The sequence below is a fragment of the Netta rufina genome (genome assembly GCF_964035555.1).
Source record: "Netta rufina genome assembly, chromosome: 23".
NCBI lineage: Eukaryota > Metazoa > Chordata > Aves > Anseriformes > Anatidae > Netta > Netta rufina.
This window is the reverse complement of record NC_140147.1, coordinates 2,082,593-2,151,881: the sequence shown is the minus strand read 5'-3', so window position 1 is coordinate 2,151,881 and position 69,289 is coordinate 2,082,593. Positions and strand designations below refer to the sequence as shown.

General features: G+C 50.3%; 3 protein-coding genes across 3 annotated transcripts; 1 reads left to right on the top strand and 2 right to left on the bottom strand.

The window, feature by feature from the left end:
• Positions 1-4,382: 4,382 nt before the first annotated feature.
• On the bottom strand, positions 4,383-25,590 carry TFAP2E (transcription factor AP-2 epsilon; the record flags this gene model as incomplete). Its single annotated transcript, XM_084300503.1, has 8 exons — positions 4,383-4,671; positions 5,036-5,177; positions 8,015-8,133; positions 8,373-8,601; positions 11,125-11,340; positions 24,616-24,667; positions 24,987-25,433; positions 25,564-25,590. The coding sequence occupies 8 exons, from the start codon at positions 25,588-25,590 to the stop codon at positions 4,383-4,385; spliced, it is 1,521 nt and encodes a 506-aa protein (XP_084156629.1).
• Positions 25,591-31,131: 5,541 nt separating this feature from the next.
• NCDN (neurochondrin) lies at positions 31,132-35,749 on the bottom strand. Its single transcript, XM_084300741.1, has 7 exons — positions 35,659-35,749; positions 35,196-35,367; positions 33,913-34,899; positions 33,168-33,406; positions 32,419-32,643; positions 32,062-32,204; positions 31,132-31,736 (listed from the first exon to the last, which is right to left on the bottom strand). Exons 2-7 carry the CDS (start codon positions 35,319-35,321, stop codon positions 31,300-31,302), a joined length of 2,157 nt encoding a protein of 718 aa, XP_084156867.1. The 5' UTR covers positions 35,322-35,367; positions 35,659-35,749; the 3' UTR covers positions 31,132-31,299.
• On the top strand, positions 35,744-68,406 carry KIAA0319L (KIAA0319 like). Its single transcript, XM_084300740.1, has 21 exons — positions 35,744-36,054; positions 37,160-37,326; positions 42,162-42,856; positions 47,757-48,048; positions 50,143-50,244; positions 51,106-51,203; positions 52,375-52,462; positions 53,710-53,802; positions 54,398-54,530; positions 54,766-54,994; positions 55,790-55,913; positions 56,209-56,341; positions 57,203-57,351; positions 57,646-57,797; positions 57,982-58,120; positions 58,518-58,677; positions 60,835-60,977; positions 61,680-61,802; positions 62,377-62,467; positions 62,832-62,923; positions 64,984-68,406. Exons 2-21 carry the CDS (start codon positions 37,185-37,187, stop codon positions 65,169-65,171), a joined length of 3,366 nt encoding a protein of 1,121 aa, XP_084156866.1. The 5' UTR covers positions 35,744-36,054; positions 37,160-37,184; the 3' UTR covers positions 65,172-68,406.
• Positions 68,407-69,289: the final 883 nt, after the last annotated feature.

The following is a 69,289-nucleotide window of genomic DNA, read 5'->3' as shown; positions in this document are numbered from 1 at the left end:
AGCCATCCACAATAACACTCTCACCATTTTTCCCTGCCTGCTTCTGAGAGAGGTTACTGGGACACTTCAGCACTGCGATTATGGGGTCAAAGCTTGGGTGTGCATTCAACGTCAGGAATTATTATTGCTATTTATGATATCCTACTGAAAATGCAGTGATGCTCAGGTGGCCACAGTGGGAATTCTTTGCACTACGAAGGAGGTCAGGCAGGAAGACCAAAATGATACCTTCTGGCTCAGCGTGTTTGGATTCTGTGTAATCACTGGGCTTAGACTGTTTCTCCTAAAATCTGTTAGGATAATTAAAGCAATAGTGGTATGCTGCACACAACATTGTCTAGGCTGCTAAATCAATAATCTCTAAAGCGAGCACTTTGTCTCCCTTGCAGATAACATTAGTTTTACTGCCTGATTTGAAAACATTCTCATTTTGGATGTCTCGATTCAATTGCATTCATAGGAAAAACTTCCCTTGCTCACCGTGTGGATCCTCGGACTCTGTAAGTAAAGCTCAGAATCTAATGGACTCTCTCATATATGAAAGAATGCATTAACTACAGGTCAGCAAAATCTGTTTATTGTGTTGTTTTAGTATGGAGAGCTATTATTATTCTGTTGCTTTTAAGGTAGCCTGCTTAAAGGTAATTTAGCCTGTCCAAAGCCATGCAGAATGCCAACACATAACTTCTGCTTGTTTACGTTAATGATACAGTACAGAGTCACAGTTCAGTGTTAACCTCAGTTTACCCTTGGGATAGCTGACTAGTAGGGAATGAAGAGTTTTTGTAAATGTTCTTTCTCTTTTTCACTTGTCAAGGATTGTCATGTGGTTTTCCTGGACTTGTCATCCATTCAAAATTAATTCAAAATAATCTTTTTTCTCAATTCCCCTTTAGGATTGAAATTCCACAGTGTTCTATAACGAGGGTAGAAACCATGAGCCCGAATCTATTTTTACTCCTTGACATAATCCTACGTCTTTTCCCACGATGATATTTGTAATCAGTGTGGGAATTTATACCAGGGTGGAGCCCTGAATTGTGTAAAAAGCCTTTCTCTCTTTTAGGATGGAAAGGCAAAGAACGCACCAGGGGATGGCTTTGTTTGACAGTGTCCCCAGGAGGGGAACTCCAGCACTAACATTTTACAAACAGGAATTGGACTGGCACAACCTCTGAATGTTATGCTCTTCTCAGGTGTCTCTGTGGGCATAAAAAGTCCAAGATTTCTAGTCCTTTGGGGAAGTGGAAGCCTCAGTGCCTTCAGAAAGGTGACCTCACATGGCATTTCTCCACTGTCAGTCTTGAGCATCTGTGGCAGAATCACCAAGTGAATCCAAATCATCAAACTTCCTCACAATTAAAAGGTAATTGGTGGCATCCCGGCCTTTCAGGCACCAGACTGTTAAACACCTCATAAAACATTCAGAAGACTTGCAGAACCCAAAGAGGAAAATGAGGAGGGAGGTATTTTTTCCACCTGATGGACATGGTATGTAATTACCTTAGGCATATCCTGATTCTCTCTCTCTATTGCTCATCGCTGCTATGTCTAAGAATTACTTGATATTCAAAGAGTGCCCTAACCAAGTCAGGTTTTCATAACATGATTACATTATGAAACATTTTGCTCCTGTATATTACAGTGTGCACACATACACTTTCATCATGTATTGGACTGCAGTTTGTTCTCTGATACCATGCACCACAGGATGTCTACAAATTGAATTATTTCAGGATAGTTATGCTAAGTAGCTCCATGCAGGGAAACCTGTATTCTAGCACAAAAGCACCTTGTTCTCCTTTATCGTAATCCACCTTTAAAATGGGTTATGATGCAGAACAGGCCACTCCTATTTTGGAATAATTTTATATAGGAAGAGCTTTTGTGCTTTTGGCTCACACCCTGCATTAGCCAACAGAGCTTTGAAGTGTAGACAAGCCTCTAATGTGTCTCTAGTATTTCCATCCTGCTCCCTGGCTCCTGCCTGTTCTTTGGCTCTTCCTTTGGGAAGGTCCAGAGCAAAACCAAACCTGCAGAGCCCGTCATTTAAGTCTTTGTTTTTATAAGCTTCATACCAAGGGACGTTTCCAATCTGATTCCCAATTTACGTGCATCCTTAAGTATTTGAAAGGAGTATTTAGACGCAAGCTTCTGACTCTGAGCCATCCCCACAAATTATATTAGTACATAAAATGTTTCCTTTCACACTTTGCTGAAAGAGAGGTCCCTCTGGAAGCCTGCAGTTCCTTTTGGGACCATTTGGTTATTTCTCTATTACGATTTCTTCTAAAACCACCCATCTTCCATTTTGTCAAATGCCATTTACATGTTTGCTTCCATGGATTGCCATGGCTGCTTGCTTGTCCTCTCTTCATTTATTTGAGCCAGCTGCCTGTTTCATTGGGTGTCCTGTCTCTAGTTTTATGTGGCTATTCCCTGTTTGTATTCTTCCAATCGTTTTCCATGCCTGTCCCTTACTGCTCTTGTCCTCTATAAGCAGCACAGCTCTGACCCATTTGATTTGTTCTTTCCCCCTGCAGGAGTCTGCTCCCATCTGCGATCACCCTGGCTGCTTTTCTCCATGGCTGGCCAGATGTGCAAATGGCATTCGAGACAGAGGACTACCGTGCAAGCACAGGTATGTGATGCAGTATCCATTTCCTGGCTTAGTAAACCTTCTCTAACAGTTCCCCTCATTTTATTTGTATTTCTGACCTCCTGTGAGTACATGACGTGGCTGCTTTTGGAGTCCTACCCATCATAACACAACAAACATAGAAGCTAATTTAGAGAGCTTGATCACATATAGATTAGGAGAGTTAGTTTATCTTCTAATTTATCACTCACTTTCTTGATACTATGAGGTCCTTCTATAGACAGGTTTAGATTTGACTATCCTGAGTAGTTCTGAAGTATCTGTAAACTCATCATTTCACTGCTCATCTCCAGCCCTACAGAGGCGCCGGCCTGCTCAGCTGCCGTGACTTGTGAGGTCAGGGCATGAACGCCAGCTCCTGTCATTCCCTGAACTTTCTATTTGTTGACTGCACAGCTCAGTCAAACATCAGCCATGGAACTGAAGGAATAGTTAGATAGATTTAAGAAACAGTGTCAAGTACAACTGCAGAGGCAGAAGGATCCTTGTTCACAAAAACGATGGAGGTGTTTTCTTCAAATAAAAAGAGGTTTATTAAGATAATGAGAATGACATTGTGGTGTGGGTGTTGTACATCTATTGCAGCATTAAGAGAAACAACAGCAAGTACAAAATCCTGCGGAACTTCTATAGTCATTATTATCACAGCCTATCTTGTCCATGCTACAGTTTTGTGTATCCAAAACTTCATTCCCATTTCTAATGGCAGAAAAACCAGAGACTTTCATCTTTCAAAAACAAAACAAAAATGAAACAAAATAAAACAACAAAAAAAAAAGATTCAATTCGATATAAATAACTCGCACTGGACATCTTAAAACTTTCAGATTTAATTACACATAAATAAATATATACAGATTTAGAACAGTTCAGTTTGGCCTGGTTCAAGTTCTGCTCCTTGTGCTTTATTAATTATAATTATAATTATTATTAATTTTAGAAACTTCTGTGCTGTTATCTGTAGGTTGTGGTGTTGTGATAAGTCCCGGGTATGACTTAACCTGCTTTATCCCCTGCTGTAGCAGTCGGAAGCTCTCCGCGGTCGGTTCCTGCCCTGGGAAGGACCAGGGTGAGGTTTGTTCCTCCCCTCGTGGCACAGCCCTGGGAAACCCACGTGGAGTCTGTCTGAAAACTGTAAACGAAGTCTGAAACTGCTTCAAATCCAAAGCAGTTCTGCTGGCAATTTTCTCCTGGCCTGGCTTTAGGGCTGGTGGGGAAATAGGAAGTTTTCCTCCGTGTCTGCCTGTTGAAACCAGCTGATAAATCCAGGTACAGCCAGCGACCCAACTCCCTGCCCTCTTCTGCTCGTTCCTCTGCTTCTTGCACTGAGGAGGCCTCTTCTCGCTCTTCTCAGAACAAATTCCTGGAGCATGTCAGGATTTCGTTATGGGCTTTCAAAAAAATAAAATAAAAAATGAAAAATTGCACATGACTTGGCTTCCTGCATCCACGATTTAAAAGAAAAAAAAAAAGGCAAAACCCAAAAGCCATAAAGCTGGCTTATTTTCTCATTCTCACTACGTCCATTAGAGTTGGTTTCTTCGTCTTAAATTCTTTAAATCTTTTCTCTCTTCTCTTTGTTCGCTTTACGAGTTTCATCCCGAGTTCAAATGTAGCAGTTCAGAAAAACGCTGCCCTGGGTCTTCGTCCCCCCGAGCAGCGTTTAACCTTCCTTTTGCTCCCGGGGAACGCTCCCGCCGGGCAGAGGGAGGGAGTCAGCGCGTTATTTCCGATGCTTCACTTCCTTTTCTGACGCTTTGGAGTCTCCAGCCGTGTGCCCGTTCCCCGTGCTGTTCATGAACATTTTATCCAGCCCCTTGAGGGACTCCACCAGGTAGTTCTGGAAGGCTGTGAGCGCCGCACAGATGGCCGGACCCCCAAAGCCGTGGGTTATCAAGCTGAAATGAGTCAAACAGCTCTGGACACCCGGCTCTAGGATGAGGGAGGGGCGGCTGTTCCCCAGCGGTGAGCGGTCCTGGGCTATCAAGTCTGCAAACTCTTTACAAATTTGCCTGCAAGAGAAAGGTTTGCGTTACTATAAATGCTGCTGGAAAGCTGCGGGGGTGTTTGGGGCTTCTTTTCCTGCTCCTTGCACAAGCTCCAGCCTGCAGAAAGCCCCTGCATGCAGCCCAAAGGGCACGTCCAGCAGTGCCACGAGGTTCCCTGGGGTTAGGTTAACCTCTCCCGTGTAGGAACAAGCCCTTCAATCCATGCTAATTATTCATCTTTCTGCACGTTCTCCAGGTGTGGCTGTGCGCAGTTTATGAGGCCAGAAAAGGAAGCTTTCAGGGCAGAAGAGGAAGTTTTTGGGGCTAACGCCACCCTTCCCTTGCAGGCTGTGTGTACCTGCCGTGCTGTGGCCGGGTAAGTACTCACTTGGTAGCCAGCAGCATGTTTTTCCTGGTGTGGAGCTCGGTGGGGTCGGAGTGCTGTCGGCACAGGTACTCTGCTGCTGCTTTGGCTGGGAACTCCGTTTCGCACACGTAGCCGAAATCCCGGGCCAGGTGGACGGCTTCACCTACAAGCAGGAGAGATTGACAAGCTGCATCAACACCTGTGTGAAAGGGAACATTTTTTATAGCAGCCTCAGACATCTCACTGACATGGCTCACGGGACTGCAGTGCTCTCCTTTCTCAATCACCACCCAAGAGCCCTCTCCACCTTTGGCTCTCAAGCTGGTGCAGAGACACCACTAAGAGTTTTTTGCACCCATCCGTAAAACAGGGAGTCCACACGGGTCCAACTGAACTATCACCACCTCTAAACAGAAGCTGGTCCCTTCTTTTGATAACTTAAAAGGCATCAAGCAGGTGGTGGCTGGCGTTGGGTCAGGATGTGTGGCTCGCTAAGCTGCTCTCCTCCAAAAGAAAGAACAGCAGAGGTGGTTCTGACTTGGCCCCTTCCCTTGCTGTATCTGTCTCTCCCCACTTCTTCCAAAATTTCCTGCTGCCCTCTCCAAACTGAGCAAATCATAGACTAGTCCTAGAATTTTAAACAGGCTGGAGGGTGCAAAGCAACCTCAGCCCTGTTACTGCCAGAAAAAAAAACAAGGGTGTGAGGATGGAAGGAGCTGAAGGAAGGTGTTTACGTCCTCCCACAGTGAGCAGGGCCCTCGGGCTGGGTGCGCAGGCAGCATATCCATCACCCCCTGGAAATGCCCACCCATTGATGAAATTGATCCATCTCCAGGCGTCCCCCTGGAAGTAATCAGAGCTGATGGCAATTGATCATGCCCAGCACCCGAAATCCTGGTCGGGCAGGCAGAGCTAATTTGACTTGCCCCCTGCTGCTCGCATGTATTAGGCCATCCATCCTGATAGCATTAACCTAGATCCCACCACAGCTTTCCCAGCTCCCAGAGCTGGCTCTGTGAAGCCGTGTCACGGGGAAAGTGTCTGTGCTTTCTACATACAGCTGATGCTTTCCACTTCCTCTCTTCTTCCAAAGAAGCGACGGATAAGGTAAACCTAGAGAATTGGAGCTGCAGTTGTTTGTATGTTAGGAAACAATCAAAACACACTGGCTGCTGAAAAACAACTACTGTGGCAATAAAAAAGGGCTGTATGTCCTCGTGGTGAGAGCCAAGGCTGGAGCCTGGATTTATTTCCTCCTATGAGTGTGTGGGAATGGCTCAATGTTTTAAAGGCAATTTGGATGCTGGCTTAGAGAGGCTTCAGCAGAGGGGACAAGTGGGCTTGGAGACAGGAGCCTGCAGCCTGCCTGAACACGTGCCTCTTCCTGAGAACTTGGGCATGCTTCTGAAGTTGAGATACAGCCTTACTGCCTGTCCAGACCCATGCTGGAGCTACCTGATGAGGCAGAGGCTCAAGAGAAGGCAAGAGTTCTCTAAGGAAGCTGTGCTACCTGCATGCTGCCCTTGTATTGCTCCCTGGAATCACAAGCCCCCACCCTCCCCCATCTATACAAACAGTTTTGGGTCTTCTGTGTAACAAAAAGTATATTATTAGCACTCAAAAAAAAAAAAAAAAAAAAAAAAACACCTAGTATTTTTTAAAAATGAACAGACATTTGGGAAAACAGAGGGGAGAAAATATTAAAGCAAGGCAGCAAACATCCAAGAAAATAAGTGCCTGGTGCATGGAGGGACAAGCCAGTTTCTGTGTGCTGGGTAATGACAAAGCACTGACACCTTCCTCTGCATGAAACATCTCCCAGTACCATAACACTTACGTGCAGGAGGAAATTATATCCATCAAGCACACATGGCGCCACTCTTTTATTTACTATGAGCTGGTAAGCAGCAACCAAAACATCGGCAGCCACCTGAAATCAAAATGTACATTTCTTCCTTCCTTTCTTTCTTTCACTCTTTTCTTTCTCCTCTTTTAATGGAAATCAGCCTTTCATTCAGCACAAACCAACTGCCCCCAGTAACAACCTCCGCCTAATGAAGCGGGTCATTTAATTTGCTGCCAACAATGGAAATGATTTTCTATTCAGAAACTGCAGGCAGCTGCCTCCAACACGCTGGGCTCGAGCACAATGGATTCCGGAGCTGGAAGGGAGTCGTAGCTGTCACTGCATTTGTTTGTGTCCCGTGCCCTTTTCTCCAAAGACCGCATCGTCATTTCCATAGTGCGAAAAGTAGGAGGGGAGCAAACGACCAGGCGGCTCCGAGCACCTCAAGCTGCACAGCACCTTTGCTATAGCTGCACCCAGCCCTTAGCACCATGGGCTGAGCCACCGCAAACTTTATCTCCACCTGCAAGCCCTCAGAGCCGCGTGGCATCTCCTCCGTGTCTCGTTTGTCCCCTGCTGTGCCAGCAGAGGAGAACCTGGCTCCCATATGGGGCATCTTTTAGGGGACACAAGGCATCAACCTGTGCTGTGCAGCCCTAACAGAACAGGTCGGTGCTGCCCAGGGACAGCCCAGCCCTTGGGCACAATCACAGCAGGCGATTTAGTGGCCTGAGAGGGCACGTGGTGCTACAGGACGACTGCCAGGCTGAAACCCCAGCAGCTTTGTTCAGGCCTCTTTGTGTTTGGTTGCTGTGATCTTGATTAAGTTTTACCAAAACTAGTTCCCAGAAGTGGCTGGGAAATTTAGGCAGGGCCAAAAGGGAGCTTGCAGCTCTGATGTTCCAGCCAGTTCAGGTCCCGAACGCCTTTTCCAGCATGAGCTATGACTGGTCCGACAGAAATGTCTCAGTTTCAGAGGACAGACGTGTTTGAATCAGCAGAGAGACTTCCACGGGGATATTTCCAGTCTCGGTCGCAGTTAGTGGTGACCACTGCATACTTTGTTTTAAGTGTTCTCGGTTGTGGAAAGCTGCAAATGAAGGGTGTTGAAGTTTCGGCACTCCCGTCTCACGAGGGAGCGAAGAGGCTCTTACCTTCCACCAGCGAGGTCAGCAGGGTGACGTTTGCAGCTTTGCGCCTTCCCGCGGGTAGGTTTAGTCCGATTTTCTCTAGCCTTTCCCTTAAACACCGACCCCCGTTTTTTGATTTTGCCCTGAAGAGAAAGGAGGAAAAACAACTGTGATGTAATTAAGGTTTAAAATGACCATTATTCCAGTTTAAGCTTGTAGGTTGGAAGGGAAAGCAACAAAATGCTGCTCTCATTAAGCCATACACCCCCAATTTCTCTTCTCCACTAACATGGGATGTAAACCCCAGTGCAGGACACCCAGCTGGCTTCGGAGGCATCCCCTGCACACAGCAGGGAGCTCCCGGGAGCGCCGTGCCCCTTACCTGCGCAGGACCCCGCCGAGGAGGGAGGCGTTGAGACACTCGGGGGGCGAGAGCCGTCTCTGCACCTCCCCGACCGTCACCTTGTACTTGGAGGTGGAGCTGAGCAGGGAGAGGCGGCCAGGCACCGAGCAGAAGACCTCGTTGGGATTCGTCACCCCTCCGATCAGGCCGTCTTTGTTCATGGACAGGGTGGGGATGGTGGTGCCGTTCGCCTTCGAGGGGATGGGCACTGGGAGACAAGGAGGGGAGAAAAGGGGAGACGGGGGCTGAGATGCCGGAGCTCGGGAAGCAGCTCGGTGGCTGCCAGCAGCTTTCTAGCAGCCAGCACAAGCGCTGCTAGCCGGAGGTGTAAGCGTGGCTGCCGGCGATAGCTCGGGTTCGTGTTCTCTTCAATGAAGGAAAAGAGAGAGGTGGGGTTGATGAAACCGAACTAAAAAAAAAAGAAAAAGAATGGAAGGAGCCCAGGCTCTGCTCTCGCCTGCTTTCCCACACCTCCCAGCTCTAGTGGAATTAATCCCGGGGTTTCGGGTTGGTTTCCTGGAAGGCTGAGGTCTGCCCACAGCATCGGGCTGCGCCTGCTGCCCTGTGTCCCCTGGTGTGGGTGGCAGCGAAGCGCTGGCCCTTCGCAGGGGTGCACGTTCCTCTCTCCTGGCCTGGGAAGCTGCTGCATCCCTCCAGCCTCCATCCCCAGGGCTCAGCTCCCACCTTCCTGCCCTGCAGAAAGCCAGGGAGGTGCCGGGAGGGCTGAGCACCGTGCCCGTAGGACCAGGGGAAAGGCTGCAGCTTTGGGATTAGCCCCACAACAAGCCGCAGCCCTAAAATCACATCAGGCCGGGCTGAAAGGAAGCTTGGGCCGATCGAACGCGATTAATCCAGCACAAACTTCCTTCTGCTCAATGGACAGGAGTCGGTTAGCAAAGAAATGAGGCAGGCAGTGGTGAACACAGCACCACGCCGGGCCCTGGCATGGCACCGGGCTGACACGGGCACGGTTTTCCCATACGTCACCCCACTGAGAAACGTTCTGAGACGCAGTAAAGGTTTATAGGTTCAAACTACGGCTGTCGCCCGTGCCAAATCTCTTCTGGCTTTCATGTTCTGAAATTAATCACCAATTTACCTCTGGAAAAAAAAAAAAAAGCAAGTTTTCAAAGAATCCAAATGGGACTGCAAACGCCGTCGCTCCAGATCATTTCAGCCCTGGCATTCCTTGTGGTGCCTTGGTAATGGAACAGCTCGCGTTCGAGTAACGCAGCAACGAATGCCAGGGTGAGATGTGGGTTTAATAAAGGAAATACGCATGCCCAAAATGAAACAGAAAACCCCCAAATTAATTGGGAAGGCTACGTAGACTGGACCTGTTAGTGGACTCTTACAATCAGCATATTGTAAATAGAGCTCAACAACTTGTTAGCGTGGCAATAAAAAGCAGCACATGGTACATAAAAATGGCTAATGTTTTAGGGCTGAGAGATGGATGGAAATGAGCTAAGGTACATTAAGTTCCCTCTAGCATGAAACGTGGGCAAAGTCAGGGGATTGAAGGGCAAGGTGCTGGAGTCGGTAACTGCGGGGCTGGCATGTGCCACGACTGTGGCTGGCTGAGGGATGTCAAGGGAGGAACAAACACAGGAACATCACCGCTGACGGAGGAAACCAGAGACATTTCCAGGAAGCAGCGACTTCAAAGTTTTCTCTCCCAGGCCCAGAACAGGTTATATTTGTCTCTAAATTACCCTTGAAATAAAAAGTCAGAGCATGTTTTACAAATATCCATGCAGTGCTGCGAAGGCGTGTGTCACGGCAGGGCCAGGCACCCCAGCACGTGTGGCTCCTGCTGCAGTGGGGCCACCCCATAACCAGACCCGTGGGGACCCCTGGGTTGCTTGCTGCACCACGTATTTATCAGTGCCTGCAGTGCTCTGCATCCTTTATACACTCACACATTTGTGCATGCCTGGAGTCATGCAGTGGTGTTACCCGAGCCTGCATGCATGGCCAGGGACCTGCGGGCACACAGCGGGGACTGAGCAGTCATGCAGGAGAGGGGCTCATGCTGCACCACGCGTGCCCATGAAATGTGGCAGCTGGGGAAGGAGGCAAACCTCGCTGGCGCCAGCAGCAAACACCCGAATCTACGGAAAATTGGCCTGGAGATCAGCCAGGTGGCACAGCGGGCACGTGCTGCAAGGGGATGGCCACGGGGACGGGACACCAGGCAGCACGGATGGGTGCTGGTGCACAGCAGGGTGATGGCGGGGGACACGACACCTTGGAAACATACTGGCCTTTTTGGGGATGACCCTATGGTCAGACACAAATCCCCCTGGAGAGCTGTAACCCAGAGCCCCCCGTGGTGCAGGTGATGCCCTGAGCAGCCGGACCACCCTTGCTGTGTGCACCACGGAGCCACACAGGCACTGACACCGAGGCGCCCAGGCTGGACCGTGCGTATCAGCATCTCTCTTCTGCCTCGAGGCCAAGCTGAGAGCACGGCCCCATCGCCTTTGGCACAAGCATGCATGGATGGGACAAGGGCAGAGCTGGCAGCACGGCACACCAAATGGCAAGGGGGAATGGGGTGGGTGGCAGCCCAGCATCACGCAGACGTTAGCGGCAGTGCTGGAAACCGAGCCCGGCCTCTTGAGTCCTGTAACAGTGCTTCAGCCATTAGACAGTGTTGCCTCAATACAACAAGAATAAACATAGCCACATTCGCCATTAATTATTAATTATTGTTATTTGGCCTCACCTGCTGTTTGCCTGGTCTGATCTGCAGCTTGTTTGCCCATAAACATGCTGCAGGAGGGAGACAAGCTACCATTAAAGCCTGACAGCTTTGTTTCCTTGGCTTTGGGGGAACCAAAATTGTCTCTTGTCATCTGAGTAAACCAAAAGTCCCCCTCGATCTTCAGTTGCTGCTTTCCCGTTCCCGCAAGCAGCAGGTGATCGGAGCACCTGAGCCAGCCTGCAGACAAGAAGGAAGCATGAGACCGGTGCAGGCGCAGCACCCGGCGCAGCGCCCGAGCGCGCCTCCTGCCCCGGCATCCTGCGGCTGCGGGCAGGAGCAGGGGACGCATCCAGCCCACGGCGGGTGCATGCGGGAGGCTGAGCCCTGCGGGCAGCACCCCAGGGTGCCTGGCACGGCATCACCCCTAAGCTACGGTGCAGAAAAAGACACGGCTGGGGCAGGGAGGGGGTGCTCACCACTGTTTCTGGGCACCGCGCAGGCGGGATGTGAGGGGAAGCGCTCGGTGCCGCCGTGTCCGAGCAGGGTCGCGGGGCAAAGCACGGAGCTGAGCCCCCCGGGGGGTTTGCAGGCGGCACAGCTGGGAGCAGAAATGTCACATTGGTGTCACCGCACTGGACGCCCCCTCTAAGGTCTCCTGGGGCTGGGCCATGGAGATACCTGCCCTGGGCTCCAGGGATGTTGCTCTTCCCTCCTGTCCCCATCACCGTGTGTGACCGGTCCCCACGGTGGGCAGGTACCAGCTGCTGGCTCAGGCAGACTGAGAGCACACCCACGGCCACAGAGGATGGAGTTTGGGACAGAAACGTGCCCCACAGGCTGCTCGATCCTACAGGGATGGGCCCACGCATCACACACAGACCAGCAAGGGAGGACTTGGGTGCTTGTGCCCCATCCATGGGGGTGCCACATGCTTGGCCCCCTCCAAGGGGCAGCTTGGGCACAGCTGAGCCCACCCCGTCCCACCCGGCGCTTGGTTTTCAACAAGAAATATTCAAATGTGTTGGGTTTTTGATAAAACGAGCCGCTGACTTGCCAGCGGGGTTGTTGCAGCCCAGGGAGCTGGGGAAGAAACCGAGAGCCAGGGGTGAGTTACGAGAGAGCCACAGGGATGTGTCTGCATGGGAGAAAGGGGGAAAAAATCCTTCTGCTCCCCAAAACTCCTGGGTCACTGAGGCTGGGCTGCTGCCCAGTGTCCCCCTAAGCTTTGCTCGCCCTTCCCTTTAGCTGCAGGTCTCTCCGCTCTCCATGGAAGGGTTTTTATTCTGCGTGTTGCTTAGCTCAGATTTAGGCTGTTCCTTCTAACCCAACAAATCCAAAGGGTCTTGCCCCCTGCTGCTGACCCTCAGCTCCTTACACAGAGGGGAGCTCAGCTGCTGGGGTCCCCCGACAAAGCCCCAGCGCCGCGCTTCACCCCAGTGAGCACCCCGGACTGGGAATGCTGCTGCCGGGCTGGGGAGTGACGGGGCTGCAAGAAAACACTGCTGGGCTGTGCAGGAGCATCCCAGGGATCCAACCAGGAGGGAAAAACTGAGTTTGAAACACGGCTGTGCTGACAGGGCCCTTTCCCCAAGACCTCAAAGAGTTTCCCGCGGCTAATCCCCAGCCCGGCGCTGATACAGGACCTGCTGCTTGAGTCATTGCCTCGCCCCCAGTGCCTCGGTGAGCTGGCTAATTACTGCAGCCGGGGAAAACTGAGGCACAGAACAAGTTAAATCATTTACCAAAGAGCAGGCATACGAGCACGATCTGAATGCACGCATTTCTGGTCTGTGGGAATGCTTTTATAAGCAATCCGGGCTTTATGGCACTTCCTAAAAGTTGGGCAATAGCTACAGAAAGCTGATTAGGTATGTCCCGGTATGTCCCCTGCTTCCATAGCACCCAAATCTCTTAAATGCCCTGGGATAATGCTGTATTTGCCACTGCATCCTCTTGTCTCACAGTGCCCTTGCATTTTGAAGTCTGCTGTTGAGGATGTCCCAGTGCCAATAAAAGGTTTATGAGTTCTTGCCGAATGTGGGAAGGAAAATGATCCTAATTTCTTCTGTGGATGGCCACAAGAAGCGTTCCCATGAGGCTCACCACCTCGCTGCCTCCTTTCAGGTTGCAGGGGAGGTGCCGCTTGCTCTGCATTGCGTGCACATCGCAGCGTGGCACCGGCCCTGCCGCAGCTCCGTGGGTAGGCACGGCTTTGTCTTCCCTTCAAGCCCAAACAGCTTCTGATCTCCTGTCAGAGAGGCTTTTTTTTTTTGTGCTGACTTGTTTCTAGTTGGTCTTTTAAGCACCCTTTGGGTGTAGCAGGCAGCGGCGATGAAACTCACACAGCTCAATTTGCTGTGGCGTGAAAACTCCTGATTCAGAGAGAGCGATTTCAGGATAGCTCCTGGTTTCCAAGCACAGCGAAGGCTTCGTCCCTTCTCTTGCTGGGTGCATCCCGCTGCCCTGCAGTTGCCCTCCAGCCTCCTCTGAAGCCGAGGAGTCTCTCTGTGGCACCCACGGGTCACCTCCACAGCTGGGGCTCCACCGTCTCCATGAGCAAAAAGGAGATACCAACATCTACCTGGGATGGATGCTGGGATACACAATTAACACTGGCCAAGTGACCCCTGGGTGGAAGATTTCTCCTGACAAGAAGCCCTGGGGTGGGAAATGCAGCCAGCAGCAGCTGGTCCGGTGCCTGAGCACAGGACGTGGTGATGCTTCTTGGAGTAGGGAGGCAAGCACTATGGGCACAAGGCCCCAGCAGCTCCAGGGATGTAACTGGGGGCCAGCTCCGGCCGAGGTGTCCTGGGAGGAAGTTTCTGGTCTGGTTTGCAGAGGTGGGTCCTGTGGCTTTATCATTCCAGGTACAAAGAGGAAGGAGCACAAGCAGCACGCTCTTCAGGGGCTTTTACCCAAGGAGCCAGAATTCCCTGCCTTTCCCTGGGGAGTTTGTGCACAGCCAGACCCACAGCCTCATGCTCTGCTGCCTGCTCACCCCTCTCCTTCCCATCCACATTAACAAACTGAAACTACATCCCAACTCCTGAAAATGGCCACTTTTACCTGCAGACAGCCCCTTCCCACCCCATGCAGGATCTGTGCCTCTGGGGACATCACCGGTCCCGCGGCTGCTCCGTGGCCCTACACCGATGCTGACTGCACCCCGCCAGCTTTTTTTTGTTTTAAGGGAAAAGAGATTTTACCCACAAAAAGAGAAAAAAAAATGAAATACTGACTCATTCCCATTTGAGAAATGTGCTGTCTGCTTGCGAAATAGTTTGTAAGCAGGAGAATTTGTGGCGCTTGGAAATCAGATTGCTTTTCGCGCTATTATTTGCCCGGTTCCATTTCCAGCCAAAGCTCGGGGTGCTGCGAGGGGAAAAACAAGTCCAGAGGGAACATGCAAATCGCTGCCGTCTGACAAGGCTGTTGTCTTCCTTCCCGGGGTACATTACAGGTAAATCCTTCTCCTGAATCCCTGGATGTTGGCGCTTTTGTTGCGACACCTCTTTTAAAGGCGGGAGCGTGCTGGAGCTTAGATCTCATTTTAAAGCGCTATCAGGTAATGTCTCGGGAGCCCACCTTGTAACTCAATTTCACATCTCCAGCTGCCCAAAAGCATCTCAGCACCACAGGGCAGCTCCGTGCCAGGGATGCCAGCACCCCACGAACCAATTTTGGCTGCTCCTCGTTGCAGTTTCTGGCGTTTTGCCTCCCTGCCTCTCGCCGGCAGCAGGCGAGCCACGGGCATCGGAGCCCAGGGATGGCACCAAGAGCCCAGCCCAAATTTCGGTTCCCTGCAGCTCTGCCCAGCTCCAGGCGGTGTGGGGAAGCCTTGGCTGGCTGGGAAGCTGCGCTGGTGGGCAGCCCCTGATGAAAGGTGCTTCAAAAAAGGCAGAGGGTTAGCGCCGTCTTTCAGGAAGAGCGCTCGGCGAACTCATCTAGCCTTACTTTGAATGTCTCTGATGTAAATTATCCGACCGAGATACATACATAAAGAAGTGGCTGCGTGTGGGTGTGAGCCAGAGGCGACTGCTCCTGCCGTGGCTTTAAAAGCCCTGTTTCGGCGAGGAGGTGCTGCAGAGTTCAGCTTCTTCAATTTCCTGGTGCTTCAGCGCAGAGGTATTTATTGATGGTCCGGGGAAGGAGGTCAGTGCCATCAGCTATATTTCAAGCCCGCAGTCTGTAATTATCCTTTCTTCCCGGAGGGGATTATACAGGTATTTTCTTTATCTTGAATGCACAACCCGAATCGAGTCCCCATGTCAAAGGGAGCCTCTCTAGGAAACGCTGTAATCGGCTCAAAGGCCTTTTCAAATGGAAGGATGGAAAGAATCTTGTTTTTTATCTCGGGGCTTTGCAGATTGCTCAGGCCCGATAGGGAAATGGGGCAGGGACCCTCGAGAGGTGAGGGAGCAGAGGTGCAAGTCAGCAGCCCCAAACCATTCCCACGAGAAAGGTAATCAGGAGAGGTCCCATGCCTATGCAAAGCTGCCCCACTTAACATTTTGTTTCCAATGCAAATCAATACATTAAGTTACGAACTAAATTTTAAGGTGCCGTGTGATATAAACTGCGATTTTTCTTTCTCTTACAGCCACTGAAGTGCCTGCTGTCTCTCACCGGGCACTTGTCTGTTTCTGGGGAGTTTCAGGCCAGATTGAGGAGGTTCAGCCTCCCTGGGGCTGGTTCAGCATCCCCACTAAAGACAGTACCTGGTTACACATCTTTAAAGAAACAGCCAATCCACAGAATAACCAAAATTATTCACACACACCTTTGCAAAAGCACCTTCAGGACTGGGGAGGGGATTAGTAACCAATTTGCAATTAATTATTCCAGCTCTTGCATTTCCCTGCTTTGCCATTTAGGCACAACTCAAGCTCAGATGCACTTGTTCAGAATCTTTCATGAATTTGGGAAGAGATCACAGTTTGTTGGGAGTGCCACAAGTTTCCCTGCTGGGCTTGGATTTGGAGACTGCGTCGTGCTGTCGGGGGAGCCCCAGCAAGCACCTGAGGAAGCAGCCTGGATAAAAACCTCAGGAAGCAGCATTAAAGATTAAAAATCCTCCTAACTCATCAAATCCAAGTGCCCCAAGCTTCCCAGAAATTAATGAAAAAGGATTTGGATGCTGCTTCTGAATGCTGAAACTTACTTGCAGATATTTTCTGCCCATGTTTTCTGTTGTTCACTGGCAGAAGTGCTCTGGCAGTGCCATGCCCTGACCCCTCCTGCACCTCTCCCTGCCACATTTACAACATGAAAAGTAAGTGCAGGGATTCAGATTATTTCACTTCCCCTCCCAATTCCATATTTTTTTTTCTGAATTTCCAGCCAAGCTCTTTGCCACCTGAGCAAGAAAAACAACTATTTAAAATTCGGTTCAATTATTAACTGCTCTGGCCGGATCTAAGACTCTGCCTCTTTTTGTATAGAAAAAGCACATTTTGCATCACGGAAATTACACAGGTAGGCAGGAAAAAGAACCGGGAGGCTGGATGGCTGCAGGATTTAAGCGAGAGGAACTGGAAATCTGCACGGCTCCATGCAGCCGACAAGGAAAGTTTCTCATCAAACGTCGCCCCAGCAGCGATCGCTCCCGCCTGCGCCCACTGCACCGCTCTGCCCCGTAGCGTTCGGCATCACAGGTTTATTCATTTAGCTGCACAAACTCCCATTACATTTTGGCAACCGGTATATGGGATCTTTATGTGTTTAAACAGTATAATCCATTTTACAGTAACATGCTTGAGAGGTTTTCCCTGTATTCCCTATAGGAGCGCCTGAATTTGTGTGGCTTGGATCTACATAATCTAAAAAGGGAGAACAAAGATGCTGTGTCTCTTGCAAACGGCGGTGGATCCTGCGTAAGCCATGGTAATGTTGCTATCAATTTGTTAAAATGTATTTAGATTATTGAGGGGCATAAGACCCTTCAGCAAAGATTAGACATGAATAATAATAGGAAAATACTTCTCATACGGAACTCGCTGCCAATCCGCGGAGCATTTGGGGAGGTTTCCGTTCGATTTCCAGAGCGCAGCAGCGCACAGAGGTCAGTTCACCTGCCCTTTTGGAGTCACCGGCTCACCTGGGGAGAGCTTTTGGGGGAGACACCACTTTGTGGTGTCACAGTGAAGCTGCTTTTACCTGCCCTGCTCAGGGATGCCCTGGGATCTGTAAAGCCATGCACTGGTGGCAGGTTGGGCCAAGTGACCGCATTGCAGCAACGTCGCACCCGGGTGCCAGGATGCGGCGTGGGGACACGTGTGTCAAGAGCCCTCTGCAGCAGCACGGGGACTACGACAGTGCCAGGGGGACCCAGGGGAAGGAGCAACACCAGAATCCTGCAGGGAAAACAGCTTCTGGCCACAGAAACGGCAGCAGGAGGAATCGAGCTGGCCATCGGGACGGCACACATCCATACCCAGGCTGCTGCGGTGCAGCCTTACGGTGCCTGCAAAGCCTCTGATGTTTCTCCAACGATTGCCCCAACCCTTGCTAGCCTGGATCTGCTTGAGCTGGGTGCTTGGAGCAACCTGGACATCTGTGCTCAGATCCCCTGCTCACACCCCATCAGCCCCAAGACTTCAGCCCCGCTCTGTCCTGGTGCGCGCCCCGGGGATGCGCTGTCCCCACGCAGCCACCTTGAAGGGGACAGCGCCAGGGACATGGCTCCTGTCCGACCAGTCCGGAGGGAACAGGGCCTGACCCGACCCCTCACTGCCTGGCGCCTCGGCACTCGGGTGACTGATGCCAGATAAATGCCTGAGATAGAGGGCGGGGAGCCTCGGCCCCACTGGAATCCCAAGCACGCACCACGGACACTGCGGGAGCTGGGGAAGGTGAACCCACACGCAGCTCCCCTCGTCCAGCTCCGGAGCCACTGGCACAACCAAACGCTGCTGTATTTGATTGCAGAGGGTGGTTTGGGATCATTTCTAGCAATTCTTCCTCATTCCCTACTGCTTCTCTGCTCTTCTGCTAGGAGCCTCAACATTTAACCTCTCCCTGAACCAAAGGCGATACCTGGACGGGGCAGAACTGGGCATGGAACAGGGCACGGAGCCGAGAGCCGAGCATGCAGCAGCTCCAAGCATCATATCCACACTTGCTAATTAGTTCCTCCATTAAGAATTAAAATAAACAAACACATGGAAGGACAGCAAGAATGAGTAATTCCCTAGGATCACACAGGAAAGGGTGGGATGATTTAGTGGTTACGGCACTAGTCTGGGACTTCAGAGAACCTCGTTTAGGCTCTTTAACTAATTAAGGCAGATTGCGCGCATTTTTTTTCCTGAGATCACATATCTCAGAACATTACTAAACAGGGAGGAATGGGCTGCCTTGGCCTGTGCTCCACCGTGGTTGCGGCGTGACCCCGGGCACGTCCCCGGCTGGCGGCACGGAGCCGGTCCCATGGGTCTGTGGCATCGTGGGTCTGTCCCACCGTGCCTCGTGGGCCGGTGTCCCGTGGGTGCTGGCCGGGCGCGTGCCTCCTGCACGGCCCCGGCTGCAGACCGAGGATCTCGGCGCCGCCTCCTCCGTGGGGTGTGCGTCACCGGGCCTGGCTTCCCGGCCAAGCAGCGCCCGGGCGGTGGCTTTTTGGAGCACGTTGCGAGCTGGAGGCATCTGCACCGTGGCTGGAGGGCTACGGGAATGGGAGCTGCTGAGCCCAGCAGCCAAAATGGGTGCTGGGGGGTCTTTGCCTGTCTCCCCCCCGAGTCTTGTTGCTGTGGGACTGGGAGGACGCCCTGCTCTGGCCTCAGGCAGCGTGCACAGCAGGCAGGAAGAGAAGATCCATAGGGTGAGACAAGCAGAAAGGGCTGGATCGCGATATTTGGGGTGCTGGGCGCAAACCGGAGCACAGGAAGAGGTCGCCTTGGTCTTGGCTAGGACCAGCAACCTGAGCAAGGAGCAGAAAATCTTGATATTGCACTAAAACACCCCTGGGGAAGACCTTCCCAGAGGCACTGAGTTTTCCCTAGCGAAACAGCCGGCGACTGACCGCGTCCCTGCCCACAAGCAGCTCACGCGTGACCGGCTGCCGCCGTGTGCCACCGGCTCCCGAGGGCCCTTTGGCCCCCGAGCACGCCCAGCGGCTGCATCCTGCCCACCCTGACAAGCAGGGGCTGCAGCACCCGAGCTCGAGGCAAGCACTCGGGCTGCCAAAACATCCCGCAGCCCCCACAGCCGGGGCGTGCAGGAATCGCTCCTCCAGGGCCAGCCCAGCGCGGCGCCGTCCCATGGGGAAACCGCACCTGGAGTCCGGCTCCTCTTGGTTTGACTCCCCAGCCACATGCCAAAAAAGCAACCCAAGCTGGCTTTTCTGAACCTACCCTTTCAGAGCTGCTCTTTACTTCCAACAAAGAAAAAAAAAAAAAAAAACTCATTTAGAAGCATCTAATTAAACAGTAAGTCATGACAAGGTACATGAAACTTGGAGATAACGCATGCCTGGGAGGCACCGGGAAGGTTGAGACAAAGCCCAGTGCCTCCACCGGTACCCGAGCGTGTTATCTCGCATGAACACACACCTGGTTTTATCCTGGTGCAATTATAGGACATTAAAAATATAATTTTAATGGAGGAACGGTGATCTGGCCGCAGTTCAGAGTGAAAACTTTCTTTCAAGTTTCTCTGTTTGATTAGCCGGGGCTCCTGCAGCGCGCGCATGTGTGCGCGAGGGAGCAGAGCCCGCGTCTGGGGGTGCGGCGGCGTTTTGATGAGCACCGCACCGCGCCGGCTGCGCGAGGGCTTGTCGAAACTTTAAAGCCTTTGCGAGTGGAGCTGAGGAAGGCAGCAAAGCCTCCCTCAAGCCCCGGCTTGTCCCGGGTGAGCCCCTTTTCCCACTCAGGACAACTCCCCCAGCAGATAAAGCTGCGGCGAGCAGGGGAGCTCTGCCAGCTCGGCGGGAGAAGCCCGAGCTCAGCACCGTACGTCTGACTGCCGTCCAAGCGCCTCCACCCACGTTTTGTGGACAGCCTTATAAAAGACAAGTCTTCGCAGCCCCAGGTGTTTTATAGGATGACCTCATTTATTACCTTTCTCATCGCAGGAAATGATGTTTATCTAATCTGCTGCAAGTATCGTTCTTTGGGGAGGTTTTGTGTTGTTTTTTTGTTTTTTTTTTTTTTCCCCTGCCACATCTGGCTTCACGCGACATTTCTTACAGCTCGGTTCTGCCCCGTGCCGAAGCGGAGGAGAAGCAGCATCGGTCCCACCAGCCCTGAGCCCACACCAAACCCCGTCCTTCTGGCAGCCCCACGGCAAGACCTGGCTTCAAAACCTGCCATAGCGAGTGGATCTAAGGAGCTCGGCCTTAGTCTCCCTCCTCTGCTGCATTCTTTAGGAGTGACAGCCACTTCTTGCAGTATTTCTAAATGTGGGCTCGGAGCACTCCGAGGCACAGCTTTCCATCTGTCCGTCCAGCATCCAGCCAAACAGGTCCGCATTCCTGAGCAGAAACGCTAGCACTGCCACTCCGGAGCAGCTAAAAAGCCTCGGATGGAAATTTAAACGAGTCACAAACACGAGGGAGAGCGCGGCGGCCAAACCCTGCTGCTTCAAAGAGAAGCCAGAGGAGCCAGGTCCCCATCGGCCAGGCAGCACCCGTGGGTGCCTGCACGTGCCCGTGTCGGCTGCGCCCTGCTCCGTTGGTGCTCCGGGAGCAGCTTCCCTGCGAGCAGGGTGCAGGGCATTGGGGTTTTCTCTGCTCCCACTGCTCGCAGGGCCCCGTCTTGCCCCAGACCACCGGTCTCCATGCGCTGGCACCATCGCCAGCAGGACCCAGGGTGCGCTTTGGTGCTGGGGAGAGGGATTTTTATTTTCCTTCCCAAAAGGAGGCTCTTCTGCTGAGCCTGGAAGGATGTCAAAGCGATGAAATCCCACTTTATTTTATGACCAAGCTGCAGGGTTGGTTTCTTTTTTTTTTTTTTTTCGCTAAGAAGCGCAGTGGCGTAATGCTTGATTTCATAAATGGAAAATCCCTCTCTGCTCTCTCACACCAGGGCAGAAGCCGCACCAGGAGCTCCGGTGGCGGCTGGGGGCTTGCGGGTGGGTTCTCCCGTGCTGCAGTTTGTCTGTGGGGTTTTGCACCGGGACATGAGCAGCTGGCCCGGGCCTCTAACCACAGGGGCAGCAGGTGAACGCAGCAGAAAATGCCTCCAGCAGCCAGAGCCCGCAGCAGCCGGAGCCCCGGACCAAACTTTTTCCGAGCTCATTATAATGTTTTCAAGCCCAGGATAGTCCTGCTCTTACATAAATGCTTGGGGGGGGGAAAGAAAACCAAAACAAACCAACACCCACCAAAAAAAAAAAAAAAGAAAAAAGAAAAAAAAAAAAAAAAAAGACAGAAAAACATTTCTGAAATACTTTTAAAAAAGAGGGAGAAAAAACAAATGCGTGCGCAAAAGATAATCAAAAAATCTCCACCGCCCCACGCAGGATTTTACCCAATTAATTCCCAAACCAAACTATGGGTTTGCCGTTTGCTGTCCCAGTGCTGGGGGCAGCTCACTCCATATTTTTTAGGATCCCAAAGCCCCCACTGTGGGGCTCCTGGCCCAGTGGCCGTGCTTGGTTTCTGCCGGCATCGCCAGATCTCCCCCCGTGTCCCCTGCAGGAGGTTGGGGGGCACAAATCGGGTCCCCGGGCACCGAGCGCTCCCCACTCGCCCATGGGCACTGCTCCCGGTAACGGGGCCACCAGGGGGGCTTCAGGGACCGGGGGCAAGGGGGGGACATTTCGTTGAAGCAGGACCACGGCATCTCGGCAACTCGTTACGGCGAGATTTATCTGCCTGCACACGCACGGCTTTAGGTCGGGTTTCTGTCCCAGGGCCGTACGGGGAGGAATTCAAGGATTAAGCAGCCCCGGTTGCGGGATTTGAGATCTCGGCGTGATTTATGATAAAAACGTCCTTTTTTTCCACCATTCCCCCAGCTTGGGAAGGGGAGAAGTGTACCGAGAGGTGCCCGCTGTCCTCCCTGCCTGCCCAGCTGCGAGGCTCGGGCTTTGCCCCTGGTTTATTTTTTTTTATTTTCTTAATATTTTTTTTTTTTTCCAAGGGGCCAATTCCCGATGGCCACGGTGCCCGGGGCCACAGCTCGGGGCAGACACAGCCAGCCCAAACAGCCCCGCTCTTCACTCAAAACTAAATTAAAGAAATCAGGCGGAGGATTAATTAATCCTCCCGCTCCGAGCACGGGGCTGCGGCACTCACAGCTCCTGAGCACGGCTCCTGCGCGCAGCGGTGCCCTGAAAGACGGAGCAAAACCCCCGGTCCTGGGGGGGGCCGAGGCGCTCAGCACCACTCCCGACCCCTCCCGGACCCCCCTACGGCTGCAGCCGCCTTTATTCCCGAGCTTTCCTTCGGGCTCCTCACTCCGGTTTTTGGGACATCGCTCCCAGAGCAGCCCGGCTGGGGAAGGGGGGGTGCAGACATCGAAATTTCAGCCGGGGGAGGCACGGGGAGGCCGGGCAGGGCTCGTTCCGGGGGGGTTGTAGAGCGTGGTCCCGGGCACCGGTGCAGAATGCGGCCCCGCACCGGGCCGGGGGTCCCCGCGCTGCCGCCCCGCTGCGGGACCCCCCCGCTCGCCGCCGCCTCCCCGACCGTGCCGTGGCTCTGCCGGGGTCGCCGCTGGAGGCTGCGGGGAAAAGGAGCCGGGATCCCAAAAAATAATTCGGTTTTTGATGCGCTGAGCTCCCGTGGAGAGACGGGGAAACCCTGGCGGGACATGGCCCGATGGCTGCAACCGAAATCTGATTGTTCTCCAAAACGCGCTTTATGTTTTGATTCAAACACGGCAGGCAGAAAAATATAAAATAATAATAATTATCAGAAAAAAAAAAAATAAAAGACCGGGAAAGACGAAGTATCCGCAGGCACAGAAGCTGCAGACGGCTGTACCACAACGCCCTACTTTTCAGCCGGGGTTATTTTCTGTTTTCTATTTTCTTTTGTTGTTTTTTCTTTCGAAAGAGGGAGCCTACAGGACCTTTAGGTACAAATCTGGCACAACAGATTCCCCGCAACAACAATTCCTCCCGACGAAAGAGGGAAAATTTCTAATTAATCGCACGTTTCGAAAAACGGCTGGGAAATAAAATAATATTAAAACGAGACTACAATTTCAGCCGGACCCGCGGCCAAAGGCTCCCACCGAGACGCGTTTCTAAACGGGAATTTAATGCTGCCGGCACCCCAAAAAGCAGCCGCCCGGCGAGCACATCGGCGGCACGGCAGAGCACGCTGCAGCTTGTTGCGACCATCCCTCCTGCGAGGAGATTTGTTGAAATGCCTCTCGTGTGCTCTAATTAAAGCGCAAATAATTACCGCCCTGAACGCTCCGCCGAAACGCCGTGGGATGGAGCTGGGCGCACGGACCGGCAGCTCTCACCCAAACGGGGCCGCAACGCACCGGGAAAGCTTCTCCCCCGGTCCCAGGCCGGTCCCGGGGAATCTGCAGCCACCGGGCAAGGGGAAACGTCCCCGAGCTGAGCCGAGCCGGGCCAGGTCCCCCTGCCCCGGGCCACTCGCCCCCGGCACCCGGCGACCCCGCACCGCGCCGGGGCAAGCGGCTGCGGCTCCGTTTGCCCGCCCGTGCTCGGGTCCTGAGCGGGGGGCAGCCGCTGAACCCGTCCCTTTCACCCCCCTAATTTTGTAAAAAAATCCCCGAGAGCGTTTCCCGATGGCTTTGCCCCAATTATTTGCCCTGCCCGTTCCATTCGCCGCACGAATCGCTCGTGTCCCCCTCCTGCTCCCAGCAACTCCCCGGCGGAATTTTTGTTAGAAAATAAAATATATCGGGAGGAGGGGAGCTTATAAAATACATCGGGAGGGGAGGAAGGAGCTGGTTCCGACCGCGGGGTTTCGCGTGGAAGCCCCGGAACACGTCGGGGAGAAGAAGCGATAAATTCGGGGAGGTTGGCACCGGGGGGAGCCTGCCCGCGGAGCCGCTTCCCCGCTCCGGTCCCGGAGCCTCGGCAGCACAAAACCGACCTCGGCCCCGTTTTGTCCTTCCCGGGCCGAGCCCCGCTCCGCCGTGCCCGCGCTGCGCGGCCCCGGGGCGTCGGAGCTGCCGTCGAGCCCCTTTGAGACCCCCTCGGGGCTTCCCCCACCAACCACCCGCGGTCCCCCGGGGCTCTCCCGTAGCCGGGGGCCGCCCGGCCGAGCCCCTCGGTTTCCCGGTACCGGGAGGGAGAAGCGGCCCCGGTTCGGCCCGACGGATCGCGGCCAGCCCCGGACAAACGGCCAGAGCCACCCGCCGGGCCCCACCGCTTTCGTTTCGCCCCCACCGAGGCTCCGAGCGGCACCGGAGCCGGGCACGGCAGGGACCCCGCGCCCGTTCCTCGCCGCCCCGGAGCTGCCCGGTCCCGGCACCGTCCCGGGGGAAAAAAAAATAAAAAAATAAAAAAAAAAAAAATAAAACCGACGTTGGGGAGCCCCGAGGGCAGGAGCAGGGCCCGGGGGCGCGTCCCGCGGTGCCGCCGCGCTCTTACCTTTCTTGATCACGGACTGATCGAGCAGGTTCATCCCGCCGTCGTCCACGGCCTGAAAGCACCAAACCAGAGCCGTCAGCCGAGGGGGGAGAGCGGCGGGACCCGGTACTCCCGGTGCTCCCGGTGCTCCCGGTGTTCCCGGGGCCGGCGGCGAGCAGGAACCGCTGGGACACGGACGGGCGGCCCCGGGAGCGCAGCGGAGCCGCGGCCTCACCCTCTCCATCGCGGCGTCCCGGTGGCTCCTTCCCGGGAACGGGGCGCCCCGGGGGGACGAACGCCCCGCGGCACCCCAAAGCGCCCCGTGCGCCCCCGTTCCCCAAACCACCCCGGCCTCCCCCCTTTGCCCGGCCTCCCCCCGGTCGCCCCGGTACCTGGATATCCTCGAGGCCGTGGTGGCCGAGGCCGTGGAGGCCCAGCGGGCCGTCGGGGAGGCCGTGGCCGCCGTCGGGGAGGCCGTGGAGAAGCCGGGGCACGGCGGGGTACTCCCGGCGGGGGTCGAGCCCCAGAGCCCGGTGGGTTTGAGCCAAAAGCCCGGCGTCGTCTTGCCGGGAGCGCTGGGGGGGCCAGGCGGGCTGTTGGTGCTGGTGCAGGGGGCTGAGAGCCGCGTAGGGGTCGGCGAGGTGCGGGTAGCCGGGCTCCTGGCCCTGCGGGTAGGGCAGCGGAGGCTGCGGGTACGGCGGGGGGAAATAGGGCGGCTGGAAATCGGCGGCGGGCGTGTGGCAGAGCGGCGGAGCCGAGCCGTAGGGAGCTTGGTTGAGAGCGGGGAGCTGCGGCAGGCGGGCCCCGGCCGGTGCCCCGGGGAGCCCCTCGGCGCGGTCCTGCGGCGGCGGAGACAGCGGCGGTGAGGACGGTGCCGACCCCCCCCGTCGGGTGTGGATCCCCCCACCACCACCTCCCGGCCCCGAATCCCGACCCCGGCCCCGGTTTGCGGCCCCGTCCCGCACTCACCATGCCCGGGTAGCTGTGCACCAGCATCTGTGCGGGCCCGCGGCGAGCCCCGGGCGGGCCGGGCCCCGGGGGCGCCCCCGTCTCCGCCCCTCTTTTACCCCGCCGGAGCGGCGGCTCCCATCGCCCGCCCGCTCCTCTGCGCCGGCCCCGACTCCATGCACGCCAGTTATAGCGGCGGGGGCGCGCCCGCCGCGCCGGGGGCGCGCGTCAGCGAGAGGGGCCGGGGACGCGCCGCCCGCTCCCGAGGGGCCCCGACGGCTCCCGACGGGCGGAGGGGGCGAGGGGCGGCCGGGGCTGCTCCAGAGCCGTCGGGCGGCCCCGGGGACGAGGCTCCCGTGTCCCCCCCTCCTCCGTGTCACCCCCTTCTTAGGTCCCCCCCACCGCCCCCCCGGGCTCCCTCCGACGTCCCCTGCGAGCCCCCTCGGGGAGCGCCCCCGGCACGGAGCGGGACCGAGCCCCGAGGGCTGGGGGTGGGCTGGGGGTGAGGGCAGAGAGACTGCGTTTTATTAGCCCGAGCGCGGTGTTAGGGCCTCGGTGAGACAGCGGCGGGGCCTCCGGTGGAGGCCGGGACCTCCGCCCGACGGCAGGGCCCGGGGCCGGTCCCGCCGGAGAGAGCCCGGGGCTCCCCGCGGGGCGCTTCCCTCGCCTGCCCGGCGGGGACCGGGAAGCCCCAGCGAGGGCCTGGGGCGAGGGAGAGAAATTTGGGGGCGCCCCGGGCCTGGCTGCTGCCCGAGGGGACGGGAAAGAGGGAGCCGGGGTGCGACAGAGCAAGGGAAAACCGGGGAGCAACGACAGCAGCGTGCGCCCCCTCCTCCGTCCCTCCCCTCCGCCCTCCCTCCCTCTTCCTCTTCATCCCTCCCTCCTCCTCCCCATCCCTCCCTCTTCCTCTCCATCCCTCCCTCTTCCCCTTCATCCCTCCCTCCTTCTCTCCATCCCTCCCCATCCCTCCCTCCTCCTCCATTCGGGCCCTCCCTGCGGTGCAGGGCGAGGCAGGACCACAGCATCGGGTCCCTGCGCATGGCACCGGGCACCGAGCACCAAGCTGCAGGCACCGAGCACCACAACTGCTGCCCTCTCTGCAGCCGAGAACAACCCACAGCGATGCACGCACACCAGCAACACGCACAGGGCAGGCACACACACCCTCTGATGCTCTGGGGCACACCAACCCACGCTGGTGCACGCTCACCCTTGCACACACCCCACGCGTGGCACACGCTCGCACACCCCTGGTGACACACGGCTCCGTGGCAGGGCCCTGCTCCCGCTGTCCCCATCCCCTCTGTCCTCACCGTGCCTTTGCCGTGCTGGAGTTTCCATCCATGGCAGCGTGTAATTTGTGTGCAGGCAGAGAACAAACACTTTATCCTAAACTGTAACACACTGTGATGTGTGATAGACATTAACAAACACAATCCCACATTACATTTAATTTAATTCCACTCTTCCTGCCCCGAGCTACAGCTCCCTTCATTTTCATTTTTTCCTCTGAATTCCCACAACTCAGACCTCTTTGATTTCCAGGTTTAATTAACAATGCTCATTAAATGAATTTGTATTCATTTCTTTTAATATTACCCTGCCACCTGTCTTTAGGAGGCAGAGGCTGATCATTTATTCTAATTTATTTCTATTAAAGATGGCATTTAGGGGAGGGAGGAGGGCCGTGCAGGGGTGTCAGGGGCTGATCCATTCCAATCTCCGCACCCCCCCTCGAACGCTTTTCAGGGACGCCGCTCCTGAAAGTCCGTGTTTATTCTCCGCCAGATCCGTTTCATTTGCTAGGAAAAATCGGATTGGACATGCCGCATTTCGCAGCTATGTTCCAGTTCATTCTGAAAGTCCCTCGCTCGTCTGGCCCGCACAATGCCGAGCCTTTCTCCGCCTCAAAGAGGTGAAACGGCGCAAAGCCCTCGTGGTGCACGCAGCGAGCCGGCCTGCCCGCGGCAGCTCGGGGGGGAAGCCGTGTTTCCATCCCAAAATGAGGCAGGGCAAAGGAAAGCTGCAAAACTGATGGATGAAGGGAGAGGAAACCAGCAGGAAAAGCTGCCCCGATGCCTCTCGGTGCAGCTTGGTGGCTCGGCACAGTGCTGGCACCGGTGGCCCCAGTCCTGGCCACCCCAGCCCTGCGCCCTTATAGTGGCTTTCTGCAGGCAGAGGCAGCCTGGGAAGCACCAGTGGTGATGCCAAATTGTTGTTTGCTGTCGCGTGCTGCCCCAAGGTCCCTGGTGGGGCTGCCGGTGCCACGCACGCCCTGTCCCAGCAGCTGCCTGGTGGCGTTGCTGGCTCAGAGTGGCCACAGCGACTGCTGGGGGTCTCCAAAAGCCCCGTGCAGCTCCCACTGCTCTCTGCTCCTCAGCTTCCAGGCTTAAAGACCACGTGCACGTCCAGCTGGGCTCACGTTTTGCTCTGCTCGGTGTCCTCCATAATTGCTAAGAGGGATGTGACCCAGGTGGAGACCTGTCCCCTCTGCCCCAGGCTATGGGAAGCTTTTGGCACCAGCCTGGGCCCCGTCCCCAGCCCCAAGGGCCCACCGGTTGCGTTTGTACCCAAGCCAGAAAACTCTGAAAAACTGGTTTTGTGATGAAGGTCCCGGTTCTCCTTCCCAGGCAGGTCAATGTGTGCTTCCAGGAGTGTGCAAGGGGCTTGAGGGAGCCACCTTTGCTTCCAGGGGTCAGCAGTAAAAAAGAAATATGATGAAACAGGGTGCTAGGGGCACAGGAACAGAAATATGTGCTTGCGTCTTACTGCCCCAGCCAAGCTGGACTGGTTCTTCCCCAAAATCTGGCTCCCATGGGCAGCTCAGAGAAATGTGGGCTGCTCCTGCCCCTTCCTACATCCCCTCCCCAGGAATTCAGGAGGGAATAAAGCTCCTTGCCCCAGGACGGGGCAGTCGCTGCCCCCATTACGTCCTGCAGCTCATGGGAGGGAGCTGCTCCCGTATCCCTCCATGCAGCGACCTTCTGAAAGATTTCATTTTATTGCCAGTGCTTTCGGGATGCTACGGATACACACAGCAAGATAACGCATGCCACAGGAGGGCTCGCAAAGGCATTATGACATTTAAGCTGTCACAGCAAAGCGGAGCATCCATCAGCTCCTCGGGGGCCTTATCCTGCTTGGCCAAGGCAGGGTGAAAAATTGGCTGCTTCCCAGCGAGCTGTGTCCCAGAGTGGCAAATGTACCAGGAGATAAAGCAGAGCTTGCTCTGGGTGTCGCCAGCTGCCATCCTGCTCCCTGCTGGGATCTCAAAATGCCGCGGTGGAAAGGGGTCCGTGGGCAGCGGGTGTCATCAACCACCTCTGGCACTGGAGGGTGGACCCCTGAGGGTGCCAGGTCCCGGTGGCAGGACCCCCAGCTGGGCTTGCAGAGCTTGGGGTGGCCCAGGAGTCCCCCCCCACAGCCTTTGAAGCCTCGGCCAAGCTGCTGGCAGCCAGGGCACCGAGCTGGGGCACGCCGGGACCTGCAGCCGGGCATGAACCCAGGCGATGGAGAGGCCTCTGCCTGCTGTGCCCGGACCTGCTGCCGGCTACCAGGGCTCAGGGAAGGGAAATCAGCCTTTCAGGGGTGCTCTGTCCCAGCAAGGGGTTAAGAAAGTGGTGCCCTGGGACAAGAGGGCATCGGCACAGTGCTTCTGCTCCCATGTCCAGCCTGGGAGAGCTTCCCGGAGCAGCACCGATTTCTTTTCCTGTCCTCTGCCAGCTTGTGGCAGCCATGGGGTTGGTGTTTCATGGCACGGAGAGAAACAAGCATCCTGAGGGACATCGAGAGCCTCAAAAGGGCTCTGGCATGGTCCTTCTCACACCTGGTGGGACTTTCCCTTGAACAGAGTGAGGTGTGGGACAAGCACAGGGTCCTCTCCGGGATCCTGCCCGTGCCTGAAGCCTGCTGCTGCCCGGCACGTGCTGAAGGATGACCTGGAGGACATCCTTAGGCCATTAGCAGGTGGCCTAATTGGGAATTAAAGGCAGCAGCGAAAGGCCTCCAGATCTAGGGCTGCTCTGGTCTGGGATGGGGTCCTGCAGGCTGGGATGGGATCTCTGCTGGGTGTCAGAGGAGCTCCTAGGACAGCCCACAGGGACTGATGCCAGCCAGGCCAGCACTGCTAACTTAGGGGGCTGAGGGACGTGGGGAGCACCCTCCTGCTGATACAGGTGCCTGCCTCTCGTTAACACTAATGGTAGCCTTTTATTAATTGGAAGCCCACACCCTTTGACCAGAGGCAGAACAGCATGAGGGATGGGGGAACAGTTGAAGGTAAAGTGTTTGAATTTTTTTTTTTTTCTTACAATCTGAAGTGTATTTCTGACTGTTCCAAGCACTGAAGCTCCCTGTGTTGCAGGGATGAGCTGTTCTTGGCAGCACGGGGAGGCTTCCAGCCCACGCGTGCTCAGAGTTACGCTCTTTTCCAAGTCCAGGAGCCTCATTTGCTTGTTTGGCTTGCTTTGCTTTCTGCTGGTAGCACCTACCTTTGTTTCAACTTGCATTAACTTTTCGGGGCTGAGCTGGAAAGATCAGAAAGATATTTTTCCCGAGCAACAGCAGACAGCAGACGCCTCCTCTCCGGTTATGTAAGGCATTTGCTTTCATGAAACGGTGAGTAAAAAATACGGTGTTAAGCAGGAATGCTCCCAGTTGCAGCTCTCTTTTCGAGACAACTCCTCGCTTGTTTTTTCCCTCTATCAGGCGATTCCCCGGGTCCCCCCTCCCCGTGGCTTTGCAGGCAGTCGGGGTCAGTGCCGTGGGTCTGTCCTGCCTGCCAGAGCCGGTCGCCGCTCACGATGCCTCTCCCAAATTGCTCTTAGGGTGACACCTGGTGGAAACGCCTCGAAGTGGCCGGCTGCAGCCCGAGCAGGGAGCTCTGCGCAGGGCTGAATCAGCCCAGCTCGAACCACCTCTCTCCATCCAGGCTGCTATTTCTGGTTTTTGTTTGTTTGTTTTTTATGCTTTCAGGCTCACAGGGCACCCTAGGGCTAAAAGCCCGGGCTGCAAAGCCAGTGCTGCAAGTGAAGTACATCATACATCATATACTTTTTTTACACCTGGCCTTCCTCTTCTGCAAAGTCTGCGGGGAGACAGGGAGGTGCAATTCGTCCATTTCTGTTTTCCTAATTCCTGTCTGAGGCTCTAAAGTGAGTCAAGGTCTTTGCAGGTCGAAGAACTCCTCCCTGCATGACCAGAAAGCTCTCCCTGCACATCCCATCCCTGCTGCAAGAGGGAGCGTGAGCAACAAATTAGGGCTGGGCTTTGTGCAGGTGTTTTATGGGGCAGCAAGTGGTGCTGTAAGGGCTTTCTTTCTAGGCATGAATATGGGGTGATGGCACTAGTCGCAGGTGTGAACACTTAAAGATCCTTTGGGCACCCCCAAACCAGGAGAGAGCTGTGTTAAATTATGGAATTATTCTCAGTGGTACATTTTAAAGCTCTTCGTGTTCCTGCTTTTTGCAGACTTGTAGTGCCCAGCTACTTCACCAACACGCAGGCCTGTGACAGAAGGTGACATTCTGAAGGGATCTCTCCCAGGGCCCTGAGCAGAAATAAATCCCAGCACTTCATGAGTTGGAAAAATGATGCAATAAAAAACCTCTTTAATAATAAAATGGGCTGTTTTTTAAAGCAAAGTATGGACAGAAGGTCAAGCAGGGACACCTTGAAATGTTCTGAGGCAGCAACAATTCTTCGTGTCAGGTTCTGGACAGAACAAATCCTGTTGAGCTCTGCTGCATCGCAGTGGCTCTACTGCTCGGACAGACACTGTTCCAAAGCTGCCATGCCGTACAGGTTGGCCCACTCCTCCCCATGGTGGGACAAAATCACTTCCCTGCACGGCTTGCTGGCTCTGGCCAGCTCCACCAGCACGCCCTGGAAAGCAGCAATGAGTTCAAAATCCACCGAGGCCGGAGCAACGCGCGCCAGAACCTCCGAGAGAGCTTCCAGCCACCGTGCCTGGAGGACAGCTTGAGGCAGCCAGGGGAAGAGCGGCACGCAGCCAGCCAAGGCCTGCATCCCCAGGAACCAGAGCTCACTGATGTCACCCCAGGCACCGGCGTAGGCAGGGGACACGGCCAGGGCCAGCTGGTGGCTGCTGGGGTCTGCTTGGGCCGTGTGGGCCTCTGACAGGAAGCGAATGGTGGCTCCGAAAAACTCCTTGGTGAACTGGGTTTCCTGGAGAACTGGAAGGAAAAGGAAAAGAAGGAGCTGGTACAACGCTTACAGGGCTAAAGGAGGGATGCTTCAGTGCATCTGCCTGCAGCAGAGCTCTCAGGGAGCAGAATACCAGGCTCCTGCTGTAGAAACCTCTTAACCCGTGCTGCTTCCCAGCCCCTCAGCCTGCTGAATTTTCTACATATTCCACATTTCCTTTGTCACGTTTTTAGAAATCTCACCTGAAACTGGACCTGTTTCCCTTGTGTTTATTTTCTCCAGCCTACCCACCCAGCCCCCAGCTTCTGCCTGTGCAGAGCGATGAGCAGCTCTGCCAGTGGGAACACTTCTCACCTGCTGAACTTGCAAGGACCCTGGCCATCATCAAGCCCAAAGTGGCAACGTTGGCTGCTAGAACCAGGTGATCCTTCTGAGGTAGCAGAAATGGAAGAGCCTTCAGCAACGTGTCCATCAAGGAGCAAAAGGTTTTCTCTTGCCTAGAGAGAAAGGAAACCCTGAGTCACTCCCTGATCTGAGCCAGACACACCTCAAAACTTCAAAGGGAAATGCAGCATCAAAAAGGTAATGTGAGGGGCATTGAGAAAAGGAACATCCCTTTTTCAGTATAGTGTCTTAAAAGATTCTGCAAGCACCTTTCACATTGCACCCTCTGACTGACAACCTTAAAACAAGCTTCTGAGGCTCTGCTACCTGATGAGGTCGGGTGCAGTCACGACCAGGTTAAGGAAAATCCCACACGCAGTCTGTAGGCTCATTTCAGTGCTCGTCAGGGGTGTCACGGACTCAGGCTCGGAGGTCAGCACCTTCCACTGATGCAGGAAGTAGTCACACAGCAGCGCCGGTGCCCCTTCGGAGATGAGGATTTCCCTGGGCCTGTCCTCGGCTGTTAAATGGCAAAAGCCCGGCAGCAGGAATCTAGAAGGGGAAAGAAATTGAAAACACAAGGTAGAATGCAGAGAGCTGGGTCTAAGCCCTGCATTTGCATCCAACCAGGAGAAAAAAGGGGCCGTAGAATCAGTACTGCAGGGAGAACAGAAGAGAGAAATGACTCCCAAAATCAGCTCAACCAGCAACACAGTGCTGAGTTCCTCACGCCTGAGGGGAAGTATTGAAACCTCAAAGAAGAGACCATGTAGGCTGATCTGCTTCCATAAAGGCCCTATTCTTTCCTCTGCTTGCTACAGCTAAAGCCCTGATGCACAGCTTCCACAAGTCCTTCCCTGCCTCTTAGTCTTTGTAAGCAGCTGCCATCTCACATTAGTCATACGCAGAGGGCTTGGACAGCTGCATCGCACTGCGGCACTTCCAGTCGCCTCTTTCACAGGAAAGGATCAACAAGAACTTGACCTAAATGCAGGATGTGTTTCTCTGGAGCCAGGAAAAAAAGAGTTGAGCTCTCTTGTGCTAAAACTTATCAGATCTATGTTTAAAATACACACCTCAGAGCATCCTGGGGTAGGACAGAGCCTTCAGTGCTGGCCAGCCCAGCCTGCACCCCATCCGCCTGGGGAAGACCCTCAGCTGTGCCACTGTTGAAAAGCTGCTTGGCGTAACAAACAAGGAAAGGCAGCAGCTCGCAGATCTCCTGCTTGAGGGCAGACGTCTCTTCTGCCAGCCAGGCTCCAAGGATTCGAACAGAAGCAAATACGAAAGGGTCCTGCAGCTCCTCCTCTGTAACCTGTGTGAAGAAGCAGACAGAAAATTACATGTCAGAGCCCCTGTCCTCACAAATTACCTCAGTCATGAAAACCACAGTGTGCCAAGATGCCTATTTTGGTCCACACAGCTACATCCATGAGCTGCTGAGCTGACGGAGCCAGTCCGGACTTCTGCAGCTGTGGCATATGCTAATTCCCTTTATTATTTAGAGGTAGGAAAGGGATGGAATAGAAAAACAAGAATCACAGTGATCATGGAGTTATTCATTTGCTATCTTGTGATCTGTCAGGCTGGCCACATCATCCTGCACCTGCACATACTTTTGAGACCAGTAAGAACCATTTTTAAGTGTTCCAGTGTTTTTATCTTGACCCAGGAATCCCCTCACTTTTACCTTTCCGATTCTCTCCACCATTCCTCCTGGGAAGCACAAGCGAGAGGCTGTGTGGCACTTCACTGCCTGCCAGGGTTAAACCACAACAAAGGGACATCAAACGTGCCCTTTGCCTGAAAGCTCTGCCTTACCTGCCTCAAGTAATATATTATAGCTCCAAATGCTTCCTCCATGATCCTTATGAGCTGCATTTTCTGTGCTTCTTCCAGCAGCGATTCCTCCTCTTTCAGACACTCCTGGATGCCCATCTCCATGAGAACATAGCAGGCTGTTACCATTTCTTTTTTCCTCTCCGTCTCCATGGGATCTGGCTCCTCTAAGGTCAAGCGGACCTCCACACAAGCCAAGTTCACCAGCAAGGCCAGGAACTTGCTACCAGTACTCCCTGCTGGAATCCACTCTGGCCCACAGGCCTGCATGAGGCAGGCTGCAAGCTTCAGAGCAGGGTCCCGCTGTGAATGGCTGAGTTTACTGCCCAAAATTTTGGCCAGCCCTTCGTAAATTCTATGGAGGCACTCAGAGCCCTTTGAGTCCCGCGTGAGCGGTGAGGAGAGGGGGATAAAGTGAGGCAAAAGCTCGCAGAGCTCAAATTTGGTCATGTCTTCAGCCTTGAGAAACTCTTCAGTGAGCTTGCTCAGCACAGCCAGGAGGTGCTGAGCATCTCTCTGCCAGCACTTTGCCTCTGCTACAGCCAGCAGCCCCAAAAGCAGCGTCAAGGCACGGTCAGAGCCATAACTGCCATTCACATAGGCACGGCAGAGGGCAGCCACCGTTCCTTTGGTCACCAGCTCTCTGGGACCCCTGGGAGTGGCCATGACAGCAGTCAGGCACTGGTATGCATCATCGATCATGGACGTGCTGTCCGGATCGCAGGGGGAAACCAGGACGTCATTGAAGGTTGGGATTTTGTTCAGGATCTGCGAGTGGCCAGCTAACTCCGGATCGGTGCAGAAACATGCCAACAGAGTGAGGCCAAGTGCCCTGAAGGTGTGCTCGGGGCAGCCCGACGGGGGCTCCCTGGAGGTCAGCAGGCGATTTGGAAACGTGAATCCAATTGCGTCAAAGATCTGGCGACGGGTCTTTGAGTCCACTTCTCCAGCTTTGACCGCTTTGGTCACCTGTAAGGCAAACCAGGGGTGAGGGCACAGCATAACAAGAAGCTTTGCTAGGGCTTTAGCAACTTTAAAGAACTGAACTGTCAAATAAGAAGCAAAATTGTACTTCATGGGTGCAGAAAAGTGAACCCCTGACCACTGTATTGGTTGCTAGTCATAGCTCTAATCCAGAGCTTTATCAGAGGGTTTCAAGAGCTGTAGCAATGTTGATTAACCATCACCACACCCAAACGAAGGAGATGATGCCCACTTTGCTGGTGGGAACGTCCAACTATCCACTTGAAGCATCTCGCCCTTACCAGAAGCAAGGCAGCAAACTGCTCGCTGTCGTTGCTGGCGTCTCGCAGCACATCGAGGCACCTCTTCAGCGTGGCGCTCCTGGCTCCTGCAGCACCCTTGGGTGCAGCTCCGGTGCCTGAGGCCATGGCGATGGGGCCGGCGGTGCAGGAACTGAGGGGAAACGACGAGGAGCTGAGGGGAAAAAGGACAAGGAGCTGAGTGGGGAACGCTGGAGGGGGGCACCCCCAACCCCACCCCCAAAATTAGGCCGTAAACAAACTGAGGAATGCCGCCAGACCCCCTCACTGCCGAAGAACTCACCCCAGCAGCCCGATTTTCCCCAAATTACTCTATTTTAGGGGCAGCACCCGACCCCTCACGCCATCCCCTCCACCCCCAGCCCGGCCTCACGGCCCGCGGCCCCGCTCCGCCTCGCAGCCAAACAACGCGCTCCCTCCGCCCCGCCAACCAATCAGCGGGCACCTTATTGAGCAGTGCCCGAAGCCAACCGCCTCCTCGCGGGGGACTGTGGGCAAACCACCCGTGACGGCCAGGCCGGCGGGTGGCAGCGGGACGGGGGGGGGCCGCGCACCGAGCCGGGTCCAGCTGGTAGTGAGGGCCCGGTACCGGCGAGGTGGTGCCCTCACGGGTCGCCCCGGTGTCGATTCCGGTTCCGGGAGGTGTGGGCGAGCTTCCGGGTGAGGGGAGGGAAGCGGGCGCCCGCCGCTCCTGAGGCGCCGCCGCCGCCGCCGCCATGGCCGCGGGGCAGGAGGAGGAGGCGGCCCCGGCGCCCCCCGCCCCGCCGCGCTCCGGGCCCCGCCGCCCTCCTGAGGCCGCCGAGGAGCAGCGGAGCTCGCCTCGCCTCGCCGTGAGCCGCTGGTACGTGCCCGGGGCACCGGGAGGTGGGGAGAGAACGAGGGGACCCCCCCCGGTTTGTGGGGACCCCCCCGGTTTGTGGGGACCCCCCCAGTTTGTGGGGACCCCCCTCGGGCCCCTCAGCCCTCGTCCCGTAGCCCCCCGGGGTTGTCCCTCAGAACCCGGGACCCCCGGGACCGCTTCCCTCCCACCCCTTGTGTGCCTCTCGGTGCCCACGTTGGAGCCAAATTTCCCCTAAATTTAGTAAATAACGAGTTTTGAAGTGTTAAGCTAGGCAGGGCTGTGCTGGTGCTCTTTTTTGAGCCTTCGGTGCTGACAGGTTGAGCTCCCGGTGCCTAATAACGCTTTATTTCTCTTAGGAAATAGATATCGGTTATCGCTTGTGAGCTAGATAGTAAATATAAAGAGATATAAATACATATATAGAATATACTATATAGGTTTCTATATAGATATATAGAATATTTTATAGGTGGATTTCTCCATAGCACACATCCCCCAGTGCTGATGTGGGTTTCAGGGACAGGTGAGGCAGCCTTCCTCCCTAGAAAGGCAGAGGAGCTTCGATGCTTTCATTTTTTGTGTCCCACCGAGCAAAATATGAGGCAAATCGGGTCTTTAGCTCGGCGCCGTTGTGCTCTCGTCTCTGTTTGTTGGTGGCTGGCACCAGGCAGCACCGACGTGCAGGCGATGACGGCGCCGAGCAGCTGTGTGGGGTTTATTAAGGTCCCTGTTCCCCCAGTGGGGCTGGGTGGGTTGCCTGTGGTATTTCTGAACCCAAACGTTCTTAAACGTGTCTCGGGAATCCAGCAGGCTTCACTATTAGATCTTTTGGTGCTCAAAGTAGTAGAGTATGAAAGGAGAAGTCGCAGGGGTGATTAGAGGGTGAACTGCTGCAGTTCCCAACTGGAAATTCAGCTGCTAAAGGTCTTGGTTTAGCCTGGTGACACTGATAAGTACTTAGCAGCAGTTGGACAAAGTCACAGCAATTAAGATTAGATGTTCCTTTTCCTCCACAACTGCTCCATGCTCTTCATTACGTTGACTGGGTCCTCGTGACAATATTCCAGATGCCAGTAGATGTTTTCTCTTTCTCATATGTTTCTAGAACCCTGTTGTTGCCCGCAAAGGCCATGGAGAAGAGGCTGGGAGCCAAGATCAGCATCAGCGCTCTGTTTCTGTCGCGATATTGCCTGGAAAGACCTGCAAGGGAGCTGAGAAGTCTGCAGCTGTTCTACCTGTGTGCTTGCCTGTGTGCCTTGTGCTCCTCGACAGGTGATTCTTCTGCTCTGTCTGGGGTCATGTCTCCGTTCTTGATTGTATTGATCCTATCACTTGTTTAAAATACCCTGAGAGGAAGGTGAAATTATTAGCCGCTAGACTTTGTAGCAGATTAAAAGCAAACTTGGTAGCTGCTAAATGATCTGTCAAAGCCCTAGGATAACCAAAACTCTGTGGAGAGGTGTGGGGCGTGAGGGGGGGATAATAATTTAATCTAAGCAATACCCAAAAGAGGTTGGAAAGGGAAGAACACTTTTTTTTTTTTTAGCCCTCTTATATTTAAGACTCCCCCAAACCCAGTGTCAATAGTCTGTATTTGCCTACTGGTGATTATTGTTTGGCTTTTATTTCCTGTTCAAACCCGAGTAACCAACTGACTGCTCAAGTAAATAACCAAATCGGCGGCTTGTATGGCTGCTTTCATGTAATGGCCTGGAAGGGATTTTTTTCTTGTATCTAAAAAAGCTCAGATTCTCTCTTTGCAGAGAGATGGGTTAAGTTTCTGTGAGTATTTTGAAGACACATCTTCACCCAGAGGTGGTAGTATACCATGTGTGCACATATTATTTATCAGATCTTTGTGAAGAAAGCTTGTTCTGTGGCTGTTTTCTTCCATTTGCAGTGAATTAGAGGCTGAAGGCAGTGGTGTCTTCAGTATTTATGAACCCATGTTACAGCTCCTGTTTGCAGGAAAGTTGCTGTGTCTTAATGGCAGCAAGAGAGGAAAAGGGGGGTTGTTTTGCTCTGCTTCTTGCATTCCTGGATATGTTCCGTAGGGTGCCACAATGTCTATTGTTTCACTGGGCATTCCTTGACACCTACCAATAGGTTTGATTGACCTAACGAGCTGTGAGATCTTAATCTGCTAATTTAGAACCTGGAAAAACGTAGTGGTATTCCTGTTCCTAGTAAAGTGTTCTCAGCACTTTGTGTTTCAGTGCTGTGTCACACGGATTGTGTTTCCTTGTAGACCGGACTTCGTACTTAACGTTTCCTGTCTCTAGCGATATCCTAGGAGTAAGAGCTCTGAATCATATGTTGATCTTGCCTGGTGTTCTGGCCGGTGCTGTGGCTTTGAGTGTTTACCTGCTTGGGAGAGTTAAAAAACCATGAAAACTGATGCTTGTATGAAAACAGAAGTGATTATGGATAGAGCACTTCTGTTCTTTTGGCTTTGTGTGTGTCACTTCAGCGGCAGGTTTGGTAAACTGAAGAGGAATCGTGTTTGCTTGGAAACTTCTGTGATCGCGTGGCGTTACCTAAGAGGAATTACGTTGACATACTGGGCTACATGTGACAGATTTAAAAAAAAAAGTCTGTGCAGTCGAGTCTTTAATCATTAATCTGGTATCGTTAGGGATTAACTGCCTGAGTAAGTCTGTGAACCTGAGCTTATTAATAGAAACTGTTCCTACCCATTTCATTCTCCTGCTGCTCAGCTGTGAGCTGCACCACAGGGACAGGAACTCCATGGATTGAGGACCGTGTTTTTTTAATGATCCTAGAGAAGAAAATGACAGAAATTGTGTCTGGCACAAAGAACTGGAAGGGGCTGAACAGACAGCTTCTGTCTTAATAAACTGAAGTTGGTAACTCTGCCTGTGCTCACAGCTGCCTCCTGTTTGGTACAGACTCACGTCCATTTAGAGCAGGCGCTGCAGCCAATTTTGGGGATATCCCCGTTTGTAAGGCTGCAGAGAGCAGCGTGGGGCTCCCATCACTGCTCTTCAGGCCCTTAGGGTGCAGCTGTAGGACTGCAGGGAGGCAGCGTTTCGTGAAGAGGCTGCGTGAATTTTCCTGGCAGACCAGAGATGAAATGCAAATGTGGCTTGAGGAGCTCTGCTTTCTGCCATCGTGCTTCAGTAAAGTTGTGTGAATCTGCGCTGCCTGCCAAACGCCGTAGGAATTGCACAGCTGAAAATCAGCATGGCTCTGTGAGAAATGCACATCCAGAATGCTGTCACAGCGTATTGCAGGTTGCCTCTTCACTTCTGGTGTTTCTCGGAGTTAACTGAGCTTTAAGCTGTCCGCGTACAGCGATATGGAAACCGTGTTGGCTAATTTCAGATAAACATGTCCTAGGTGGGCATTAGCAGAGCGCTGGAGATGAAATCTGGCCAAAACATAATTCCAATTCTGCGTCTTGACTTCTCAGTTCAAAGAGAAGCAGAATGCTCTGAGCATGGTGGTGGTTTGTCATCTGAGTTCAGTCGTGGCTCTGGCATACCTAGGAGATGTTCGTGGGGATTCAGGTTTTAAATTTTAAATGAATAACACAATTCTTGTGTATGTGGCAGCTCCTCACATGGAGTATCTGGGATCCATTCTCTTAAATGTGCCATGTTCTGTTTGTGCTTAGTTCCGGGCTGACGCTGGAAAGCTCCTGATGAGCTTCATGGGGTTCTGTATTCAGTTAATTTGTGTGGTGTGTGTGAGCCAGGGCTCATACTTGAGGTGGAGGAGCAGGGCTTTTAGGGATGTGGCAAGCATCACATTTCCCTTTTGCACAGGATATATTAGGGACAGTGCTTCACCTTTAACAGGCAGTGATTTATTTTTTTTTTTTCTAGACCAGCTTGAGTCTTTACAGGTAAGATCCTCTTGAAATTCACAGCACAAACATTTTCTTTCCATTTGCTACTTCTTTCTCCAAGTCCAGCGTGCATGTGGCGCGTATCCACGTGTGCCTTCTGTGTGTACAGCCCCCTCCTTGGACTCTGCCCTCATTCCAGGCCCGTCAGGCTGGTGCCAGGTGCTCAGCCCTGCCTGTGCATGCAGCCTCGTGGCAGGGTGGCTGTCAGGCTGAGCACCTCGCAGCGGAACGAGGTCAGATGCCTGCCCCGGGCAGGCTGCCGTCTGTTTCCCCTTGAAGGATGATGAGGAGTGACAAGGATGGCGCTGATCTGAAAGGTGCTGTTGTCAACGTCTCTTTCTGTTGAACATATGCAATCTCTCACTTACGCGTTGCAGTTGGACGTTTCTCAAGAGAAGAGCTTCCCTTCCTTCCTTGCAGCTCTGGGTTCAGACACCTGCAGAGAGCTCTGGTCCCCCGTGGTTTGGGCACAGATCTCGAGCGCCTTCTGTTGCAGCTGATGCCAGCTTTCCGGAGCCTCGTCTTTGCTGAGCTAGCCTCACAAATCAGCTATAAATAACGCTTCTGCTTTTTCCTTTCTGATGTCTCAAAAAGAAACTTTCCATGTGGTGCAAGTTCCCATTTTGGGTTAAGATTCTCAGTGTTGCAAGAGATTGCACAAGGGAGGAGCGTGGATATGGCTGGCACCCGTTACTTTAAACAATTGTCTGCTCCCTTCTGGGTGAGAAGGTCACTGTTACTATGGACATTAATGAGCAGTAGTAGAAGAGCTCTTATACCTGCTGTGGTGTTTGGGTAACTGAATTACAATGAAACGCATCTTCCATCATCCCTGCTTGCTTTCTGTGCCCATTGAGGTTATGCAGGAGATGCTGGGGGTTAGTGCAGGAGGAGGGAGAAAGTCACGGTGCATTTGTATCAGCGCCTTTGGGTATTAGCTGTGATTTTAGGGGCAGAGTTCAGTGCCACATCATTGGTATGAGGTAAGTGTCTGTGGCAGGGATTTAAAGTCCTTAAATCAAATGTAACCTAAAATGTCCAGGGTGGAAGACGCTTGCAGTTGCCTGTGTCACTGTATGCTCAGAGTTTTCCAAGTCTGGTGTTCCAGGAGGTCAATCACTGCTTGTGAGCTCCAGATTTGATCAGAAAAGTATCTCCTTGCTCCACTTCTGTCTGTGTAGTGGCACTTCTGGCACTTGGAAAGCTGCCCATGACCTGAGCCTGCCCTGGTCAGCAGGGGGTCACAGTAGTGTTGGCGGGGGAACCTTGCATGATAAAGCCTGATAAAACACTGCAGCCATCACCAAATTACTTCTGTTTGATGGATAACAACATGGAGATTTGTGTGGCTTTTCTCCTGGGCCTCAACATATTCTATTTTCATGTGTTTGTGACTTGGAAGTGCCAGGAGAAGTGGGATGAGAATTCTTTTCAGTGGAGACAGACAGATGGATCAGCAGCCTGACTTACATGCTCGTTAGTTTTAGTCCTACTGTAGTGAACGTGAGTATAATTCAACATAAACTCTGTATTCATTCAGAGTTACAAACAGAATAATGTGTTACTGAACTCTGCTTTAAATGCTGTCAAGAAATGTCTATCAGGGTATTGTAATTTAAATCCAGGCTTCTTGTTTATAACAGAAAAAGGTTTTTCCCATTTGTGTTGTGTTCAAGAGCTCCCTTCCTGACAGGGAGCCAGATCTGGAGCACAGTGTCCAGCTGCACAACTCAGAGTCCAGTGACATAGTTTGTAAAGTAATCTTCTAGTGACCTATTATCCCTTGGATGCTGAACACAGCACAGTGTAGCAGTCCCAGAGGTCATTAGTCTATTTTTAGGGAGCCCTTAATCTGTAGAGCTCTGAATTTTGGAAGCCTTTAATCCATTGATCCCTGCAAGCACTCCAATTTTTCAGGCTAAAAAGAAAAATCCGTATGCAAAGCAGTTGCTGCTTTACCCCTGATCTGAGGTCTGGAGTAACTTGACTCTGAAATGACGTCAAATGGCTCGTGGTTTGTTTGACAGAAGACTTGCAGATAGCAGATTAATGTCTAAAACCTGATGCAAAGACACTTAAGGCCAGGGCTGGATTCCAGGAAGCCCTTGTCGAGCTGCTCTGTACCCTGTCTCCCACATTACTTCTGTACTCTGAATTCATCTTGGCAATAGCAATGAGGTTTTATTGTCCACTGCTTTGAAAAACTGAGAATTGTTTTTTGTCTTCTCTTTCCCAGATGCAAACTGGACCAGATCTAAGTGTGAACCAGGGACGATCCTGCTCGGTGGACATTTGAGATCGTGGGAGGATCATCACTTAGAGCTTCTGGAAGGATTTCACACTGTACAGTCCTGTCAGACTGCTTGCTGCCAGCGCCCCACCTGTGATGCCTTTTGGTTCTTGGAAAATATGTGCATCCAGGTGAACTGCACTCTGCCTGCCATGTGTCAGGCGAACAGGACTGGCTCTCCTGATTCCATTTTGGTGTTTTTAAAGAAATCCAAAAGCACAGAGCACTTAAAGCTTCAGACAGGAAGCGAGGCAAAGACCTGGCTTCGCAGGTGGTTGGACTGGGGCATCCCTGTCCAAGGGAAAAAAAGACTGCGGAGGTCCTTCCAGAAATGGAGCCTGGCAAATAACAGGGAGGAAATCCTGCAAGGGGATGTAGCAGCAAGCCCCAGTGGTGAGGCTGCAGCCAGAGCATCACCCAGCAGATCTAGAAACAGCCGAAGTGAAACGGAGCGCTTGAAGGATCAAGTGCTGAGGTACTTAGTGGAGGACAGGCCTGGTCCTGAAACCCATCCGAATCAAAAGAAAGACTCGCTGAAACATGGGCAGGATCCAGACGATGAGAAAACCAAAAGCCCGTTCCCTCCTAAAAGCAATGTTGTGAACGGATCGAGTGATGTGGACAGTGTTGGCTTGCCGCAGGTAAGGGGGAGTTCTGGGACGATTGTCATCCTCCAGCTCTTGCTTTGTGCAGACTTGGGCTGGAAACTTTTTAGGTGATAGGATAAATTTCTGGAGGTCTGTTCTCAACCTTCTGGCCTTCTGTCAACAGAGCAAGGGCAGGTGGGTCTTGTTTTGTCGGGGATGGGTTTATTTTCCCCCTTCCTATGTGGGATAAACTGTCTTTGAGAAGATGAGGAGAGATGGAAGTCCTGATAGGGCTTATTTATCCATTGTGTAATCTCAGAGCGTACACAGAGATGAGGTGCAAAGGTGAGATGTGATAGGATGCCAATGGGAAGCGCTTGTGAGTTGAAGACTTACCTATAAAAGTACCTTTTTAGATCCAGAGAAGTCATAAACTGTTTTCTTGGGTAAACTGTTTTCTTTCGGGTGCTGGATCGAGGCAGTTAAGTACGTTATTTATAGACATGCGTTGGGTTTCCCATGTCAGCCTGCTTGCTTGAGTTGGCGTCTTATTTTTTCCTTCTGTTTTTGAAGACAGTTTCAGTTTCTCAAATCCACAAAAGCTTACATTGGCACTGGTTGAATGAAGCCAGTTTAGTGCCTATTCCAAGCATGTACGATGTTAATCTAGTAAATCCAGATGTTACTCTCAAGAGGAAGCACATTTTAATAGTTAAATGATATTTGTATGTTCAAATCTGCAAATTGTTTTTTGAACATCATACAGAAAAAGCCCAGACCGATGATGGTGAAACAGGAAGAATCCTGCTCCATGAAACTGTTTGTAAATCCTTGAAGCCTGCTGCCTTTTCCTGTTGTTACGCTCTTGTTCTGCACACTTGACAGAATTTATTTCTCTCCCTTGTATGCAAATCTTGGTTCCAGGTACGGCTGTGACTGGTGTGAGCCACCACCCTGCAGAGCAGGATGTGGAGAGCAGCCAAAGGACACCGCTGAGAGCTCCAGGGCAGCCCGGGTGGCGTGTGAAATCATGCACTAATACTTTACAAATGTTTGATTTTCCAGAACCTTGCAGCGTTTGGGGCTGCCATAACATCTCGGCTTTCTCTCTCCCCTGCAGTACTGCAGCATTTCTACCCTGCCTGTTCTTTCTTCCTCCTAATATTTGCGATTTCCTCGGTGACCCCATTCTCTCACATACGTAATGCCTGGCGAGGCTTCTTGACAGCCAGCCTGAAGTGTTTTCTTTTGCTCTTGGGTAATAGTTGCTGTCTCCCTACTTGTTCAAGTTTGTTCATGTTATTGCAGTTTGCCTTCTCAGTAAGCTGGCTGCAAACATTACATTTCATGCATTAATCAGCTGCTGAATAGTTCCAAGTATCCAAGGTTTCCCATCCTTAGGAAGTGCTCTCCTTGGTCATCATGGTGCACCTCTGGATGTGTGCAGGGGGAGGGGGTTTTCTTACAGTCTCAATAAAAACTTCTTACTGAAAAGTATTGGCTGTGATGAAATCAGTGGCATTCACACTTCTGAGGTTTAGGATTGAGTTCTCAAGGAGGAGAAAGAATTAAAAAATAAAAATCCACCTTACCAGGAGTATCGAGTCGAAGCTAATCTTACCCAGCCCTGGGCTAATTCCTCGATTATCGAACCATCCAACTTTCACAGGCGAAATGTAAGTCAAGCTATGCAGCTGTCCTTGCATTTCTGGTGTGAGAGCAGTTTAATTTAGGCCAAGGATGTAACATTTGAGGTTGTGTACTTGGGACCTGGCCAGCCTGTGCAGGAGGGAGATGCTAAAACAGGGAGTCCTCCAACTTGGGTTGGTTATGGGCCAAAATAAGTGAAGTTACAGTTACACGCATACTAAAATCAATAAAATTTCATCTGGGCTAGATTTGGTCAAGCACTACACTGCTTCAGCAGGTGGCTGCAGGGTATTTAGTACTGTTTGTAACAAAGGTTTGGCAGGTAGGCTGGAAGGTGAGGAGAATGCTGGATCATTACTGCATGCCAGAGCATCAGACATTTGAAGTAGGAGAGGACAGGTGAGGTCAAAGTGGCTCAACTCCTCTCTAAAAGGCAAGAAAGAAATCAACGTGCATGTTTTTCCCTTCTGTTACAAGCATTGAATGCATGGCATGTAAATCTTCTCCTTTTCTCCTAGAGACACAGGGAAAACTCGAGTGACTTTTTTAGCACAACGTTGCCTCACTGAGTTTTAATTTTCCTCTTGGAGTTCTGAGGGCTCCGTAGCCACCTGCAATGCCACTTGCTAATGTGCAGCAAGCATGAATTTGTGGGCTTACTGCTCTAATGTCCCAGGATAAACTGCAATGCACCCTGCTCATCTCTCCTTCTCTAAGGAAGAGAAATGTGTGCTTTTCCGTTACTGGGTGACGTTTGCCAAGCACTGAAGTCTTCTGCCCTGTTGCAGAAATACTTGCCAGTTAAAAAACCTAGCGAGGAATATAATAAAACCTAGCAATGCGTTTAATGGCCACTCAGGAGAAGCGTGTAAGTGCAGCGCTGCTGATGAGAAGGGCTCCTGCAGCACTGCAGCAGTCCTGCAGGCAGGCTGTAGGAAAAGGCTGCAGCCTTTACAGTGGAGTTGTTAGAGCAGAGCCAGAGAGCTTGTTCCTGCGTTTAGAACTTGGGCTGTTCCTGGCCCTAGCAAGCCTAATCTACTCTGTGAGGAGGGAGGAAAGGTCTCTCTTCACACCCAGCACCAGTTCTGTGATGCTTTGTGAGGTTACTCAAAATTTTGAGGGTCTCTGCAGACACTACACCTGGTGCAAACAATCAGAGATGCAACCTGAGCTGCAGAGAACCTATTTTGTAAATTCAGACAAGACTCGCCAGGAAAAGACCCATTTTAAATTAATCAGTGGAATAAAATTCCTGAACGTGGGTGTTTCTCTTTCAAGTAACTTAGGTTCGGTGCAGATTCTGATGCACGTAGCCTGCTTTATTTGAAATTTGCAGACCCTCAGAGAGGGGGAGAGGTTGCTTGTCCCAGGACAAAGGCGGTTAGGGGTTGGAATAAATGCCTGACACATGTTTTCTCAGGCCAGTATGTCACTTCTCTCTATTTGGTAAGCTAATAAGATAGGACAGCTGGCGAACTTCTCGTCTCCCCCTCATTTATCCCCAAGAATGAAGTCTTCTGTTCTTTGCTTTAAAGAATTCGGGTTTATGGAGTAAAGATAAGGAATGCCTCAGCTTGCAAGCATTAGAGGCATTTGGGACTGCTACATTGCTCCAGGCAAAGCTTATCTAACTCGAGCTGTCCGCAGACATTTGGCGGCCGATTCATCCCGAAGATTTCTGGGAGGAAGAGGATCTCTCTTAACTGTAGAGTATTTTAGGCATTAAAAAGTGAGGCGAGGAAGCATCCAGCTCACTGGAAATACTACTATTGAGCAAAGTGGAGCTGCAGCTGCTGTGCAGAGCAGGAGGATGCTGGTCTCCCTGCCTTGGTTGGGAGAGCTGTTGTTGCACCCGCGTGGGTTGGTTCTTAGCAAGCAAAAAGTGGTTCCCTGTTGTGGTCTGCAGCCACGGAGACTTTCTGCTTCCGTGCCTTTCCTGAGCAGTCTGTCTCAAGTGTCTTTGAGCTCGTGCCTGGCTGTTCAGCTCTTGTCATGCTGGCATTTCTGACTATTTCACTCTAATACCTGGCAGAAATGTGTCAGCATCTCCAGTTGCTAAAGCTGCGGGTTGCTGTAGGATGGTGCTGGCTGGGACACCTACCAGTCCCAGGGCTGCTGCATCAGACTTTGCTGCATCTCTGTTCCAAACAACCTGCTGTTCCAGGACGTGCAGGATGGCTTTGCTTTTACAACTGGCATTTAATGGTTAGAAGCCCAGCCCAACGGTAACAGATTGTTTCCCACTGTGGTCTAAAACATTTTTACAGTCCCCGTTTCCTGGACTGGATGCCAGTAGCATGGCACAGTGTGCAAACTTGAGAATTTTTCCTTCAATATGAGCTTTTAATCAGTTCCTGTGGTGGGCAATCCAGTTCCAAAACGCTTCCCAAGTCAAAAATGGGAAGTTGTTTCATTTTAAATATTTAGCAGATGTTCCCAAAATAGATTAGCTCAAGAAAACATGCTACACGCATGCACTTTACGGTAAAAGGTGAATTGTTGAGAGTACTGCCTGGCGGACTAAGAACTGGGATAGGGCTAGGTACTGCAGAAGGAATTTTGTGATCAAGGAAAGGAAATTGTTCCTGCCACTTTGATTATTTTCAATAAAGTGGTTCATCCTCTATGGATGTGAGCAACTTTTCTGCCCGTAAGCTCAGCTCCCTGCCCCAAAAGCATCTCCTCTGGCATGCACTGAGGGAGTTGTTTGTGTCAGGTCACTTTGCTTTGAAGAATGGCTCTGAAATAAACTTCATCTTGCTGAAAAGAATTGGTTATTAAATAAAAATGCCACTGCAGTCCTCCTCCTTCCTGCTTGCCAACTACACATTTTTAGAAAAAGGAGTACATGGCCTAGGTAAATACCCAAAATGTACCCCAGCTCCTGGTCCTTGATTTCTGTTCCTGCCTCATTCTGGCTCTGTTCTTTCAGTCCCACTCACTCACAGTTTTGAACCTGGAGCTTCTGTTGTATTTGCCACATCAATAGCACGATGTATTCAGACTTCAGATGCTGTATTTGGACCTAAGGTCTTGACTGGTTTCATGTGGAGCTAGAAGTGGTCTGTCTGCTGTGGAAGGACATGGAGAAACATTTTAGAAGTGGAAGCAGTGAAACTTCCTTCTTAAGGGGAAAACAAACCAGGGCCTTTTCAGCTTTCTGCAGACTGAAGAAGTGCAGCTTCTGGTGGAGTTCAGTGTACAGCGTGACCCAAAGGAGTTTGGGTCCAGTGTGAAACAAACACAGTCAAACAAAACCGACAGTCAGAGCTCAATCAAACTAACACTGCTCTTTTCTTTCCAGACCCACACAGGAACACCCGCACCAGAGCTGTCAGCGTTGACTACTTTCTCCAGTCCCGTAGCACTGAGCTTGACAGCCACTGGAAAGACCGAGAAGCCTGAGCAGCCAGATGATGCTTTCATCCATCCCCACTCCTCAGATACGCTGCCCACCATCAGCCCTGTGCAGGGGAAAAGCACAACGAAGCTGCAGACTGCTACTTCTGTGCCAAGCAGTGTTCCCACAAACACTAGTGCTTCTACGGTCCAGACCAACACTGCTGCATCACCCAGTACTACTGCCACTACCCCAGGTGAAAACACGCAGTGCTGCTGCAGAAGTCGTCTGGTTAGGTTTCGTTAAGCCATCACAGCACTGAAAAACACAAATTAGTTTCAAAAATGATGCTTGAAAGAGTGCTGAGCTGTGTGTCAGCACTTGGGGTGCTTGGTCCCCGTTAACTAACGAGGTCCTGGAATGGGACTTCGGCATCACAAATCTGCACGTGACCCTTGGGTCTGTTTCCAAGAACAGCTTGGAAGTAACTGATATCTTCGTTCCCAAAGTGCAAGTTGAGATGGGGTGCAAGGCACAGCCATGTGAAGCATTCTTTCAGCAGTCACGACACGTTGCTCTCTCTCGAGTTCAGTGATAGAGATGGGGTGTATCTGATTCTCTTCTCTTCCATCCCTGACATGTCAATGCACAGTTCAGCCACAGAGCAGCGTACTTGGCCGTTAGCCCACGTGTTGCTTTGCAGCAAAATGACATTTGTGTTCACACTGGTATTTCTTAAAGCAAACATTTGAGAATGTATAAAAACAAAAATGCACTTTTGGACAGTTCTGTTAACCCGCCGAGGCCATTAGCTCATCCTATAAGGATGCGTGCTTACATCGAATGATGTTTACTGGTCGTGTGATAGCTCAGAATTCAGTTAATCCAGTTTGCTGAATTTCTTTTGAATTTAGGGTTTCTTTTCCCTTACAAGGGTACGAATGGAAAGTATAAAGGAAATGTTGCATCCAAAGACGTTTTTGGCAGGAAGCTGATTGGATGCCTGTGCTAGCAAGTTAGTATTCTTTTTAAGGACTTACCCCAGCTAAAACTGGGAAACTTATTTTAAACAGCTTCAGTGGCTTACGTTGGAAATGTAATGTAGCCAGGGCCTCCTTGTTTTGCTAAATAATGGAGAGAAGATGATGTGAAGGGTATTTTTTTCTAAGAGGAGTTTTGGGGTTTTGTCTGTTTGTTTGTTTTGTTTTGTTTTCTACTGAGGTCACATTTCTTTTTGCCTTGGAATTCTTTGCAGCTGAAAGACTGCTGGAGTTATAAAATCCCAGGAGATGGAGTAATTGAGAAGGGGCAAAAAAGGACCTGAAAAAATTGTTTTCTTTTAGTTAACTGGTTAATTCCAATAGCTATTAAATGGAAAAAAGGCTGAATGTTTACTGACATTTTCCCTGTCTATCTTTACTTGGATTTTTGATGCATATCTCTGAAACATTGTCTTTGATGGGGTCAGACTAGGAAATAGCAAACTTGTAATTCTTGTTTTCTGTGCATATTCCCAGGCCCAATAATAAAAAAGACAAAAATAAACGGGAAGGGGAGGAGGCTGAGAGGTACTCTTAAGAAATGCAGTGAACTTTCTGATCATTTTAATGCTAACAAGCAGAAAAAAAATCAGCAGCCATAATTTTCTGGTCTTTCCCTAGTAGTCTTTAAAAACAAGCTACCTGTTAATTTATTTGAAATAGGATTGCAGGAAAAGTCTTGAGAAACGCTACAGGCCTTTCCTATTTGGATAAGAAGTAGCTGAAAACAAAATGTAAATAAAAGGGAAAGGTTTGTGTTTTGAGTTCCCACACGCAGTGTGGTAGCTATGCAGATTTTAGAAAATCTCTGAGCCCCAAGGCAGTCTTTCAACTAAGAAATGCCTTGGATTCTTCGTATATTTGTAAAGAACTGAAATTGCAGTTTGGTAAATAGCAGTGTTTGTCTTGCTCTGCCATGAGACTGCAGCTGGGTTCTCTGCCAAAAACCTGTCAGCTGAAACCCTTCCCGTCCTGCTGGACCTGGCTGAATAGAGGCCCCTGTACAGGGCCCAGGGGTCACGTTTCAGCTCTTTAAAAAAGGAGCAGGAGCTGCACAGTGTCTGTGAAGAGCTGGAGGTGACTGAGTAATTTTGGGTTTGCCTCGAAAGTGTAAAACCCCATTAGTGCTTGTGCTTTAACAATGAGGCTGAAACCTGAAGCAGGAGCTATACTGAGTGATGGGGATGTTTACAAAACACAGCCAGTTGTGGCTGATTTTTATTTCACAGACTGTGAAGCCAGAGTATGTGTTTTTATGTACGTACCTAATTTTTCTGTTCCTCTTTTAATTCTGTGTTTCTCCCTCTCAGTTGTGAAGGAGCTGGTGGTTTCTGCTGGAGACAGCGTTGAAGTGACCCTGCCAGAGAACGAAGTTCAGCTGAATGCGTTTGTGCTTCCTGAACCACCACCTCGTAAGGCTTCCCTGGGAATTCTGCTAAGGGCTTGTGATGCTGAAATGACAAACAGGCGTTATGTAAAGCATTGAATAAGGGCAGTCTTGAAAACATCTTTTGTCAGAGAAGAGTTTCCTGTAAAATTTTTTCCTCTCGTGCTATTGCCTGTCACAGAAAATAGAAAGAGACTAAAAGCATAGAAAATTCCACAAAATCATTGGGTTAGGTTTGGGAGGCAGCATATTCTCAGTGACACGTGAAGAAGCAGCTCTTCAGCACGTATTAGTGATATTTGCTGGTACATGACAACCTCTCTTAGCACGTATTCTCTCATTTGGTGGATTTAAATCTGACTCAGTGGGCTCGACAAACTGAAGGATATTTTCCTATGCACTTTCCATATCATCATACAAATTATTCATGGGTATTTGTGAAGTTCATCTTTATAGCTCTGTCCACAATAGCAGTGTGAGACTGTAAAGGGGAGGCAAGCAAGTTACGTGTTGCACAGCAACAGGGGTAGATGAGATGTATTCCTGTTCAAAAACCAGCATTATGTTGTGCCTGCAGGATTTGAGGGCACAATAAGGCTTTTCTCTCTTATCATTCTGGAGCTGTGATTGTTCCAAACCTCTTTAATGCCTTAGAGGCAGAATGATGGGTTTTGGCTCCTGAGTAAATGTGTTTAGAAGCACAGATTGTTTCTTTTCCTGGGTATATTCCCAAAACCTACAGTCCAAACTCCAAGCTGTCTCATTTCTCTGTAGTGCAGCAGAATGAGCCTTCTAAATGTTTAATACCTTTGCTTTTTTTCAGCATGGCAGAAAGGCAGCCTTTTAAAAACTAACTTCTGGATTCTTATTTTTATTTTTTTTTAAGGAACCACTTATTCCTATGAGTGGGAACTGATTACTCATCCGAAAGACTACAGTGGAGAAATGGAAGGGAAGCACTCCCAGACCCTGAAGTTATCTAAGGTAAAGCTTATTTTGCTGCTCAGTATCCTATTGTACGGAATGCCTGATGGAGAAGACGGGGACCCTGGTAGTCAGGAAAGACTTGTTTGTGATTTCAGGATGAATAGGGAATTGCGTGATGGGCAGGCAGCCAACACTTGACTACAAGCTCTTCTAAGTCTCTTATAAAAAAAGAGATTGCTCTGGCATGAGGGAAAGAAAGAAATTGATTTCAGGATCTAAAGGCTGCCTACAAGCAGTGTGTCAAACTGTAAAAATGGCACAATTTAACGTTAACAAAGGGTTGTGAATATTTCTACTGCTGAAACAATGTAGTGGTCTGTTTAGGTCAGAAACCTTGTACTACCCTCTGAAAAATGATTTGCTGGCTCCATTAGCTTAGAGCGATGGAAGACCTCATACCTGGCTGCTGCTTTTAGCTCTAACAGAGTGAAAGGATCGTTAGTTTCTGCACACGGGTTTTCTTTACAAGGGAATGACTTTAATTACTGCATGAATGTACAGTTCTGATTTTATGAGACATTCCTTTAAGCATCATGGATTCTACTGCACTCATAAAAAAAATCTGCAGGCTTTAATTGTGATACTATGCAGAGAAAAGCCCTTCAAAAGGAGCACGTCTGTTTCTGTCAGGGTTTCAGCCTTCTGGATACCATAATTGTTGTCCAGCACCCAGTCCTTCTCCATCCCATTCAACAGTGAATGATGAAGGGGTGACTGCCGCACTCACGTCACCTAGAAGAAAGAGAAAAAATACTTTCCTTTGTAAAGACACACAAGAAGAGAATTTCTTTTCTTACGTGCAGGCTTTTTTTATCTCAAATGCAATCTGCTAGTGTGAATTCCTGTGCCCAGACAACCTGAACTAATCTCTTAGAGCTCTTCTGTTTGCCTGTTGTTGCTAGAAAATCAAGCTTGACTGACAACTCTGTCACCTGTAGCAAGAAGAAATACTACTCTTTGGTTGCTGCGGAGTCACTGTAAACTAAAATACATGTAATAACACCTGGGCTTGGAAGCCATCCTTTGCCTTGTGTGCCTAGATTGGAGCAGAATTGCCTGTTCCATGCTGCTAATACAGTGCTGTGCCAAAGCTTGCTAACTTGACCTTTCAGTATCTCGAATCAAGGTGCTGCCATCTCGAAGGTTAATCGTTGTGTTTACTTTTCAGCTTACTGTTGGTCTGTACGAATTCAAAGTTGTCGTTGATGGCGAAAATGCACATGGAGAAGGTTATGTGAACGTGACAGTGAATCCAAGTGAGTTCAGTGGGGTTGTATCTTTCCTTACCTTCATCTGTCCCTGTTTTGCTTATTTGACTAGACCCTAGTTTAACATCATGAAAATTCACTGTGCAGTGAACTCAGTATATATGTATGTGTGTTAAGTCATTTCCTGAAATGTGAAGCCATGCTAATACACGTAGCTATTTGCTATACAGCACCCAGGCCAAACACTCCATGCAAGAGCTGGAATACTGATACAAAAGCATGTAAATGCCTCATGCTGGAAGACCACTGCAGCAACAGAAACTAGCTGTAACCGGGTAAAAAGCTTATAGCAGCAGGAGCAGAAAATGAAAGGAAGCCAGAGCTTTGAAGCTCTTTTGGAGGTTCTTTTTTTCCCTGTCCAGTAAAGAATATCATTCCCAACCACAGGCAGGTTGAGTCAAATCTCATTCCTCACTATTTTTAAAAGCATAGTTTGCAGATGAGCTGGTATAAATACAGTAGCTTATGCGTTCACTAGCTCTTACTTTTTAGATGGGCTGCGTAAAGAGGGAACCACATGTTCCGTATCTCCTTTTATGCAAAAGAACTTTATTTTGCACACTTCAGCAAGACTTCTTCCAGAACTTTTGTGGGCAAGGAATTGCTCTTGCACTCCCTAAATGAGCAAGTGTGTGTGGCTGCTCTTTGGATGCTGTTGCTGATCATTTCCTTATAAGCAGTGAATCTGCAGCTGGCAGCATGCATCAAAATCATTCATTTTTCAGAGCAGCAGCCAAACTTTGGCAAGAAGCTGTAGGTGCTGCTCCGTTAGAATAGTCTGTGCTTGAATGCTTGTCTCGGAACAGGAGGACAGATGCACTGCGGCCATTTCCAGAGTACTAGCCTGGTAGCAGTTCACCTTCCTTTTTAAAAACCCTTCTGCTAGCACTGTTTCCCTTCACTGGTTCATAACTTGCTGGCAGCAAGAATCGTTATGTTGGTGATTATGCAGTTCTCCGCAGTCAGTCTGATCAGTGGCTGTCTCGAAGCTGCATACAGCACATCAACTGCACACTTGGACTCCCTTCCTGGACTTGCTGAGCTGTCACTTAAATGACTGCAGGGACTGAAGGGGTAGATAGAGCTGGGAAGGGAGAAGGTGATGTGCAACATGTATTCTGCTGCCACTCCTAGTGCCCAAAGGCAAAGCAGTTTTGTAGAGTTCCTTAGTCAGGGTTTTTTATCGTGGTCTGCCTGTAGATGTCATTGTAACAGCTTGGTTGTTGTTGTTGCAGAGCCTCGGGTGAATCGGCCTCCAGTTGCCATTGTCTCTCCACAGTTCCAGGAAATTTCACTGCCAACCATTTCAACTGTTATTGATGGCAGCCGTGAGTACCTGCTGTTTTAAATGCCTTAGTCTAGCAAGCCTGGTTTCTTTGTGTGTGGTTCTAGGCTGGCCCTTTGGGTAAAGTTTAGTGAAAAGAATCAGCTTCTCCTGCCAGGAGAGGGGAATGCACACACCAGCACTGCTCTGTGTTTCCTCTTGAAGGGACTCTGAGTGAATCTCTTAGAAAAGGAAAGCTCTAGAGATTACTGCTTAGAATTGAATTTAAAACAAACAAACAAACCCTCTTGTGTTAAGCTTCAAACATATTGGTTAGCTATCACACTTTCAGGAATTTCTTTAAATATATTCAGGTTTTCTTGTCCTTCACTGGTACTATTTTGTTAGTGGTTTTTGTTTATTTCTTCCCCCGCCACACACACAAACCTGGGATTAAGGGTGTTCAAGTGTACCTGTGAAACAGGGCAGAGGAGAATATACTGTTTGGGTATCTGAGTGTAAGAGAGACCAGGGGGATTGTACCAGAAATGCCTTTGTCCGCTAAGCCTATGACCAAAGCTGGGAACTGAACATCTGGTTTTTGTGAAGCATTATTTTCCAACTCTTTATATGTCCGTTTTCTTTCCTAATTGAAACAGAAAGCACTGATGATGATAAAATTGTCAGTTATCACTGGGAAGAACTGAAGGGTCCTTTGCGGGAGGAAAAGGTTTCTAGCGATACTGCCATTCTGACACTGACCAACCTGGTACCTGGGAATTACACGTTCAGGTAGGTTTTACCTGGACCTGTTGGCCAGCTCTCATCCCTTAAGAATAAAAGAATAAAATGTACAAGATCCCTGAAGTGTTAACCTGGTTTCCAAAAAAAAAAAAAGACTATCCTCTCCTTAAGTGTCTTAAGTTTCTATCTCTTTTGCATTTCATTAAATTCCAGCCAGTGTTTTGTGTTCTGTTCTGATAATTATGACTCTTCACTGCTTTCACGATTTATTTTTTCTTTTCAGTCTAACAGTAGTGGACTCAGATGGTGCCAGCAACTCTACCACTGCCAACCTGACTGTGAACAAAGCAGTGGATTATCCTCCGGTGGCAAATGCAGGCCCAAACCAAGTGATCACCCTGCCTCAGAATTCCATCACCCTCTATGGGAATCAGAGCACCGATGATCACAGCATTGTCAGCTACGAGTGGCTGCTCAGCCCTAACAGCAAAGGGAAGGTGATGGAGATGCAGGTCAGTGCGGGTCTCCTGTGCTCATCCTGGATTACTCATTGGCTGTTTTTTTTTTTAAATAACCAACCCATTTTAAGTGGCTGTTATCAAATATTTCTTAGAATCCTACAGAGCACGCACATGATGGTTAAATAAACACTTAAAAGCACGTGAAGGTGGTATTGGCTGATGGCTGAGCCGGTACCAGCACCAGTCTAGTCACGTGTTTTTGACGGCATCCTATTTCCTTTCTTGAGCAATGCAGTTTCAAATACTTCTTGAGAATACTTCATGGCATTTAGACTCACAGAATAACCCTTTGTGCCAAGTCATGGGCAAACACAGTGAAATGAACCTTTTGAATTCAACTTTGGAGTATCAACTTTGCTGATACTAACCAGCCACTCCTCAGTCCCAAACAGTACAAAGCAGGAACTTGTTTCCATATTATCATTTTGATCATTATGAAGGTCACATTTATGGAATAAGGAAGTCCACTAATTAGGTTCACAAAATCAGTGTTTTGACCAGTGTTCCATAGGGTGTTGCTTGGGTTGCTAACTATTGAATCTCACAGGTTCTGTATACCTGTGTGGCATTACTGTTATTTTGTTCCACAAGAGTGTCCTTGATGCTGTGCATAAATTTGTGTGCGAGTGTCACACATGCTTAAGTGGCCCAGACCTCTGGTCCCACAGCAGGGGTTAATAATAAGCCCCTAGAATCTGCTGATAATGGTTGTTTTAAAAGCATTCTTCAGATCTGTAATGATGGTTGTAAGGAATCTTCTCAGTACATTACTGTGTTTTCTCACAGGGGGTGAGGACACCGGTCTTACAGCTCTCTGCAATGCAAGAAGGTGATTACACTTACCAGCTAATAGTGACTGATTCTGCTGGGCACCAGTCCACTGCAGAGGTCACTGTGATAGTCCAGCCAGGTAAGCTGCCCTTCGCTGTTTTTGCCACTTCAATTCCAGCGTTTAGAGGTGAGCATCATTCTGTTAGCGTATTCTAGATCTTGTATCTTTGTGTTTCTTTCAGAAGAGCTTCTGTAATAATGTCAGTAGAACTGATCTGAACTCCTAACTGCTTTTTAACTCATTTTTTTCTGAGTATTCTGAGAAATAATGGACAAAAAGTATACTAGGGATCTTGGAGAAGCTTCTTAATGCTGGGGGAGTAAGCTCCACCTTTTTGGCGTATGTGTAAAAAGGTATTGCAATCCTTTTTCAGAGAACAATAAGCCTCCAAAGGCGGATGCTGGTCCAGATAAAGAATTAACTCTGCCTGTGGACAGCACCACTCTAGATGGCAGCAAGAGCTCAGATGACCAGAAAATAGTCTCCTTTCTTTGGGAAAAAACACGGTGTGTATCATCTTCCAGACCATTCTTCTGCAAGTATCTGGGTCTTTAATTTCAAACAAGACACACCACACGTACCCCTCTTTTGTTAAATCCTGGTCTCATCGGGCCTGACAAGCTTCACCACTGACTTGAATGAGACAAGGATTTATGTTTAACTGGAGAGAGGTGGAGTTTTTTCTCAAGCATTAGGCCTGATTCCCATTCTCAGTGTGGTTGTGACGTGTAAAGGAGACCGGCTGTGTTTGAATTGCAGTGGTGTAATGTGGTCTTGATCTTACGAAGAGGCTGACTCTTGTAATCAAATAACAGCAGGGCTTTCTGACTTAATACTTTTGCAATATATTTGAAAGAGGCAGTGTTCTGCTGCTCAGACTCTAAATTCCATGGAGGTGCTTTAGGGAATTCAGGAAAGATCCTAGGAGCAACTTGCAGTAGCTTTTCCTATTTGCTAATGCAAAAGTTTGTGTAAAGCTCCTATAAATGCAGGAACTATTTTTGCTCTGTACCTTTTCTTAAAAGAAAAAGTTGGCTTATTACACAGTTCACGTGAACCAATTTTGCTGAGGATTCTGATTTTTTAAACACTACTTAAATGCAGATATCAGTGTTACCCTGGTTTAAAACAAACAAACAAAAAAACGCTAAATCACCAAATAGTGTAGTCCTTGTTCTGAATGCTGCACTTTTTTATTTTCTTGCTGTAACTGAAGAAAATAATTTTGCTTTTTGTCATGGACATTTTATTTCCAGGCAGCTGTCTGCTTGCATCTCCTTAAATTCTGCTTGAGCCTCGTGTTTGTTGTGAGGCTATCTCCAACGATCTGTACAAAGTTTAAACTGATCCTTGTGTACTTTGTTTAGGGGCCCAGATGGTGTCAAGCTGGAGAATGCAAACAGCAGCATTGCCACTGTAACAGGCCTTCAAGTTGGGACATATGAGTTTACTCTGACAGTTAAAGATGAGAGGAACTTGCAGAGCCAAAGCTCGGTCAACGTTATTGTCAAAGAAGGTATGTCCAGCCACACGCAGAGCTGCCTAAAACCCAGGTTCTGTTTGAGTAGAGGTGAGCTTAGCAGGAATGGGTGAAGAATAATGCGTAGAGCACTGAAACAGCCTTCTGTAAGCTGGGGTCTACCCTTCTCTGGAGGAATAGTGTCTTCAGCTAAATCCCACAGCATGTAATTGCCCTTCTCTCCCCCAGGGTTAGAGAAGTATTTCTGGGTTGCAGTAGAGGTCTAAGGCAGCAGTTTTTTCGTTGGGCATTACCAGATTTTCCTCCAACTGCTTTATTTCTGTTGCTTAGAGATAAACAAGCCACCTGTTGCAAAGATTGCGGGAAATGTTGTCATCACCTTGCCTACAAATACAGCTGAACTGGATGGATCAAAATCCTCTGATGATAAGGGAATTGTCAGCTACCTTTGGACCCGGGATGAGGGGAGCCCTGCAGCTGGGGTGAGTTTTCTTTTTTAAATGTCAGTCTGCAGCATCATAGAAGTCAGTGAGAGGCAACTTCTGAGGAAATAAAAAGGTGATCGATTCACCCATTATCTTTTAGTGATATCCTTAAATATGGTGATATATCATGCTAGTTTGTGGCTTGGTTTCCTAATCTTTTTTTTTTTGCTCTGCCTTCCAGGAAGTCTTAAATAATTCAGACCATCATCCCATCCTTCTCCTGTCCAATCTGGTAGAAGGGACCTACACATTCCATCTCAGAGTAACAGATGCCAAAGGAGAGAGTGATGTAGAACGGACCACAGTGGAAGTCAAACCTGGTGAGTCAGTCAGTTTCTGTGCTGTACCACATTTGCCTACGGTGTATTAGCAAGCCCTCTGTTTTTCTGGAGACAGTGTATCATAGAACCATATCGTAGATATGATTACACAGTTAGTGTACTGTGCTAAGTATGTACTGTAGACACAGCTCAAAAATGTCAAACATCAAAAGTTCTGGGGGAAATAATCGTATTTTTATGTGTTTCTTGGAGGCTGGCTCTTGCCACTAAGAATTAGCTGTGACGGTCATAGACCTGTATCCCTTCCTACAGCAAGATTCTGTACTTTTGTGTTCAAAGCAGAAACCTTTTGGAAAGATGCTAGAAGCCTGACTTGTACCCAGACTGTTAATACAGATCTTTAGAACTTCTATTTATCTCATCTATTTCTCCCTAGATCCTAGGAAAAATAACCTTGTGGAGATCATTCTGGATGTTAACGTCAGCCAGCTGACTGAGAGGCAGAAGGGGATGTTCATCCGACAAATAGGGGTTCTGCTGGGGGTCCTCGACTCAGACATCACCGTGCAAAAGATCCAGCCATACACTGAGCAAAGGTAGGGTTTGTCCGTGAACGTACAAGGAGGGGGAATGCTTAAGGGTTCAGTAAACAAAGGGCTGTTTTCTCTTGGGAAGCAGATTGGATAATCAGAACATGCAAAGATGTTGCTTGAAATTGATATTCCTGCTTGCTTAGGTCAGAGGAGGCATGTTGCCAAGCAGGTCTTGGCTATCTTTTCCATCTGGAAATGGTGCATTGTCTTCAGAGCTCTTCTCTGCTGTTAATGCCTTTGCCTCACAGATCTGTAAAATGAGAACTAATCTCCTTTGTTTATGAGGATTGTGAGGGCTGTCTGAAGGAGGTTCTACAACTGATTTATAACTGGACAAATAATGGGGCTTGATAAAGGAGTAGCTCAGTGAAAAGTTGATGCCACACGAGAGCAGTGCACAGTGCTGGTGCAGCAATGCCCTTAGCAGTAGCTTTGCATGCCAGCTTTGTAGTTTTATATTGGCTTTACTGCCTGCACAACTCGAATGTAAAATGAAACGTTGGAAACCACTGTAATTGTTGTTTGAACAGAAAACAAAAACTTGGTTTGGGTTGTGATGTAGCTTAAAATAAACTACAGCTGGTCTCTTCTAAACAACTGGAAATCTGCATATAGACAGGGCTGTAGGCCAGGGTCCTGTTGCCTGCCTGGACCTGCTCAACTTCAAGCAGAGTAACCAGCAAGGCATACAGAGGATGGTTCAGCCCATCTGGATCCTGTTCATGCTGCTTTGGCATTAAAGTACCTGGTTAAATTCAGCTTTTCACCTCTGTACAAATGATTGGTCTGGGAAATTCACAATTTTGCAGGAAACTTAAGCAACTAGTTCTGAAATGTCTTTTTAGTACATATCTATGTATTTAAAGCAGTTCACCATTGCCATAGGTATGTTTGAGGATGCCTGAATGTGAATTTGAGTGGCATGGCAACTAAGTTATCAAGGACAGGGTGATAATCTGTTTAAATAAGCGCAGTATTACACTTAAAACTACTCCATTTTTACTAAAAATTAAGGTAAATGAAGCACGGAGGAAAAAAGAAATGTGACATGTTTAAAATCATGCAGCAAGCCAGAAATAAGTCCGCAGTTATGCTTCAGACTTTCCTGAGTTCAATAATGTATTGATTCCTTCATGCCCGTGTTGCCTGCTGTAGCAGTAAAATCAGAATTCATTGTCCGTGCAAACCTAAAGAGCTCAGAACAGAAGAGCCAGCACTTTCTGTTTTCAGTATTACCTTTCTGTCTCTGCCATGACCAGACCAGTTGCCACTGTTCTTCCACTGAAAAAGACAAGTAAGGGATTCTTGCAATTAACACTTCATCTATGTTTATTAAGTAGACAAAAGAGTGGGAAGTGTGATAAAAGAGCAGAGGTTATTTTCTGACAGATGGCTTTAACATCACATTTTTGCCTCAACTATCAAAGTAACTTGTACTTTTTAAAAAGATCTTTTTCCCCCAGCTGCTGTTGACTCACTCACAAGATCAGTGGTAATAATAAACCTAAAACATTCAGTTATCCCTTTGTGAATCTGAAGGATACCCAGAGCTCTGCAAGGCTTGCAAGCCTAGGGGAGCAAGTTCTTCTATTATAAAATTCATGCATTTAAAGATGGAGAGCGCAGCAACCTCTGTACCAGTACTGCAGTGTTTTTGTTTTTTTCTGTCTCTAACCCTGCATTTAAAGTAAGCTTTGCAAAAGATTGTAAATCTTTGTTATTTTCTCTGCTGTTGGAGCTCTGTGCAGAACAGTTAAATGAGCCCATGACTTCCATGGGTCATAAGGTCTAAGGATCCCAGAGTGAGGGAGGAGATTATGAAAATGGGAAGACCAGAAAGTTTGGGTAATTCCATATTTAGTGTGAACCTGCAAAGATATGCTTGGAGACGTTTGAAACTAGGCTTGACAAAACCATTATCAAACTAAAGAACAGTCCAGTCCTAGCTTTCAAAGTTTGTTCAGATCCAATGTCCTAAAGGTACACCTACTGTGTGACCAGGCTTACCATTATTGCTTTCAAGAGGGAGCCAAAAGTTTGACTTTGAGGTAAATTTGAGATTCTGAGCAAGCCCCTCTAAAGACAGAGAGGGGAGAATGGTTCTCTGCCTGATGGTTGGAGAAGTAGCAGATAATCTTTTTTTTTTTGTCTGACTTCCAGCACGAAGATGGTGTTTTTTGTACAGAACCAGCCTCCCCACCAGATATTCAAAGGACGAGAGGTAGCCTGGACACTAAAAAATGAACTACGGAAACAGCAGTCAGACTTCCTCATCTTCCGGGCACTAGAAATTAACACAGTCAGTAAGTAAGAGTTGCTGTTGTATGAGCTAACGTCTTTTCCCCTTGTCTTAGACATTTGCAAGAATATGGGCCTTCATCTGTGCTAAACACACCTCTGTGTGCATACACACACGCTCTGGTAGCTTTTGTGTCTTACTAAATTGGAAGCAGTAAAGTAAATTCATTAGACTGCGAATTAATCAATCAATTATTTACCAGTTGCTTACGACTAGTCACTATTTATCTTGTGTAACGTACAAATGTCACTTGTGATGTTGCTGGGAAGATGGGAATTCAGAAAATCAAAAGCAGATTGTTACTTTTGAAACTAAACTTCAGTGTTAATGGAATAACACCTTTATTGGCTTTTGAAGGTCACAAAACTGTAAGTTCTTAAAGTCCAGTTCTGTTTTCATGCTGTGCTTCGTGATCACTTTAAAGAATCTGTTTCTTGTAGTCTGTCTCACAGACTGGCTTTGAGTTTGAAAGTCAGAACCTTTTTTAAAAACAGTTACTTAACAAATATACAAATTCTGAGACTTTTACATCACAATCATGATCTTATCAGGCAAAATTTTCTTAGCATGTTACGTGTGGTGTGCTATGTTGCTTGTGAAGCAGGAGTTCTCAAACTTCCCTGAGAGTGGTCATATTGAACTCTGTTATCCCATCTTTGCCTCATGTGTGAGTCATTTAGTTCACCTTGCTGGTTTTGGTCCCTAGCGTGTCAGCTGAATTGCTCCGAGCACGGCCGCTGTGACTCCTTCACCAAGCGCTGTGTCTGTGACCCGTTCTGGATGGAGAACCTCATCAGGGTGCAGATGGGGGATGGCGAAAGCAACTGTGGTATGTCAAATCTCCCTGGTGTTGTTCACCTTTAGGAGGCAAAAAGTGAAGCCCAAGGTGTGCTGAGTAACAGCTGCCTGCTTTCTCCCAACGTCTCTGACATTATGCTCACACGAGGAGACGGTTCCTGACCTGGTCTCGCTAACCTTATCTTTTAGGCAGGAAATATTTGATAGGGAAGTGACTCCTCTTCAGAACCTTTTGGAGAGCACTCGCTAAGAGTTGAGTCCATTCTCAATGTATAAATTGTGCCCCTTTTCTATTGTGACCCTATAAGGGTTTTCCTGTCCCAGGAAAGCAAATTTTGAAAAACACCACGCATTGAAAAAAGCCTTTTAGGAAAAAAAAAATAGAAAAAAAAAACCAACAACACCTTGTGCAGTGAAGCTGCACACTGGATCTTAAGCCTTTGGCTTCTGTAGGTGAGTTAGCGATCCCGCCAGTGATAGATAGTAACTTCTGCAAAGGGTCAGGCCTTTCTTTTTTTCTTTCTTGAGAGCAGCCAGCTAAAGAGCATGCTCTCAACTGCATGAGTTGCCAAATCGTCTTTATCTCTGTGGTGTTTTGCTTTCAGAGTGGAGTGTGCTGTATGTGATCATTGCATCGTTCCTCATTGTGGTTGCCTTTGGAATCTTATCCTGGATGGTGATCTGCTGTTGCAAGAGGTGGGACTGAGGTCATAACCTTCTCTGTGTCTGTGCTTCAGAGCCAAGTAGCTGCATTAGGAGGTGAAAGAGATTCAAACCCATAGTCCCAGCAGGTTGGCTGCTTAGCCCAAGTGATGTTAGTTGTTGTCACTTGGTGTTTGAAGTGAAACACAGAAGTCCTAAAACTCTGGGTTCAGTTAAGTAGTGAGACTTGGATTAGCCTGTAAATGTGCAACTAAAAGCAGTGTTTTTAATGTTTTGCTTTCTGTTATTAACATAATCGGAAATAAGCAAGTACTTTGAAGATCGGTGGTTTTTTTTCTTCTGCCTTTTTTTAGAAATGAACTGCCTCTTAATTCTTTTTCTTCCTTTTTCTTCTTAGACGAAAAGGAAAATCCAAAAGAAAAAGCAAATATAAGATTTTGGATGCAACGGATCAAGAAAGCCTGGAGTTAAAACCAAATCCCAAAGCAGGTAAAACATGAGAGGGAAGAGCTCAGCATTTCCAGAATGCTGACTAAGAACACTCTTCCTCAGTGGAATTAAAAATCACAGAGTGAAACAAACATGATGTTAGGTACTGACAGACGAGTCTCAGAAGATCTAAGAGCTTGATTCTCATCAGTAGACAGGGTATTTAGTCGTTATCTAACTCCTTGGTTTAAAAATTGGGGCTGAAATTGGTGTAGTCTTGATGTTTCCACTTTCTGTCACAAAGCAGATAAATGTAAGCAGTTCAGAGACCGGCCTGATCCAAGAAGTCCAAAACTGAGCGTTGACTGTAGCTTCTCTTGCTCTGAAGTTTTTCACTGAGTCCTGGTACTCTGTTTTAGTCAGTTTGCTTCCTGCCAGTATGCAATTCCTTGGCAAGGCTTTTCAGCTAAGCATGAATTTAGTGTCATTAAGCATTTCACCAAACTGATTGACTTTCCCTGGAAACAAAGGGATGCCAAGCAACGTGAAAATTCTTGGTGGCCTGAAGAGACTGGTGTTCATTTCTGCCCCAATATTCTCCCACCCCAAATTACTTGTTCTTAAACGTGTCCATTTTTGTCCTTGTGGGCATGAGGCTCTGAAAGTTTCACATTTTAGCTCATCCTTTAATTTTTCGTAGAAGCAGATGCCTATCTCAGGGGAGAGACCAACAAAGTCCCCAGTTCTCTATGTGGTTACCAGCCCATCGGCCCATTCCAGAAAGGCAATCGCTTGTCTTCAGTGTTCTTAGCCAGCACTTTCGTGCCGCATTGCTGTCCTAGAGAGTGCTTGTCAGGTGCTTTGCAAAGATCACGGAGTTATTTCAGGCTGGAGTGTTTTTGCTGCGATTGTATCTGATACCTGAACTGAGCCATTGTCACCTGCTGATTGACCAGGAGAGGAGGGAGAAGTGGGAGAGTATACACAAAGCACAGCCCCACCAAATGCTTGGGCAGTGCTTCAGCTGCTGAAATAAGCCTTTAGAGTAAGAGTTAAGCCCAGTTTTTAAGAGGAGGGGTTGTAGGGAGGGGAGAGGGTTTTGTAGCCATTCTAATTAACTGCACGTGGAAAATAGTCCCTGGTCCTTGTTGGCTAGAGGAAAATAATTGCTTATCCTAGTATTATCCCATTTAGTGGTGTTCCAGGAAGGTGAACAGTGCCTAAGGACAGCAGTGGAGGGCATTGCAGTGACAAAGCTGAGCAGATAATTCCTCTGAGAACTGGGCCATCCCAACTGCATGAGGAAAAAACGGGTGGATTTCCCTCCCTTTGCACCCAACTGCTTTAATCTGACCATCTGTCACCCCGCACAGAAGAGCCCCACTGTTAAATAAAGGGCTCATTGTTCTGCAGTCGGTAGCAAATGTGCCTCCACCATTTGCTCTCTGGTAACTAAACTCATCCTGCCTCTTCCAAGGCTGGCTGCTGATTGAAGTCTTTTTCCCTGCTAGATACGTCCAGGGAGCGTTCTGATAACAGGGGAAATGTTGCATTTCTCCATTAAGGAAAAGCTAAATTGAAATATTTCCACAGCTGACAATATCAGTAAACGTCTCTCTCCTGTCCTTGTGCATTAATCTAAATTCAGCCCGTTAATTTATTTCCCTCCCTTTGCAGGAAAGAGGAGCGAGATGAGAGTAGGGAGGGTGGTAAGAATGCAGCAATCTTTTCTTGCACACCTGCGTGTTCTCTTTACCAGAGCCATTAGCCCTCAGAGAGCTTTCTAGACAATGCCCTCAAGCAAGGTCAGGGAGACAGAGATCCCACGAGTTCTCCTCACAGCCCCTTCTGGTAATGTTATTTGTTTCCCTACCCATTTGTTGTGCTGTGCACTCTCTGGAAATGTCTGCGTGACCTCTGTCACACCAGGGTATCTGAAGCAGGATCGCTTCATCTTCGGGTTCAGCATTTGAGGGAATAGTGACGGACACAGGGAAATCTGATCAAGCTGCCCCCTTGACGTGACAGGAACGTGACTCTTAGAGGGGGAATGGAGTTAAATTGTGGTGTTTGATCAGGGGTAAAGGTCATTTTAACCTGGGAATCTCTCTCCTTCAAAGGTGGCAGACAGAAAGCCCAGGTCCTCAACACTAGCCTGATGCACTCCGAGTCTGAACTGGACAGTGATGAAGCCATCTTTACGTGGCCTGACCGTGAGAAAGGGAAGCTGCTCCGTAGCCAGAACGGCTCCTTGCGCAATGGACAAGTGACACTAAAACCCAAGAACCAGAGGGAGGAAATCCTATAGCTCCCTTTAGGTGGCCTTTTGCTGGAGCTCAGTGGGAAGGAGAAGGCCACTCCCGTCCCTATTCTGCGAGGGCCTTTGGAGGCCAGTTTGGTTAGGACAACAGCTGCTAACTTGTTTCACAGAAAATAACTCTGTTTTTGCGGGTTTCTTTTCATTCAGTTAAAACTGGTTGTACTTGAATATGAACTCCAAGGGAAATCAAAGGGAGAAGACAACTGTGAACCGCGGACGAAGCGTCAGAAAAGACAGAGCTGGCATCTGGAGCGCGGCAGGACAGAACCACTTGGAGCAACTGTGAATGTGCAGGACCCTCCTCGCCCACCTCAGACTGCAGCAGAGAGACACCTGTGGACTTCCAGGTCACCTGCCTTGGAAGCTCTTTGAAGAAGGAAGGTCAAGGCTGTGCTCTGAGCTCCCTCCCGGCTCCAATAGCCCGCCACAAACTACTCCTGCTGTCAGACAGTTCTGTTTTCTTTTACTCCCACCTTCCCTAATGGTTTAAGCACTATTTTAATTTAGATTTGTCCTTTCACATACACTGGCTGCTTTTGGAGCGTAGAGTAGGAGGAACCTAAACGCTACGGTCACAATCCATCAGCTTGCAGTAGGGGAGAGGGTTTTGTAGCCGTTCTAAATAACTGTTAGGCTTTTCTCCCTGGGAGTGTTGGTGACACAGTGGCTGTTCAGAGGTGGAAAAGCTGACCTGCCTGTGGTAATTAGCTAGGCTGGGAGCCCCCCTCCTGCAGCAAGCTGTCCTGTTGGATACCAGAGCAGGGGTGGGACACTCGCCTTTGGTACACTTGCTTAATGGCTGACTTAATCCCAAAGCCACGAGGTGTAGTTCAGCAGCATTTTCTGTTGGTCCCTAAGCCCTCCATGAGTCTGGACAACAACTGTATCCCAGTTACGAAATGCCACACGGGGTTTTTTTTCCTTAAAACTTGCATAACCCAGGCAAACGGGGTTTGGTGTCTTCAGTTCCAAGCAGCTGGCTCTTCCCTCTGGCCGGCAGCTTAGTGGCCTCGTGTCACTTCAGCTGAACAGCCCTGTGTGCTCCCGGTACAGCGCGCAGTGCGTTCGGTGTCCTGTAGTCAGTGGAAAAGGGAATTCTCAGTACCCAGGGGCACCGCACGGTGAGTGTCAGCAGCCCGTGGCTGTATTTCTCTGCTGCTTGAACTCTGGGAAAGGCTTTGCTGGGAGCCAGGTGTCGGTGATCCTTTCCCATACCTGCTTCTTTATCTCACTGTGCTGCTTTCATGAGTTGCACCCCTTGTCCTCGGGCAGAAATCAACCTCTTACTGGCATGAAGGATGCCGCTGCTCCTCCACGGATGGGTGGGCAGTTTATTGCCTTTCTTTGTGTTTAATTTAAAAACTGGAAACTCATTTCATTGGCTTTTTTTTTTTTTTTTGAGCTATGAAAGCCAAAAGGCTTTAAACTTCCTCAGTTGTATTTATATTGCTGCACTACTGATTTGTGTTGAGCAAGATGAAGATTAAACACTATTGAACGCGAGGGAACGTCCCCTCGCTGAATGTAGTCGTGGCTGCTGCTAAGTTTATTTTGCTGGGCAATCAGCTCTCCTCAGGCACCAGAGCTGGAGCCAGGCACTCTCCCGAGGAGTCCCGAGTGGGGCAACAGCCTCGTGCCCTTTTGCCTGCACCGGGACGGGGTTTGCCTCCTGCTTGCCTGCGTCACAGCCGAGGCCACCCTCTGGTTTGTGTCTCTCTGGCGTGCAGCACCAAGCATTCCCTGCCCGTGCTGCTCCTCCTGCACCCGCTCTCACAACTGCTCCTTCCCCAGGAGCCTTCCCCAGACCACACACGGGGATGTCCTGAGAGCAGGACGCTGCTCTCCTTGCTGTGCTTTGAAGGGTCACAGCCCAGTGCTTGGCTGGAGCCCTCGCTGCCAGCCCGCTCCCGGCCAAACACTCAACCCTTGGGTGACGCCACCCTCTGAGGCATCGCCCTGCGTTTGGACGTGAGACGAGCAGGCTGCAAGAAAACGAGGTTGGGAAGCTGCAGGGATTAACCAGATGTGGTCCTGGGACCGTGCCTGAAATCTCTCCACTCCGTTGGACTTGGCTGTTTCTGGGGCACGTGCGTCTCATGTCTCTTTCTCCTGTCTGTCCTGGGGAAATCCCCTCTGCAGGGAGCCAGCGCTGCTTGCAGTGGTTGGAGCGTTCCGTGCTGCAGAGATCAGAAACCCTCGCAGGAGATGCAGTGTGTGCATTCAAGCAAGCCTGGCTTCCTATTACGGAAGAGGGAAGAATTAAAGGCTGTGCAGCTGCTACTCGCCAGCACCTTTGTTTAGCCGAGATTGGCTTTGTTCTCACACTTCGTGTGGAGACACCTTTGGGTTGAGGAGCTTTAGGCAGCTGCCAGCACCACCCTGTGCAGGAGGGCCGTTGTCTGCCTCCCTGAAGGTTTTGCGGTGGGCTGTGGCATCCCCCCTGCTCCGAGCCCTTTGGTTAGGACAGGCTCCCTCCCTCCTTAACCATTTGTCACCGCCGAGTGCAGGCTGGTGACGGGGCACAGCCCGAGCTCCCCTTTATAATTCCGGCTCGGTGGACCCCTCCCTGAGCCCTCTTCCCCTTGTTAACCCTTGGTGCTTCTGAGCATCCCTCTGCAGCACCACGAGGACTTGCAGAGGACGAGGGGGGACCCTCCGGAGCTGCAGGCAGCAACTTCTGGCACGGGAGACGGGGCAGGCTGCTTCGGTGCCCCATTAACGCAGCCCTTCCAAGGTGTGTGCACGTAAAGCAAACGTGTTCCAAACCCTTCGCCCCCGTAGCATCACCGATCTCATCGCTCATTTGTTACCCAAGCACCGTGGTCCCGCTCTGACCTTGCACGGGGAAGGTTTCTGCATTGCTATGCATTTTGATTTCACAATTAGAGACGCTGGCTACAAGTCACCCATGTGTGGAAGTTAAAAGCTGAGACATCTGTTAGATGAACCGGCGGAGTCGCTTGATTTTATTTTCTTCTTTAACACGAATGAACTTCAAACGCTTGCGAAGATGTTTGAGGCAAACGTCGCGATCTAGTTTTAAAATAGTTTGCTCTTAAATCTTTTCTTCATTCCTCCGCGTAGCGGCGGGCTGCCCAACCTGTCTGAACTTTGGTTTAACGGCGTTTGATTGCAGTGTTACTTGGATCAAGACTAAAAAGTACCTTTTTTTAAACAAAACGTTTCTTGCAAATAAACGGGGAAGATGTTTTGCTGCTGCTCACCTTGCTTCTTTCTCCAGTTTCAGCTGCGGGATGGGTCCTAATGCAACCACTGCTCTCCCTGGGCAGGAACTGGGAGTTCCCTCCTCATCCTCAGGGGCTGGGTGATGCTTTAGGGGCTGTGGGTGCAGTGCCACAGCTCTGCCCGGGGCTGTTCTCCAACATCCAGAGGGGTGTGGGTCTGTTACTGGAAACATTTATTAATTAGTGGAGTCCTTGAAGGAGATACCAAGGCTGCTCCTTCCTACACCAGCCTCTGGCCTCCAGCGCCTTCCCCGGTGGGATGCAGCCGTGGTGCTTGGGGAAGAGCAGGTGCTGAGCACCACGGGGAGCTCAGGATGGGGGATCCAGGGTTGGAGCTGCTGGTGTAATCCCAAAGGGACTCACCCTGGGAGATGGCACCCACCATGGGGGGCTCCGGGGTGCTGGGACCCCTCCAGGGTGGCCCAGGGGGCTCTGCTTGTGCCCCTTCCCTGTTGTCTCCGTCCTCACACGGAGCCTCAGAGCAGCCCCAGGTCTGTTATTGGGGCCTTGCAGGCACAACCCAGGGCTCCCCGGCCCTGCTCATCCCTCCCTACGCGGCACCTTGCCTAGGAGGAGTTAAAAAAAGAAAAAAAAAGAAGAAAAGCCCTTTACGGAGCTCAGGGGGAGAGCACGGTGTTTTTTTTTTTTTCTCTCCGCGCATATTCTCACCCCTCTGCCCGTGCTGTCCTTGTTATGACCATGTGAATTTGGCACCGCTCCTCCGTGCCTTCCTGCCATCAGGATTCCCCGAATTGCTGCTGCTTTCCCTCCTCCAGCCGGGCTCTCCCGGGGCAAGGTCAGCGCCTGGCCCAGCCTGGGGCTCCCAGAGGTGGCAGCAGGACTTGAAGGCACATCCCTGCT

Coding starts and splice junctions, on each gene's coding strand:
- NCDN (XM_084300741.1), bottom strand. CDS start 35,321: ATGGCCTCAGGCACCGGAGCTGCACCCAAGGGTGCTGCAGGAGCCAGG. Junction 32,644..33,167: donor CTACCCCAGGATGCTCTGAG/GTGTGTATTTTA, acceptor TTCCCCTTCTAG/ATTCCTGCTGCCGGGCTTTT. Junction 31,737..32,061: donor GGTCCTTGCAAGTTCAGCAG/GTGAGAAGTGTT, acceptor TTTTCCTTCCAG/TTCTCCAGGAAACCCAGTTC.
- KIAA0319L (XM_084300740.1), top strand. CDS start 37,185: ATGGAGAAGAGGCTGGGAGCCAAGATCAGCATCAGCGCTCTGTTTCTG. Junction 51,204..52,374: donor AGACCCTGAAGTTATCTAAG/GTAAAGCTTATT, acceptor TTTACTTTTCAG/CTTACTGTTGGTCTGTACGA. Junction 58,678..60,834: donor CAGCCATACACTGAGCAAAG/GTAGGGTTTGTC, acceptor TCTGACTTCCAG/CACGAAGATGGTGTTTTTTG.